The 71,815-nt window shown below is 37.1% G+C and overlaps 2 protein-coding genes across 2 annotated transcripts; one reads left to right on the top strand and one right to left on the bottom strand.

Moving 5' to 3' along the window:
• Positions 1-103: 103 nt before the first annotated feature.
• On the top strand, positions 104-427 carry LOC121245839 (putative lipid-transfer protein DIR1). The gene has a single exon (XM_041143723.1). It carries the CDS (start codon positions 104-106, stop codon positions 425-427), a length of 324 nt encoding a protein of 107 aa, XP_040999657.1.
• A 13,229-nt stretch (positions 428-13,656) lies between these two features.
• Positions 13,657-53,986, bottom strand: LOC121254354 (signal peptide peptidase-like 3). The gene is made up of 14 exons (XM_041154357.1): positions 53,598-53,986; positions 51,037-51,195; positions 50,559-50,670; positions 44,696-44,815; positions 43,557-43,714; positions 42,010-42,189; positions 40,787-40,821; positions 40,531-40,687; positions 34,088-34,141; positions 33,920-34,012; positions 31,459-31,601; positions 30,869-30,939; positions 14,277-14,360; positions 13,657-14,125 (listed from the first exon to the last, which is right to left on the bottom strand). The coding sequence occupies exons 1-14, from the start codon at positions 53,748-53,750 to the stop codon at positions 14,019-14,021; spliced, it is 1,626 nt and encodes a 541-aa protein (XP_041010291.1). The 5' UTR covers positions 53,751-53,986; the 3' UTR covers positions 13,657-14,018.
• Between the last annotated feature and the right edge of the window lie 17,829 nt (positions 53,987-71,815).

Here is a 71,815-nt window from a genome sequence, read left to right on the forward strand (position 1 = left end):
ATATAAATGAACCCCAAGCCCAAAGCTCTCGATAACTAGAGCATTCGAAAACAGATACAAAAGAAGAGATCGAGAAGATCGTTGGTACTGGGGAATATCATTGATGGAGTTTTCTGTAGTGAAGAAGCTGATCTTTATTGTGACTGTGCTGTTTGTTGCCTTCTCGAGCATCGGGAGGCTTCAGGTTTGCAACGCGCAAAGCTTGTGCAACGTGCCCTATTCTGGACTAATGGAATGCAAGCCATCTGTGACACCTCCAAATCCTACCGCGCCTTCCGCCAGCTGCTGCTCTGCACTCTCGCATGCCGACCTTCGATGTCTTTGCTCCTACAGAAACTCCAACCTGTTGCCTTCCCTTGGAATTGATCCAAACCTTGCCATGCAGCTCCCCGGAAAGTGCAAACTTCCTAATGCTGCTCATTGCTAAGATCATGTGATCCATTAGCGAAAGCTAGCAGAAGTGAAGTAAAGTATTCAATAATGCTGAACTTTGAATGCTCTTCCTGAGCATTTGATCTTTGCTCTTTGTCTCTTTTCGATATTGTTGAGGTTTCTGAGTTCCTGCTTTGTTATAGCTATAGCGTGGGAGAATCAAATATTGTAATACAGCGTTTGTATTGTGTTTCCTTATTTCCAAGTTTGTCGTTTAGTCCTGTCCTTCTCTGTGTACACTCACAACATACCGACAGACCGAAGAACCATCGCTAAGCGTGTATCCATCTAAATTAATGCTAAGAATAAATAAAAATAATGTTTGTATCCATGCATCCAAGATTGAAAACTACCAAAATGTTACCTGCATGTGGAATAAGGACGCTTTGGCTGAGGTACCTATATATATATATATATATATAATATGCACGGTGCTTCATGCATGGTTATGGAAATTAAAGATTGTATATAGAAACCTGAAAAGAATTAAAAAATTACATACACGCGCGAACTTTATTTTGAGTGGGCCGGGTAGAAATAACTATGACGTAGAATGGACTTTATAGTTTGTATGTTCCCACTTTGGGTAGGTAGGCCTGGGAGTAGGATGTGGTGTAAATAAGGATTTGACACCACCCAATAGTTGCCTGGCAGGTAAGAGTTTTATGGAATGTAAACTAGAATTCGTTGTAGGCAAAAAAATCGAATTATAGGGGTTCCTCCCCTCACCCGCGTTTCTCCCCTCCCCCTCACCTGTATCCCTCTCTCAATATCTCTCTCTCTCTCTCCTCCTCCTTCTCCTCACTCTCGCTCTGTGCATTTATCTCTAGATGAATTTCAGAAACTATTTGATTGGGTGTATTTTTTGTGATTTATTTTTGAAGTGCTGAGTGTGGTTTCAAATGGTTATGTCGATGAGGGGTTCAGACCGAAATGTGTCTATTATTTTTCATCAATTTCTCAGCACAGCCAAATTGAAAGTTGGGGGTTTCATCGTTTTTTTTTCTTTTTTTTCCAAACTTCCTCTATTTATGTCATCTTTTGCGATGTATGCAGGTGCTATTTGATATTCTCTGAAAAGTTGATAATGTTTATGTTCTTCATTTCTTGTATGGAGTATTTTTTTTTTTTCCTGAAATCATTATGGAGTCCCTTTGATGTTTGAGCTTGTCCATTTGGTAGGAGGGGATGAGGGAGGAAGAAAACGAAAAGGAGTGGGAGGGGACTTACGGATTTGAGAGGAGGGTAATATTCTACATGTGTACCCACTGTAAATTATCTGAATTTCATGTGTTCTATTTTCATTGAAGGGATTTGAAGTTTTTCCCACTTTATATATAGTACCATATATGCATGAGCTCTTAGCATTACATACGTTATATAGGTATATTTGAATTAATTACTTTATATATTCATAATATGACAGATCGATGTTGTACGTGTGACGTCTTTGGAATTAACGTCCGAGTGATCAATAATATTCCTCGAATTGGAAGGCTTGACAAGATCAGACACGATGGACTCGACCCTGCATGTCTCGATGGCTTGTGTCTTCTGGGAGATCAGGATCCCCACCACTTCCAACTTCGTGGTGTGAAACTGGTCTGACTCAGACGGGGACCATTTACCCAACCATTTTTTGTGGACCCCTCATTTCTCTTTATCTTTCTTTCTCTTTTTGTTTTGTTGTATTAATTTTATCTTTTGAATTATTGAATCAAAGATAATAATGATGACTACATATACAAATCCCCGGCCATTTAATTATGATTTATTAATGGTCTACTGAGTATCAGATCTAGCCCTCAATTATTGTTTCAAAGATCAGTAATATGCTTGTGACTTGATTGGGATATATATTAAGTAATTTTATATATAACTATAAAATGTATAAAAATCGTATAATTATTTTAAATATTAATTAAATTTATTATTAAAAAATTAATTTTTTTTATATATATTCTATATTTTATTTATTTCTTTTAAAATGATCACGAGGTAATTACATAATTAATAGTTATAAATATATTTTATATATATATATATATAGTTATCTGGGACGTCACCACAGTAACACGAGTATACGTATAAAAATCACGCACTGACATCACTCATTAATGTTTCCTTAATTTACTTTTTATTACGTAGTTCTTACAGTTAAAGATGCTGCGTGCATGCATGCATGATTAGTTTTATCGGCCTACTCCTAGTACGTAATTGGCATCTCATACGTACGCAAGTTAAAATTCCTTGACTTTTTCATGTGGTTGTACAGATGGATTAGCCCTTAGGTCATTTATAATTAATACAAGTAAAAAGGAATTCAGTTCATAGCTAGCCAATATTGACTGATCTGCTAAAGCAGGTTAATTTATACCAATCCATTGTCTTCTTTTATTTCCAATATTATATCTACCCAAACCCATCCTTTAGCCGACTTTTGAAATCCCCAAGCTGTAAAGAACAGAAATAGAAATGGAAAATAGAAATGAAAATAAGAAACATAGGTGAAAAATATAATTTGTATTTCTATAGTCTTAAAGTATTACAAAACGTGGTCTTATATACACTTTAATAAAGGCAGAAAAAACAGTTATAAGGTTAAAAATATATTTTAACTCTAATACATCCTCCTCAAGCTGGAGCATAAATGTTAATGAAGCTCAGCTTGGACATCATGGCAGAAAACAGTGGATTGCCTAGAGCTTTGGTGAAGCGGTTAGCTAATTGATTCTTTGAAGAAATATGCATTGTACGCAGAAAACCATCTTGAAGCTTAACACGAATAAAATGGCAATTGATTTCGATGTGCTTGGTACGTTCATGAAATACGGGGTTTGAAGCAATATGCAACGCAGCTTTACTATCACAATATAGAGAAACAATTCTTGGAGGTACTTACAGATTGGAAAGCAGTGAGGATAACCAAACTAATTCACAAACTATGGAAGCCATTGCCCGGTATTCGGCTTCTGTAGAGGATCTTGATACTATAGCTTGCTTCTTGGATTTCCATGACACAAGAGAATTGCCAAGGAAAATACAAAAACCAGTGAGGGATCGTCTGCTGTCTTGACATCCAGCCCAATCTGAGTCAGTAAAAGCACTCAGTTTGAGTGAAGAATTAGTAGAGAAGAAGAGTCATTGGCCAGGAGCAGATTTCAAGTATTGTAAGTCATGATATGCAGCATTTAGATGAGGCTGTCGAGGTGAATCCATAAACTGACTAAGGACATGCACAACAAAGGTAATATCGGGTCTAGTGATGGTAAGATAAAGCAAACGACCAACCAAACGTCTATAAACTTTGGCATCCTCAAGAAGAACACCTTCACTTCGAGACAACTTCAAGTTTTGTTCCATGGGAGTCTTAACTGGTTTACTTCCCAAATATCCAGTGTCGGATAGTATCTCCAATGTGTATTTCCTTTGAGAAAGGGATATGCCTTTGGAGCTGCGAGCAACTTCAAGGCCCAAAAAAAATTTCAATGGATCAAAATCTTTCAATTTAAATTTATCATGAAGGAACTTCTTGAGAGTGTCCACTGTAGCAACATCATTGCTAGCAATTAATATGTCATCGACATATACTAGTAAGGCAACAAAAGAGGAACCTTGTGACCGAGTGAAGAGTGAGTAATCAGCTCTTTATTGGACAAAACCATGTTGAATAATAGTGGAGGAAAACTTTGCAAACCACTGTCAGGATGCTTGCTTTAATCTATACAAGGATTTATTGAGCTTGCAAACTCTAGTGTCGCCTTTTTCACCAAAACCAGGAGGTATAGACATATACACCTCTTCTTTCAAGTCACCATGTAAAAAGGCATTGTTGACATCTAATTGAATAAGATGCCAACCTTTAGTAGCAGCAATGGCTAATAAAGACTTGACTGTAACCATTTTTGCAACTGGTGAAAAAGTATCGAAAAAATCAATCCCTTCTTGTTGAGTAAAACCTTTAACTACCAGCCTAGCCTTATACCTTTCAAGGCTTCCATCAGACTTAAGTTTGACCTTATATACCCATTTGCATCCAATTGGATGTTTTCCAGGTGGTAGAGTTGTCAATGTCCAAGTCTGATTTTGCTGAAGTGCAGTAATCTCTTCTGCCATAGCAGTTCTCCAATGGAGATGTTTTACGGCTTGATGATAGAATTTTGGCTCAAAAAGTGATGAAATGGCTAGAGAATATGCTCGGTGTGGTGAAGATAATCGAGTATAAGAAATAACAGAGGAAAGGGAGTATTGCTTACCTGATTCAGGACCAATAAATGGATGTGAAGATGGGATGGAACAAGCATTAGAAGTTGCCAAATGACAATGGTAATCTTGCAAGTAGCCAGGTGGTTTGTGTGTTCTCAATGATCTTCTACATAGAGGTGATGAATCTGGTATAGTGGGACAGGTATAGAGTCGAGAGAGGAAGAAAAAGAAGCATCAAGAGAATGATTATGATTAGAAATATCAGGAATTGGACTAGGAAGGACAACAGACGATGATGGATTCATAAAACAGAAGTGATCAATATTATGTGGAACAGATTTGAAAGGAAAAATCTATTCATGGAATGTAATATCTCTAGAAACAAAAATGGAATGATCATCAAGGTCATACAATTTGTAACCCTTAGAAGCAAGTGGATATCTAAGAAAAATACATCTATGAGCTTGAGGGGCAAATTTAGATCTGTTATGCGCAAGAGTGGAAGCATAACACAGTGAACCAAATACTCTTAAATGAGTATATGATGGGGATTTATGAAAGAGCAACTCATAAGGAGTTTTATTGGAAATAATTGGAGAAGGAGTTCTATTGATTAGATACATGGCAGTGAGAATACAAACACTCCAAAAAATCAATGGAACATTTGATTGAAAAAAGAGAGCTCGAGCAACATTTAAAATGTGTTGATGCTTTTTTTCAACCACTGAATTTTGTTGGGGAGTAGCTACACAGGACAATTGATGGATAATGCCTTTGCTAGAAAAGATATTATCCATAGCAAATTCATTTCCATTATCAGATCGAATGATTTTAATAGTAGAGGCAAACTGATTTTCAACCATAGCAATAAAATTTTGTAAATGACTTCGGGCATCAGATTATGATTTGAGCATATAAAGCCATGTACTACGAGAATAGTCATCCACTATGGTTAAAAAATAACGAAAACCTTCTATCGATGGAGGAGAAAAAGGTCCCCAAATATCAACATGAACAAGATCAAATAGATGTAAAGAAGAGTGTTCCTGTCAGGAAATGGTAACCTCTTGTGTTTGGCAAGAGGACAAACACTACAATGTTTGGGATTATTATGAGAGGTGATAGAAGAGAATTGAGGCAGCAGTTTCATTTGAGAGAAAGATGGATGTCCCATCCTTTGATGCCAAATATAAACAGATGCATTATTACAAGAATTAGAAACAGAACTGACAATTTGTGGATTAACACTAAAAGAATCAGCATGAAAAGATACATTTTGAGACACAAAACCATGAACTGGTGGAGGTTGTAGCAGGTATAACCCTTCTTTAGCTTGTCCCCTCCCAATCCTCTTCCAATATATGAGGTCCTGAATAAAGCATTCATGATGAAAGAAAACAAGACAACAATATGAACTGGTTAGCTTGCTGACAGAAATGAGGTTAAAGGTAAAAGAAGGCACATATAGAACATCATGTAAGATGAGGTTCGTTGATAAGAAAATAGAACCTATATGACTTACATGAGCAGAAGTTCCATTAGGAAGCTTCACAACAGTGTTGTGTACAGGTTGATATGAAGTGAATAAAGAGATTGAGTGGACCATATGACCAGTCGCACCAGTATCAATTATCCAGTCATGATCAGAAAATTGTTTGGAAGTTTTATTGATGGAGGAAAAAACCGAATGATTAAAGGAAAATTTACCTGAGAGACGGTCAAGAAGAGATGAGGTAATTGTATTTGCTGCCTGATGAGTAGGAGCAGGATTGAGAAGTGCCAAGAGTTGTTGGCACTGTGTATGAGAAAGAGGTAGAGATAAATTGGAATCATTGGAGACTGCTTGGTTAGCATAAGGAGCTGGAGATCTAGCTTTAACACGATATCCTGGTGGATATCCATGAAGTTTAAAGCATTTGTCAACAGTGTGACCTTGTAATCCACAATGAGAACATAGAGGTCTTCGAATAGAAACCTTATTGCCAGCAGAGGATTTGCCAATACTGCTTGAAGACAAAGCAGCAGAAGGAATGGAAGGGATCTTGAAAGATCCGATGTCTCTTTGTCTTTCTTCTTGAAGAATAAGAGAAAAGACTTTGTTAATTGGAGGAAGAGGATCAATTAACAGAATCTGACCTCGAATGTGAGAGTATCGATCATTTAATCCCATAAGAAAACTCATAACGTAATCTTGCTGTTGGAGATCAGTTAGAGATCGTAGAGCACCACATGAACAGGATGGCAATGGTCTGTAGTTGAGTAACTCATCCCATAATCCTTACATTTGTGTAAAATATGCACTAACCGTGAGGTTATCTTGAGTAAGAGAAGCAATAGCCTTCTATAATTGGAAGATACAAGGTCCGTTGGCTTGAGAAAATCGATCTTTGAGATCGCACCACATTGCCATTGCAGAATCTTCATAGATCACACTAGCGGCAATTTCTTTAGATACAGAATTAAGTAGCCAGGACAAGACCATATTATTACACCGAATCCAAGAGAAAAACTGAGAAGAAGAAGCAGAAGGTTTCAAGATAGAGCCATCAACAAATCCGATTTTTTTCTTCGCAGTTAGCGCCATTGACATTGATCGACGCCAGGTATGATAGTTCTCACCATTGAAAACTTGTGTTACGAGCAATGTACCTGGACTGTCACCGTGATGAAGGAAGAAAGGACTTGAAGAATCTTCACGAGGAGGAGTAGGAGTTGAAGAAACAGATGAATCAGATATTATTCTATTTTGCGGAAAAATTCTTCTAATACCATGTAAAGAACAGAAATGGAAATGAAAAACAGAAATGGAAATAAGAAACAGAGGTGAAAAATACAATCTGTATTTTCGTAGTCTTAAAGTATTACAAAACGTGGCCTTATATACACTTTAATAAAGGCGGGAAAAACAGTTATAAGGTTAAAAATGTATTTTAACTCTAATACAAGCTTATCCTAAATTTTTACACTACCTTCCCAAACTGGAGAACCAACCCGTAATGACTCACCCAACAAAAAAAATGCTCTCTATGTCCGTAATACACTCCAAATAACCTTCAAGACATCAATTTGCAACTAATCAACCAACTCCATTCACCAAAAAAGTAGCGCAATCAAAGTTCAGACCCCACAAAGTTGATAGAATTGTCTATTTACCCAGCAACACAAGTTAACCAATATGGTTTGAACATGTGCAGGGGTAGTGAAAGAGCACCTTACCAAACTCAGAGTGGTAGCCGGCTATGTTTGGTAGCTGAGACTTGGAGCGGCGACGATGCCAATGGCTAGGTCACGGTGGTGACATTGCTAGAGGAAGAACGGGGCAGAGAAAAAATGAAGAGAGAGAAAGAGAGTCACGTGAGAATAGTAGGGTACAAAGAGGCAGAATCAAAGAAAAATAAAACTGAATAAGAGAGAAATAAAACAAAGGGAGAAGCATGAGAGAGACAAAGAGGGTAAATGGAGTGAGAGAGAGAGAAAGGGAAAACGGGTTGAGATAGTGAGAGAATCGATAGGGAGGGAAAACCAAGAGACTTACCGACTGCGTGGCTAGGTGGCACGGTTGTCAGCAGCGGCATTGTGTGCCACTACAACGTGCTCCAAAGTAAAACTGAAGAGATGTACAGGGAGAGTTGCGGACGTGAGTTGAGAATAATGAGAAGAGTGAGATAAAAAGGCTTAGGAGCATTCGAGCAGCGATGTGGGCAGCATCGTAGTCTACGGAATGTGGTGGGGTGAACATATATTAGTGTGTAAAAATGAGCTACTTACATAATGTATAAATAGATAATTCACAAAATAGCAGTCATAATTTCATAAACACATTCCTTTATCCATAATATAATACTTACAAAAAGACCTTTGGTTCGAGCATAACTGAACAACATCAAAACCAAATTCAGAGGCCATGTTTACTCCCATGGCAGCGTTGTGCTTGTCTACGAATAACCAAGCTGAACGTAAATCACTGTTTTGTCACCAAAGTGATGTACTCAAAATAGAAGCCATGTTTACCCTATGGTAGAGTTATGCAATATGCAGATAGACAAGCAGAACATATATCACTTTATTACCAAAATTGTTTGCACTCAAATTTATGCCACTACTATAACCCGTGGTAGGGCCGAAGGCTACTACTATCACTCATGGTAGGGCCGGGGGCCAATACTCTAACCCGTGGCTAGGCCGTAACCAAAGCACAATAAAATCTTATACCTTAGGGATTTTTAGATGCAATATCATATCATAACAAAGTTATGAGCGGAAAAAAAAAAATCATATAATCAGATCAAATATTTTGGACTCATAATCACATTTTATGCAATAGAGAAACACAGTCCGTAAAATTCTCATGTATACACCAATCATGAAAAAATGCCAGATTTCAAAGTTGAAAACAAAGACTAGTGCAGAAAAGTAGCCGAGGTCATTTATATAACAAAATATGCAAGTTTTTCACAAAATCAACCTCAGTCAATTTTAGGCAAAGCTTAGTGTAGGAACACTACTTACCTGACTTTTGCAGAGTACCATCTAAGGCCGAAACAAGAACAGTAGCAAAATCACAACCTAATCCAAAAAGGTATCGCTAACATATTAATAACTTGTACACGTATCTAACAAAATTGTATAACCCGAAACTAAAGATCAAATTGAGTCCGTAAACAACCTATAAACAAATAGTCCATCCCGGTTCCTTGGGTTTATAATGGCTAAAGTACAACATCCACGCATTACTCCACCAATCTATTAAACCACCCTCCTTGAATTTCCTTAACCATTCATTGCACACACGTCAAACAGCATCCCACACTTTCAAGTCAAACAAGCTTACTTCTGACATGTTGAACAAACAAACTGCTCACACTTCCTCCCAACATGTCAAACAACCGGTCCACCAATCAAAATAGTCGAACATGGTGCCTTGGGTTTATAATTACCTAGGCCAAATGCCCAAAAGTCGCTACTCCAAACACATTGGAACACCATCCCACATTTGATTGTTTACTTTTGATGCTTTAATCTTCAATAGTTGTGACATTTGATTGTGCACCCAACTCTATATAAAAATATATGTAAGAAAAAAAATCAGATATTAGTGAATTTTGAGGTTAAAAAATATTAAAAAAATTATAAAAGCAATTGAATATCAAAATATCAATAGGTGTCGATAGATGTTTCAACCAATTTTGACTCAGGGTGAAAAAATTTGAAAACCTGATTGAACCGACTGAACGAGGGGGTTTGATCTGGTTTGGTCCCGATTTTCATGTTTTGAAAACCAATTTGGACTAAACCGAACCAATATATATATATATATATATATATATATTTATATATATATATATATATTATATGTTATGTAATATAACATGAAATTTTAACCTTATTATTCAAGCCTATTAGTCTTATAACTTAACATTAATATAACATTTGATATAACATAAAACTAATCTTATAAGTTTTAATATAACATTTGATTCTTATATACTCATATAAAACGTCTAGAACTTAAATAAACTATAGTTAAATTCAATACTATAATAGTATTTGTTAATTATTATAAAATAATGCACTTAATACTTTATATAAATAGATTAATAGTTTAGTATATGTAAGCATTATAGTATTACTACCATACATAACCAAGTATAGAAATAAATTAGATACTAATATAATAACATATAATTAGACACTATAGTATAAGTCTAGTATAGAAATAAATTAGACACTAGTAAGGGGTGAAAAAACCGAAAAGCTGGTTAAACCAAACCAAACCAAACCGAACCGAACCAAAACCTGAAAAATTGAAAGTTCTGGTTTTGGTGATGAATTGGTTCATATCGATTCTTAGAATTTCAAAATCAGTTTATATTGGTTCGGTTCTAAAATATGTTCATAGTCTAACCAAATCGAGCCGGTTACACCCTTAATTTTTATAACAAATAAGTATTACAACGGTTCTCAAAGCCAATGAACTTTAAAAATAATGAAAGACATAACCTATTGTACGTAATGCCGACTCGGATGCAACAACTAAAATAGGCATTGCCAACAAGCCTTCTCTCCATCAACAAAGTATGTTGAGTTCTATTGAGTTGGTACATCAAGAGATAACATTTTCTTACAATCAATTTTCTTTTTTGTGCACATATTTTAAACTTATTTATTTTTGCAGGGGAGGAGCACACATATCTAATCATATTACGAACCGTTGTGATGACATTATTACACTCCCTCAAACTCTCATTCATAATAGGGTTCAAAATAAAAACACAACATCTTGTATGCATATATTTTTCCCAACACATTTCCTATAAAAAAATGTTTTAAATATTCAATTGCAAGATCATTTGAGATAGCATTATCAACTGAATATTCTCTCAATACCCCAATCAAGGAAGCACGATTCCACGTACCTCCCAATAGCCTGCCTTCGATGATTAGAAATTAAACAAAAATTAAGGATTTGTTTGTTCAATTTCTAATCCTTACCAATAAATGTGCAGTTAGACACGTATAATTAAGATTTTATACCAATGTTCACGTATCGATAGTCAATAAAATTCTCATTCCACCATCTTTAAACAACTTTTTAAGTTTTCCCTTTTCCACTCAAATAACTTCATACAATTTCTTACAATTGTGAAGAGTAACACTTTAAACCTAGGTTTTAGAGATCAACACATCGTTCTAGACCATTGCCCTTCCACAACTCTAAATGGCAACCCATTTATAATTATCATTTCTGCAATCGCTAACCTCACAGCCTCTTCAATATACTTGTGGGTTACAAGCATCCTCATCATAGTCTCAATACTATCTTCAACCCCCTCCTCATGTGATGCCTCACTCACCAATGATTTTTTTTTTTTTTTTTTTTTTTTTTTTTTTTTTTTTTTCTACCAATCCAATGCCCACGTTTATGAGGATTTTTGGGACTTGCAAGCAAATGGTTTTGCATGGTTGAAGTCCCGTGCTAGGCTCATCCATGGGAGAACATTTACCATCTTAAAATGGTCCCAAACAAATGACTGATCATTTAGGAAGTGGGCAAGTACTATGGGTATAGTCACTCGAGATCTTGATGTTTGGGTGTCTCTCAAATTGTCTTCAAAGTTTGTGGTCAGTTTAACATCAATTGTAGTTGACGAGGATTCCATCCAACATGTGAAAGAAAAAACAATTGCAAATTGTAAAAACAAAAACAAAAACAAAACAAAACACACATCCTAAATACGAGAATAACAGCCAAAATCACACAGTAGCTAGTTTGCAACATGACAACATCATAAGTCTAAGACTCTAAAATCTAGACTTCAATTCACTCATTTTTCTACAATTCACATCACAACAACATATCAAGTGAATAATATTGTAATTATTAAATTCTTTCATGCAACAAATTACACCGAACATGTAGATCACTCATAGTAGAAAATATGCTCTCAGAACTGTTCACCCCTAATCCAAATGATTCAGAATTTTGCTCCAAAAATTCAAAATTTCTATACACAGATAGATAAGAAAGGTAGATGTCAAATAATCGAGAAAATACTGATTAAATGGAAATCAAAACTTTGAAGTTATTGCTTCTAAGGATGGCAATAGCTAATGGGGACAACAGGACTTGTGAGGAGCAAATGCAAGTTGTGTGACCGCCAACCTACAATTTTTGGACCGTCGGATCAAGTGGAGAGAGAGAGAGGACAGGTCAAATAGGCAAGACGAAAGGGGGGTAGGGTTTATTAAACCAAACAACATCATTTCAGTTAATTCTTTTTTTTTCTTACAAATAAATGAAACGACACTATTTAGGTTAAACCGCATTGTTTTTATATTAAGTATAAAATATAAAATATAAAAATATAAAAATATATAATCCTTCGGCTCATCGATTTGCAGAGGGTTCAAACTGGGAATTGAACTAACCAATGCCGATGTAATGGCTCTCTCTTTGGAAGGAATTGTCGCGGGTGAGAGTATGAAGAAGCAGCAGGTAGCAGTAGTAAGTATTGGGTTTAACGGCTATTTGAAGAATAACGGTTATTTGAAGATTGAAACGGTGCATTGTGTTTAATGAAATGGGGCATTTTGGCAATTGTAAATAGCCGTTGTTCTTTAGTCAATTAGTTGAATTAAACGGCTGCATTTTACTGTGTAGTTTTTGTATAAATAATAGACTCTTGTAAATGGGAGGGCACTGGAAAAAATATACGAAGTGAATTTTATTGTCATAAGGAGTTTGGAAATTACTCAAAAATCTCTCTCATGAAATCAAAAGTAGATTTCTTGGTTTCTTCCTTGTGTTCGACCTATTTTCGATTTTATTTGCCTTATTATTCTTGCTCCTACATATTACTGGTTTCTTAACTCAGAAAGACCATTACAGTCGATTTCTATCTCGTTGGATTGCTAACCAACCAGTTCACCAGTTTTGACCCATTTTGGCATCCAACAATCGGTTCTGATCAGTTTCGGCCGATTTTATTGGTTTTTGTCCACCCTTAGAGAGGAGAGTTTGAGAAGGGCATGCAAGGTCGGGAAAAGAAAATAGGGGTATTAGGGCATATGTTCACAACCACGCCATTTTGATATCTTTTTTCTTGTAATATGCAGGCTGGGCTCCCATTTTCATGGGTTTGGGCTAGATGGGCCCGGTATGACACATGCCCATGAAGGGGCACATGTGCCTAACGGACCACTAACATAAATGGAATTGAAGACGTGCTGCTGCACATTTGAGGATTTACGCCTGCAATGGGAGCAAATTTCTAGAGTGGTACCCAAGAGTTACAGTAATCCCAGAGAAGGCAAATATGGCTGATTTTGTATTCTATAGCATTCTAAAGTAGTAATTCTAAATAAGTGTTTAATTCAACACCAGTCTTAAATCACTTGAAGTTCTGAGATACGTGGCCATGCTGTAGGAACAAAAGGCTTCCTTCTTGTTCTTAAAACAATTCTATTCCATTACTTCGTGTTCAGCATGCTCTGATACCCGTAACCATTCAGACAGCATTGATCCAAACAATTCATTGATCATATTCAAAATAAAATTGAACTTCTTCCCGAGCATATCATCAGTAATCAACGTGAACGAAGGAAGACACAGTTCAGAATATTACAAAGAGATGGGAAAGAACTATCGTTGGGATAATAAATACAAAGAAGCAGATATACATGCCATCAAATCTCTTAGATGAATTGTAGTTAAAATGTACAGCCCTACACTGTTCTTACTGTCTTCTTCACATCATAAGGAGCCATTGTACTTATTGAATGAAATAACATGGAATTCCACCTCTTTACACTGTATGCTTAGAAAGATCCGTGCAATTTCGGCTCATTTCCTTGAGGAAGATAGAGGTCTATCTAATGTTTCAAGCTTCTCCAGAAAGACCCCTAGGAGATGATGGTGGCTCCTCTGTGGCATAATTCCAAAGGTGCTTCAGCTCACCTCTCACAAGACCCAGTATGCCAATAAGACCTGACAACATAGACAGAGATGAAGGATGGACAAGATCGAGCATATAAAATGGTAGTGACCAAAAAAAGAACTGATACTGTAGGAGAAGAATTTCTTTCTGTAGCAAACAGAAATATAACTCTACCTAAGGTTAAATAAAGAAATTTATTACCTAGAGTACATGGAACAAGATAGAGAAGTGCAGGCTGACCATGCCCGTCCATTAGACATAAGCCCAGATATGTAAGGAAAAGGCCTGAAGCAGGAATATCATTCTGTCAGTACTACTAAAAGAAAACAGAGAAATGTAGAAATGTATGCATGGACCGTATCGCAGCTGCTCAGAGGACCGAATCAAGATTTCATAATGGTATACAATAAAAATTTTGAAGCCAGAAATCATACATATATTTGTTGAACACTGAACTTCAGCTATCAGCTTAGAAGAGAGTTAACCATAGATAAAAATAATTTCATCAGTTCTCAGAAAAGATGCAACACCACCAACCAAATGAAGGTCAACACTAGACAAATTACCAGCACCAGCTGTGCATTAAGGAAAGAGCACAAAGAATGACATGGGTCAATTTCACTAGCCAATTACAACTACAAAGTTGTTGTAGTCGAAATCCATTTGTTTTCAAAGCATATACACGATCTAGCACATACAGGCATTTGTTTTCAAAACAACGATCAAGCATACACAGGGTTTCTCTTCCCCCCACTACTCAACGCCGAAGACCAGATCAGTGGAACCCAGCCTAGCAGAAGCTCAAGCACCCACATTACCAGCACCAGCTGTGCATTAAGGAAAGAGCACAAAGAATGACATGGGTCAATTTCACTAGCCAATTACAACTACAGAAGTTGTTGGACCCAATCCAAAAGGTCTTTCATTAGCAAGGAAAGTTAACAGGATGTCACCCATTTATTGATTTCATAATCCCTTGCACTACTACAGTCCCTCTGAGAGACATAGAAAGTTCTTGCCCAAGATCCCTAGGCCTGTTAGATATTTGCTGCCATTTAGCACTAACAAAACACCTACTTTTTTAAATAAATGAAAGTCGAAATCCATTTGTTTTCAAAGCATATACACGATCTAGCACATACAGGCATTTGTTTTCAAAACATGTACACGATCAAGCATATACAGGGTTTCTCTTCCCCCCACTACTCAACGCCGAAGACCAGATCAGTGGAACCCAGCCCAGCAGAAGCTCAAGCACCCACGAAACCCACGACCAGGTCATCCCCATCATATCGGATGCCACCTTGAGCTACCCAGCCCTTCTCTGTCACACTTGGATGGTACTTTTGCAGCTAAAACTGCATGTCTTCCTTCCACTGCACAAGCTGATGCTGCCCAGAAAATAATTTTGATCCAGAGGTGTTTTGCGGCATTGTCTTCAGCTTTGATCTTCCTCTTTCTCACTGAAGTTAATTTGGTGTCAAGTCTTTTTTTTTTTAATGGATAAGTAATTTGATGCCAAGTTTTTAGAAGTTAGATTGTTTTGATATGCTTGGTTATAATAGTAAATCACGGGGAAAAAACCACGGGATGATAATTTGTGGTGTATGCGTCGAACTCAATTTTTAATATTTGGAAAGGAAGTTGGTTAAGTTACGGTACTCGACTTAGTGTCAAATGCCATGAGAAATCTGCGTTAATTATAGTTAGCCTGATAAGTGAAATTTGAGTTTTTAGTTGATAGTATGGGATCGATAAGAAATTGATGTGTTAAAACGTGTGCATTGAAATAGGTTATTATTGATGTGTTAATAACTTCATTGTTGTTTGGAGCTAAGAGGTAAGTTGTAATGCCCCAATGGAAGGCCCAAACCACATGGCCTATACTCCAAAAGGACTAGTCAATGATACAATTGGAGCCCCATTGGAACCTTATAAAGAGCAAGAACTTCTCATTCCCAAGCAATGTGGGATCTCATATACCACCTAATCTTATCCATAACATATGGGGTATCACAATCTACCCCTCTTAAATTCCCGACATCCTCGTCGGGCCTATCTATTGTAGGTGGCATGGCTCAAGTCCCACATTTCTGATTGAGATAGGCTCTGATACTATTTGTAACGCCCCAATGGAAGGCCGAAACCACATGGCCTATACTCCAAAAGGACTAGTTAATGATACAATTGAAGCTCCATTGGAACCTTATACAGAGCAAAAACTTCTCCTAACCAAGCAATGTGGGATCCCCATACACCACCTACTCTCATCCATAACATATGAGATATCACATGGTATCAAAGCCAGGTTTGAGATTCTGCACACTATAATAAGGAGTTTGATGAAATTTAAAGTTTAAGGTTCTGCAAACCATAACATGTGAGGTCTTGGATATCTATGGCTTTAGGAAATAATTTTCAGATTTGAAGTGTAGACATTTGCTGGCTGCAAGAAATCTATTGATATTTAAGATTTTAGAAATTTTGTTGGTCCAAGATATGATTTTGAGGATATTTAAGGCTTCCACATTTGATTACTCATGGAAGGTGGCTTACGAAATCTGGGGTTTAGTGGTTCTGCATACTTTAAAAATGATCTGGATGAGATTTGAGGTTTTAGACTTTTCAGTATTTAAGAAATGATTTTCATGAGACTTAGAATTTTACATCCAGTAGGCTTATTTTGTGGACTTTTAGGAAATGATTTTGATAGATTTTGAAGGTGTATATAAGTTTGACATTTGTAGACTCTAATATTTGAGATTTTGGACTTCGCTTTTATTTTATTTTCCGATATACTTCCTTTATTCATTTTTGGGCAAGTTGTTTAGTCCAACCTAATGAAATTTTTGTTGGCAACTCAAGTTAGCGTTTTGATCATAGTACTTTTGGAAACTATTTTTTTTTAATAAAGATTTTTTTTTTCCCTTGTATCTTTGGGAAACTGTTGAGAGTTTTTCAAAGATATGAACCATTTTTTTGAACCCAACTATATCGTGTGATCCTCCTATTCTAGGTGCGAATCAATTTCTGCCATAGTCACTTAGTGGAGCACACCTTTTGTGCCTAAATTTTGATTTCAATCATTAGACTAGTTTCTCTTTCACCAACTGCGAGAAGGTCCCAACTTCACTGCTTCATCTTTGAATTTCAATCATTCCGTTACGAATACCCAACCCTATCCACCCCATGGGTTTAATTTGGCATATGGATTTCTGCGTTCTCGGATCACTCCAAAACAAAAGGATGGTAAGGATATCATGAGTACTAGTGTGTGGTCATCATACATAAATGTGTATGTAATGGCTTTTGATTGCAGTTGAGAATGGAAAAGGGTATCTAAAAGTATAAGTGAGTGGGCATGGATTTGGGTAGACAAGAAATCTTTTGTTATCAAAGTGTGTAAAAAAAAAAATCTTGGTAGAGGCCGAAATGGTTTAGACTTTGCGTTGATGTGTTTATAGATCCTAGTTTTAGAAATTTTTGCGAAATTATTAAAGCGCGCGACGGAAGCGTGGTTTTAGTAATACGATGGTTTGAGAGTAAGCTTAGTGCTGATTGGGTAATTAGTTGCGACTTGAGATCGCGTAGGTTTTAAAATCTCGTGGCTATAGATTTCAAGTTTGAGGATTTTTAGGAATCCTGAACTAAGTTGGATTACTTCGTGAATCGAGTGTGGGATTACGGACCTCGAACTTTGGAGTGTTCTTATAGCTACCCATTTCAGGTTAATAGTTCTATGTGCTATTTCAGATGAAGTTAGGCTAAGAAGTTGGGTGAAATTTTATTTTTATTTTTTTTATAGGCTTTTAATCGAATCGTTGTGGAAGTTTATACTTGGAGTTGGATCGCACACTATCATGTTTGGTAACCGATACAATGTGTGTGAGCGTGTATGTCTAAGGGGAAACATGATTAAGCTTGTAATTTCATTGTTGAGGTTTATATTTTAGGCTTGAAATGGATCCCGAGGTGTATGAAGAATTGACACTAGGTGCATGATTGAGTACGCCAAGAGGATTAGGAGATATTTAAGGCACCGGGCAAAACTTTTTGAAAAAGGGTTTAAATTATTTAGGTTCGACAAAAATGATCAAGGATTAAAATAGGTGTACATTGGATGTGATGGTCAAGTGTTTAAGTTTCGTTCGGGATACTAGCAAATTTCGAGGACGAAATTTTTATAAGGAGGGGAGAATGTAATACCCAAGCTCTGAAATCCAAGCCCACGATCGTATCCAGTTTCAACCACTAGGCTTACATTTTTAGAGTTTCATTCGCATTAAAATTCTGTAAGCTGCTGCCTTCTTTCTTTCTTTTTTTTTTTTTTTTTTTTTTTTATGTTTTTTATATTTTTTGTTTTAAGAAAAAATAACCATGCAAGTATTTTTCCGTCCCTCATCAAACCTAGGGTTTCAGTTTCACAACCACCCACGTGCACTGTGCGTCCACCCCTTAGCCTCCGTAAATCCACACCAGCAACAACCACCAACGAGCCCTCCAAGGGACCCCACCATGCACGGCAGTTTCACCCCAAGCCTTCCAGTTTCTTTTCCCTGGACCAGGCACTGCCACCTACAACCTTCAGTCCGCCTCTAGTGCTCGAATCTGCAGCAGGCCACTGCACCTCCTAACACCACCACCGATGACACCCAGCCCCACCATAGGGTCGTGCTCCACTCCACCTCTTGTAACCCTCTTCCCCACCGTAAACCAGCTCAACATCCTCCTCACCGCTGCCATCTCGCACCACCGCTGCGCAAACAGCCGAAAACCACCGAAAGAAAACTCCACCGCTGCATGTCTTCCACACCACGGCATTACAACACCCATAACTCGGAAGCCTTTGTTTTTAAGCTAGAAAACAAAGCAAGTTTTGTGCTCTGCACTTCCGCCGCCAGTGATGTAAATTGCTAGCCACTAGCCACCCGTTCACCGTGGCTCAGTTGTGAGACACTTTCCCACGGCCTTGCACCAACCACCGTCAGTAACCAACTCAAAGCCGCAAGATTATCTTTATTGGAGTAAACCTAACTGTGGAAAAGCTTCACCGTACGCCACCACCTTGCACCACCCCGAACCACCATACCCAACCCCGTGTCGTCTCAAGCCACCATCACATGGCATCTCCATCCCTTTCGGTTGCCCATTCTCGGTTTGGCCCTCATTCTCTCTTTCCCTTACTGTTCGTCTCTCTCACGATGCTGATCTCTCCCTCTCTCTCCCACCACTCACTCACTCTTGCTCATCACTCTCTATCTCTCAGTGCTCTGCCGCCGTGTGGACCACCTACAACATCCGCCCAGCCCTGCCGTTACGTCCCACCTTCCTCCTCGGTAAGCATGGCCACTGTTACGTGTTTGTCAATCCCAGTTTTTGTTTTCAAAGAGCCATGCAGGTTGTTTACTTTTTCCTTCCCAAAATGCCCTTCAATGGGTGCTTATTGAACATGTTTTTTATAAACTTGTTATCCGTGGGATTTGTTTGTAGTATAAGTTTTTAAATGAAATCTTTGCCCTCCTACTTTAATCAGTTTTGTTATAATGAATCTTTAAACCAGAATTGTATTTTATGGCATAGTTGAGTTTATTACTAATATTATTTTACAGTTTTAGAAAATGTCTTAGAATTTAATAGCTTAGTCAGGGCATTTTAAGTGGTTATTGTTGGATTTGGAAAAGTGATGGTATGTCAGGGTTATAAGTTTTGAGGAATTAAAATAGGTTATTTTAGCATCTTAGGATTAAATATTGAAATACATGTTCGATTGAAAATTTATGAAAATTACGTGATTATTTTATAGATGACGAGTAATTCTTGTTCAGCATTATTGAGGAAAATTGCTGAAAAACTAAGAAGTCCAGGTAAGCGGGGTTTATATACTAGTTTTGTATAAAAGAAATGAAATGAGGTTGACTTTGAAAATAAGCATGTTTGTTTTTTAAAAGAAATCTAAAAACGATCTCACATGTTTATTCTGCATATGCATAAATTCAATATAAGAGAAAGTATTTTCTGTCATGACTGGTGTAAACATGAGTTAATTTTATGCATTCTGTTTCTGAATTATGCAAAAAGAGCGAATATGAAAATCTAAAAGTTTTTGCTATGAATAAATGAAGATGTTTTGATTTTGTTTATTTCGAACATGTGAAATGATCTGAAGCTATTCAGTATTTTGTTTTGATTATAATGTGTCATCTGAAAACCTTGGCATGAAGTTTTGATTCTGTATTTGAATGTGATCTGGTTCCGATGATATTCCGTTCTGTTTCTGTTACGGCCCAGCCACGAGTATGATGGTGGTTTATAACCCTACCCGGGGGTGAAACATGGTATACGGCCTAGCCACGGGTATAATGGTGGTTTATAACCCTACCACAAGGGGTTAAACATGGTATTTGTCCCGATGTGATGCTATAAGATGATATAAATATAATGTTTTAGTTTGGATATGCCAAAGGATTTTTCTTTTTTGGGAACAAGTTTGTTTTTCTGAAAATTTCGCTCTGATGTTTTGTACCAAGTTTGTTTATGCATTCCGAAAGTAAATATATTGTTTCTGCATTCTAAAAGCAAATGTTTTGTTTTGCATACCGAACTTTATAAATGCTCATATTTACATGCTAGTATATGCTCTCTACTTGCTGAGTTGTTGATAACTTTCCCTTTATCTCCACAATATTTTTCAGATGATTTTGGAATTTCAGCTGGGGATCAAGATTTTGAAGCTTTGGGTGAGATGATTTAACAGTAGTGGATTAAGTATAGAAAGTTTTTTATGAGTATTGGCATTTTTTTTATTAAGAAATTTTATTGTGTTATGATGACTTGTCATTTTAGAAAATTGGTTATATTGAAGAAATTAGTTTGAATCAAAATTTCTTTATGATATTGAGAATTTGGAGTCTATAATTATATTGTTGAAATGTGAGTGTTAGTGACAGGAAGTAACTTTCTGACCCCTACGGGACCGGGGCGTTACATAAGTAACGTGATCACACCCTTACATGTGTTGTTGAAATGTGTTTGTTTATTATTATACTATGCATGGTCATTCATTGAAAGCCCCTTTTTATGTACCTATGCTACGATGAGAGTAATCTATGGATGTCTTGACATAATGAGTTGTAAATGCTATGATGTTATGTCTACTATGCAGCGATGCCACTTACGTATGCCAGCCGAGCATAAGATACTTATTATGACATGCCATGTTGTTATATGCTTCACACGCACCATGTTAAGATAAGATAAAGATAACTCATGAGAATCAAGAATGAAGCTTTAATGAATGGCCAAAAAAGAAGGCATGCTACAAATGCAAAGTTATGGGTTGATGTGTACGCCACAAATAATCATGACTAAGGTGCGGTCTACCAGAGATATGTTATGAGATCTTATGTGATCACCCTTGTGATTATAGGCAGTGGGATTGAAGATGAAAGTTATGAACAAGTTAAGAGGTTTCCCTTTATAATCACAGGCAGTGGGACTGGAGGTGAACAAGTTAAGCAGTTCTCCTTGTAGTCATATGCAGTGTGAATGGTGCAAAAAGAAAAGTATGATTGGCCATTAAGCAAGTGAAAGATAACTCTACTAAATCATGCATACAACATGTTGATTCATCTATGAACATGATGCTTGTTTAGTTAATGTTAGAATTTCCATGCTTATGCAATTTTTCCAAGAAAAACCTATGTTTAATTATGTTTATTGTATGATGCGTTATTTACCGAGTGACTCACTTTTGTATGATTCTATGTTCTTATATGTTCAAGTGAAAAGGTTGACGTTGATGAGCAGGCCGGCAAGACAAAGACCATGTGTTAAGGGATTTCCAACTAGTTAATAAGTGTTTTAACAATTATGATTGGTTTTAAATTTCCATGCTATGAGACCCTTTTTATTTCAGTTTCAAGACATTTGATGATATGTTTTAAATTTTTATGATTCAATCAAATGAGGTAAAGTTTTTCTTGTTATGTGGATCTCTTAGCCTAGCGTAAGTTTAACGTTTTGGTAGCATTCCAATACCCACGGAAAGGGAGTGTTACATGTCAGCATCCAAAGTTTGGCAAGGGGGTGGAAGACTAGGAACTATGTCCACGTGACTTTTTATAGTTAGGTTAGGGTAAACTTTTAACAGTAATCTCAAGATGTGTTAGAAAAATATAGCGGGCAAGTGTTACTTTTGCGAAATTAGTGGTGAAAGAACAGATCATCTTTTTCTTTATTGCATGCCTGCCAAAGTTCCTTTCCTCAACTTATTTTTGTTTGGGATGGCAAGCAAAGTTGTGGAGATTTTGGCCTGTTGATGGAGGTTCATTTCGGAGGCAGTAGAGTAAAATGATTTGCAATGCCCAACCATCATGCGATATGCAGGTCGTTCGGGCAATGCTGAGGTGTTGATGGTACACTTTCCCAGTCACTGTCAAAACACTTGCTTTTGAGGCAATTTTAGGAGTGGAATGTGGATGGTGCAAGATTGCAGCATCCAAAAGTTGTGTTCTCTACACTTGAGGGAGTTTTCCACTGTCCTGTACTTTAGGAATAAGATCAGCTGATCATCTTACATTCATTTGTTAGATCTACTAATCATCATTTATATGTGTGTGTGTGTGTGTGTGTGTGTGTGTGTGTGTGTATTGAGTTAACAATTCTTTACCACCTTTGCACTAGGGTTGTGCCCACTTTCTTAAAAAATATTTTTACCCATCAGAAAATGTTGATTCGATGGCAGATTAGTTCCATAGTTGACAGACGGACTTTTGTCATCCAATTTAATGTATATTAGATTTTTTATACTTAACTGCCATTTATTTGGCCTAGTATTGCTTTGAATTTCCCTAGAAGAACAAAAGGATCTTAGGTCTCACGACTCAGCCATTCACAATTCACTTAACTGTGTCAACTCCAACTCTACCAAAGTCCACTCCTCCTGCCACTCATTACTTGGAAAATGTAACATACAGGTCCTAAATTAGGGCTTAGAATTATTATTTTTATAATTATTATTATTATTATTATTATTTCTATTATTTTCAAGATCTGTTTTGAGATAGTGATTTTATTTGATTAGGTTTCTTCCACTCTCTACACCCCGTATATCCCTCTGTTTGATTTCCCAAGTTTGAATAGTTTCCTAATTGGAAACCAATTCACATGTCAAAAACCCTCCCATAAATCCTCTCCTTTTCCTCACAATATTCCTTTCAGCAAACCCACAGTACCCTTGCAGCCAAAACCGTCCTGCAGTAAAATCAAAAACCTTCTCTTCCACATAGCAAACCACCATAGCCTTCCCTCCAACAAACCAAGCACCCACTCGCTGGAAACAGCCACAGAAACAGCCGACCAAGCCACCTGAGGCAGACACACAACCTTTCCTCTCACACCCACCGTTAACCAGAGAGGACGTCAGAGCACCTCCCAGGCTGCCCAGAACCCGCCTACCAGGCACACCCTGCCACCTCGCGCCATTCCACTTCTGCTGCCGGTCACCTTCTGCCACCAGATCCACCGTCGAGCGATCAATCTCCTCTCTCGGTCACGAGCTACGATGTGAGATTGTGGAAGCAGCACGAAGAGGTAAGTAGTATGATCATACCTTTATGTGTGCTGTAAATATTCAGTTTTTGCATTAAAAATTTGATGTTTACCTACACTACGCTATGAGCCAATTCAAGGTTAGCCCCTCATGAACCTCTATGAATTATGATGATATGCTTACGAATGACACTGTATGCTATGCTAATATGGATTGTTGTTAAAATGGATGATATGTTATGAAAATCACCCGTATGCCATGTTTAATGTTATGCCATGCACAAGAGTATGCCATGCCATGTAAATTCATGAAGTCAAGCATGTTCTCGTGCGTTATGAAAGTTAGTAAGAAAACTATGAATGACAAGCAAACTTTAAGATTGGCCTTATGTTATGGGTGTATGTGCAAGCCACGGACTCAAGCGTGGTCCACCACATCAAAGATATGAGGTTTTGTGATAACACAGACCCAAGCATGTTTCACTACATTACGTTAGACGGTGCCGCGAACTCGAGCGCGGTTTACCATATGCTACGTGATAACATGGACCCAAGCGTGTTTTAATACATGTTATGATACATTAGACGGTGCCACAGACCCAAGCATGGTTTACCCTATGTTATGATATGTTATATACGGTCAACGACAATTGGACCAATGCACACATGTTATGATGGCGACTAAGTGAAAGAAAAAATGAATAAGTTATGTACGAATGATAGGAAATGCATGGAGTCAGTCATTCATGCATCCACGTTACATGTATTGCCATGATTATGTTTGATTTCGCTTGTGTTACTAATGAATGATCTATATGTTATGTGTATGTGTGACGACGTATGTAAGTTTTCAAAATTAAGCCTAATGTTAAACTAAGTTACGTTCACAGTATGATGTGCTATTACTGAGTCTTCGACTCATTTGGTTGTTTCTCTGTTTTTATGTTTTAATGTCCCAGATGATGATTTCGTGATTACAGAGCAGGAGTGCTAGGAGTAGAATAGATTTCCATAGGCTTAGCGCATGATTTAGACATTTAAGCAATGTTGGTATCACATAGAACTAGTTTATGTCATTTCTTTTATTTTTCAGCTTTTATGTTATGAAAGAGTGTCATGCTAGATAAGTTTTATGATCCAATAGATGAGGTATTTTATGAGACTGAATCTCTTTGCCAGGCATTATGTTACGAATGTACGTAATATTCCTAATCTACGGGAAGGGCTGTTACAAATTGGTATCAAAGCCAGGTCGAGAGATTCTGTAGACTTTTAAAGGAAAGAATTCTAGGATAGGAAATACCTAGGATGACTCCTAGCCAGTTCAAAGTTCAAGAGGTTATTTACTATTATGTTTGACGCTTATTACCATGTTCTTGATTGACTGTATGATTGATGAAGTATTTGTATTATTATTTCTTATTTGCATGAACTATTTTATTTTTGTGTGAGGTTAGTTTAGAATGGCACCAACCACAAGAAGAAACACGCACCTTGAAGAGTCTGTAGAATCACAACCGAGCGAGCCCGAGATTTTGGTTGCTGCTGCTTCAAGATTTTTCCAGCATTGCATCAACGGTCAAGGCTTGGGAGCCAGGATTCCTAGAGTCAGTTGCACTTTAAATCAGTTTACTCAGTAGCATCTGCCAACCTTTGATGGCAAGTCGGAAGTACTCAACGCTAAAAGCTGGATTAAAAGGATGGAGAAGATCTTCAGGGCTCTTTTATGTACCGACGAGCAGAAGGTGGAGTATGCCACCTACGCACTAGTGGATGAAGCAAATAAGTGGTGGTCTGCTGCATGGGAATTGATGCAGCTCAAACTCGGCGAAGGAGTGCCTGTCACCTGGGATCACTTCAAGCTAGCATTCTTAGACCGTTTCTTCTCCCTGGCACTCCAGGAAGCAAGAGCCGGACGATTTGCAGAGCTAGTTCAGGGAACTATGACTGTAGAGCGCTATGCTGCAACATTTGTGGCATTGTCACGTTTCACAAGTTACCTGATTCCAAATGAAGAGAGGAAAGCAGAGAAGTTCGAGTGGGGACTACATTTGAGGATTCGAAGTCGACTTATACCACTCAAGATCCGTAATTTCACCGACTTGGTTACTCGAGCCACTCTGGTGGAAGAAAACATAAGGATGAACACAGAGCTATTCAATCAAAATAAACGCCACCAGACACTGCAAGAGCCTTACCTCAACAAAAAGCCTACTCCGAACGATCGTTGAAGGCCATCTCACAGTAGTCAGTCGTACCCAGTTTGCAAGACATGCGAAGGGATGCAATTGGGAAACTATTTGCAAGGCCAGAATGCTTGCTTCAAATGTGGAGAGCCCAATCACATGGCTAGAGATTGCCCGAAAAAGAACACAATAGTTTCAGTGAAAGGAAGTGGGCAGAGGGCTGCAGCACCAGCTAGAGTGTTTGTGGTAGGACCCCATGCTTTGTGGCCCATGGCCAAGCAACTAGCCAGGCCAGCCAGGCTAGCGCCCAGGCCATTCCTGGGCCATGTCAGCCACATGCCAACAACCTTACCAGCAATGTCAGCCATGCCCATGGCCCATGCCATGGGCCAGCCTAGCCCACCCATGGGCTCATGCATGCCATGGGTCAACTTGGCCCATGCCAACTATGTTATTGCTTATTATTTATTTTATTTTAATTATTTATTTTTCAAGGGACCTATTGGTAGTTTCCAAGTTGTAATCCTTATAAATAGGACCCTTAGTCTTTGCATTTACTTCTTTTGGCAAATTTCCTATAGGAGGATTATTTTGTTTAGGAGATCAATAATCGGTGCTAGGTACTTGGGCTTTTTGTATGCAATTCGTGAATCCCAAAGAGAGGATCACACCTTGCAATTCGTGAATAGGTGTGATTCATTTATCTTATTCTTGCAACTTGGTGCAATTCGTGAATCCAAGTTGTTATCCTTGTTTTTATCAAGTTATCAATTCATGAGGTTTACTTCAACTATTGTGCAATCCGTGAATCATTAGTTGATTTGTTACCTTTTGTTCATTCAAGTTCTTAAGTATTTTACTTTTTCTTGAGTGTTCATCATTTTGTTCTTGGTGTTTCATTCTTTCATTGCTCATTTGATCCTTCCATACCCTCATTCTCAACCACTAAAGTGTTTGCCACTTTCCATAAATTCCTCCCATCATCCAACTTGCCCTAGCCGAAACACTTGCTTCCATATCCATAAAACCCTAGCCATAATTCCCACTTATCATTCTCGACCACTAGTGTTGCCCTACTTTCCATAAGAGAACCATTTCCATAATTGCCCTTCATCCTTCACAAACCTTGACTTAACCTAAACCCTAATTGCCTCCCAACTTTCCATTCTTCACTTACTATATTCGGCCACCATAAGTCTATCATCCCTCAAAACCTAGCCGCCCACCTGAAGCCCTATAAGGTAACTCATTCCTTTTAGGAGTCTTGATTTCCTCACATTCAAATTCAAATCCCATTTCAAATCCCTTAATTTAAGGAACTGACATCACATTCAATCCCTTAAATCACTTTTCCTAAAACTCTCTAGTCAACTATTGACTTGCCATCCTAGTTCAAATTCGAATTCTCCTATTCCCTCAAGATTCCCTCCATCTTGCAAACCTTCCATATCCATTTCCAAATCATCATCCAAATCTAGCCAACCTTCCAAAGACCAAGTCAACCTTAATCCTACCATATCCATTTCGGCAACCCTAGTTGCCTAACACCCAAAACCCTAATTTCCCAGTTTTCCATCTCATTCCCAAACCCTAGCATCATCCTAAACTCTAACCCTAAGCCAACTATTCCCAATCTCGAAATCAACCCTAGCCACCCCACAAAACCATAGCTACACTTCACTATACCAACCCTAATTACCATCCAAGTGGCCCAAACACCAAGGGCACCCTTCTAGCTATCCACATTGCCTCAAACACTCATAATCATCACTTAGATCATCCAAAACCCTAACCTCACCTCACTCATCCAACCCTAGCCCATCATCTTGGCACCACACTCAAGGACAAATCCCAAGCCGCCCACATTGATTTGCCTTCCCTAAACACTTAGCCTACCTAAGTTCATCATCATCTTCTTCATCATTCCATCACCCAAACACCAACCCTTTGTGGAAGGCCAAGCAAGTTGGCAAAGTCACTCGGTCATTATCCTCACCAAGGCAAGCTCGTGGTCCTTAGTGTTAGGGACAAGACCGAGGTCCCTAACAGTTTACCCTTATTACTGGTGATGTGGTAGCAGGTGATCATCTTTGTGAAGATAGAGCTGCAGGACAGGATTTGAACCAAGGAGACAAGGCAAAGGCCTAGGCAATTTATGACATGCTCGTTTTATGAGTTATTTTATTTTTATAAGCTATTGATTAAGCAAGTGAGACTCGGTTGAATTTAATAAGTGCTTTCGTAGGCTCTCGTTTGAATTTTAAGTATTTTAATAAAGATTGGTTTTATTTATGGAATCTTTTGTATCTAGCATTTCCCTTGAGAAGAAATTTTGTCAAGGTTAGTAGCACGCGGGTCCCCTAGAATTGCTAAAGTATTCCTGAAGGTGGCATCGGTGAAGAGAATTAGGTGGTCGGAAAGAAGGGTGAGTAGAGTCCGAGATATTGAGAACCTTTTGACGTGTTGGTAGGTATTTAAGTACATTACATCTCGAGGACGAGATTTCTTCTAAGGGGGGAGATTGTAACATACGGGTCCTAAATTAGGGCTTAGAATTATTATTTTTATAATTATTATTATTATTATTATTATTTCCATTATTTTTAAGATCTGTTTTGAGATAGTGATTTTATTTGATTAGGGTTCTTCCACTCTACACCCCGTATATCCCTCTGTTTGATTTCCCAAGTTTGAATAGCTTCCTAATTGGAAACCAATTCACACGTCAAAAACCCTCCCATAAATCCTCTCTTTTTCCTCACAATATTCCCTTCAGCAAACAAATATTACCCTTGTGGCCAGAACCTTCCCACAGTAAAATCAAACCTTCTCTTCCATACAGCAAACCACCATAGCCTTCCTTCCAACAAACCAAGCACCCACTTGCTGGAAACAGCCACAGAAACTGCCGACCCAGCCCACCTGAGGCAGACACACAACCTTTCCTCTCTCGCCCACCATCGACCATAGAGGACGTCGGAGCACCACCCAGGCTGCCCAGAACCCATCGACTAGGCACACACCGCCACCTTGCGCCATTCCGCTTGTGCTGCCGATCACCTTCTGCCACCAAATCCACCGTCACGCGATCAATCTGCTCTCTCGGTCACAAGCTACGACGTGAGATTGTCGAAGCAGTGCTAAGAGGTAAGTAGTATGATCATACCTTTATGTGTGTTGTAAATATTCGGTTTTTGCATGAAAAATGTGATTTCTACCTACGCTACACTAGTAGCCAATTCAAGGTTAGCCCCTTTTCATGACCCTCTATGAATTATGATGATATGCTTGCGAATGAAACTATGTTGCTATGCTGAAATGGATTGTTGTTAGAATGGTCGACGTTACATGTATTGCCATGTTTATGTTTGATTTCGCTTATGTTACTAATGAATGATCTATATGTTATGTGTATGTGTAACGACGTATGTAAGTTCTCAAAATTAAGCCTAATGTTAAACTAAGTTATGTTTACAGTATGATGTGCTATTACTGAGTATTCGACTCATTTGTTTGTTTCTCTGTTTTAGATGATAATTTCGTGGATACAGAGCAGGAGCGCTAGAAGGAGAATAAATTTCCAAAGGTTTAGTGCATGATTTAGACATTTAAGCAGTGTTGGTATCATATAGAACTAGCCTATGTCATTTCTTTTATTTTTCAGGTTTTATGTTATGAAAGACTGTCATGCTAGATAAGTTTTATGATCCAATAGATGAGGTATTTTATGAGACTGAATCTCTTTACTAGGCATTATGTTACGAATGTACATAATATTCTTAACCTACAGGAAGGGGTGTTACAGCAAACCTGTGGATGACTCTTTACTAGAGGCTTTTACATCTTAAGCCAAAGAGCCAGCTTGGTGATCTGTCCAATGATTACAGGTAATAGAATATTCTCTGCACTAGAGCACGAGAGAATGGCATAATTGCAGTACGTATGGAGTTCATGAGTTATACCCCAAACTTTGTAAAGAGTTTATTTTGCTATTTAAGGTTATTATTTTATGTGGAGTTTTAAGGTAAAAATTGAGATGAAGTTATTATGAGGCTTTTAATATGGACCCATTGTTGAGGTTTACATTTTTTGAGTCTAGAATTGAGCCCCGGGCCCACGAATTAAGCCCAATTGAGGTTATTGGACAATATTGGATAAGCCACAGGCCCAGAAAATTATTTCAAGATGACTGTGGATTTTATTGGGCCCAATAAGTTGATTGAAGTGCATTTAATTTATTGCGCAAGCGGATCCATTTTATCAGGTAACGGGCTCGAGAAATTATTTATAAACTCATAAATGTTTAGTTGACAAGTTGTGCTTATTTTGGACTCAAGCAAGACCTGGCTCATTGGAATTCATTAAATACTTGGCCCATAAAAATATAGGCAAAGCCCAAGAAATTGGTTAGGTCTATTTAATGCCCAACCTACTTTTTAAGCCCAAGGGAATTACTAGAAGCCCACAAAGGACACAAGAAAAAGCCTAGGACCCATTGGGAAATAGAGGATGATTTTAAGTGTTTTGGGTTTTTAACTAGGCAGCGCATAAGTTGTGTGCCTATTTTTCTAGGTAATCAATTATGCGCCAGAAATATTGGATTAGCGCTACGAGTTAAGTAACATGATCATATCTTTACGCAATTTGTACAGTAAACGAATATTGTTCTCTAAAAGTATTATGTATGTACGACCCTTTGATGGATGCCCCTTTTTACATACCCACGTCATGAAGGAAGTGATTTTTACTGCCATGATAAATCATAAATCATAAGTGTTCAAAGGTAAATAGCACTCTAGGTCCCCTAGATTTCCAAAAATGGCTTTATTCATAACCCTAGGGGGAAGGGGTGTTACAAATATTGGGGTGAATACAAATGGTCATATAAACAGTAAGATCATGCTCAAATTTTATTGAGTTTATCATGCGATTTTAGATCTGATCCAAGTTCTACTTTGTCAGATGGATGCCACGGTGCTCTGTTTAGATGTGGAAGATAAATCACTGTGATGCAAATGCAAACAAATTAAAATGCAGATGTGTTGCAAGAGCACTCACCAAATCCATACCCAATCATCAGCCAAAGAAAATATCCATTTGACATTCCCTTCTTATTTGCTTTGTCATATCTAAGACAAAAAAAAAAAGCTAACAATTTTCAGAGTAAAGCGTAAAAAAGCTAACAAGAATTCTTTAACAACATAAATGCATTATCCCTGTATCCAACAAAAGCTCCCAAAGCATAAAAAACCTAATTAAGTTTCAGACGCTCAATCGTAAAAGCACAAGTATCCGTCAGTGCAGCCTTAGCGGTCAATGTGTGGGTTTGGAATGAGCTGTAAACTCAAACATCCTGAATTCAATTCTGTACTAGGAGTTCTTTTGATTAGATACATGGTCCCAGCGGATAGGGTTATGCATTCTGGATTTACTTTCCAAGCCCTAAAGGGTCTTGCCTTGGTGAGGTTCAACATCATTAAAAGAAATCTAAAAGTATTGGCCATTCAGCAATGCATTCAGAATGAGCTTTCAATTGAAACTGACCACCCTAGAGTCCAGTAAGCTCTAGTGAAAAGGAATCCCTGAAGTTTATAACATTATTCAACGCAGTAGTTTCACATCACAGTCAAAGTACACCAAACTATTACCTGAAAGCAAAAGATATAAGCAATCCAGGAAATATAATGTCCCCAAAGCCAATCATATCATAACCACCCCAGGGGTCAAAAATACGAGGGACTCGCAAAAGCATGGGAATGGATTCTCCACCACTGTTGTCACCTCGAGCAACCTACAGACAACAATGAAAACTCATATTCAAACAACACATATATAAAGAAGTCATGCATTCATAATACAACCATCTAATATATTATGTAATCACCAAAAGTTTTGAGCATCACAGAGATATGGCAACGCGGAAAGATTCATCATACAAAAATTTATAGCAAAGTGAGAAGAGTGAAAAACATGCACGCACACAAAGGTATGTGTGTATGAATATACACACATGCTTGCTCAAAATGCCATCATTCATCACATGGTTACAATGAAGTTTAATAACAAAGTCCATTGCCTAGTCTAAACATTCTTATCTAAGTTTTTTGTAAGTATAAAATCAAATAACACCTGCTGAGAGACATTCTTATCTAAGTTTCGTTCAGGAAAAGAAGAAAACGCCAACATTCAACCCATTGTTACAAAAAATTTGCCACGTGATGATGGGAGGTGTGGAGTCAGAATTTGAATGGAAATTAAGGTACTGGTGATGGTGCTCATGAAGTAGGAAAGGAGAGAAGTGGAGGACTGTAGATGAGAGGGTCAAGTAGTAGCATATCTCCATGGTCCTACCCATGTAAGAGGCCTAGAATTATCTATGTTGCAAGACCCGCCTTGGTCAGTTCCCAGTCTGGATTGCCAAAAACAGTAATAAACTATTGTAGAGAATATCCATACGTGATCAATATAGAGCAGTATCTAGGCTAAAACTTGCAATTTCTGACAGAACAAAGAAAAATAAATAAAATTCTAGGCATTAGTAATTTTTAAATATTGATTTCGCCTCTCCCTATTGAAAAAAAAAAGCATATAGCCATGGCATTTTATTTCCAAATGCTAGTTATCTAATCCCTGTACTTTACAGTATATCATGTTAATGTACACATTTAAAATAAATTTCTTATTGTACATACTTAAAGTGACCCAAATGAATGTTTCATAAGTAACCAAACTAGTGACTAAACTAAACGTTCCCCATACCATGTACATAAAGTATCAGACCTAGTTCCCACCAGAAAATAAAATTTGATATGTTACAATTAACAATGATATAGCCGTTACCCCTCCCATTAACAATTAGAATAAATGAACATAAGATTTTTATTTCAATTCATAAATATACATACATGCTTATAGTAGATAGGAATTTTATAATATTCATAAACACAACTAATTTGATAGACCTTTGTCAAAAACGTCGGCAGCAAGTACTACAAGAAAAGAATTAGGAGGCTATGCACAGCTAGTCCATGGTATAAGATAGGTATCCCTATTTTTCCCAGCTTGTCTAAATTTGCACATATATATATATATGTAGTCTGGTTTAATCACAATCAAATTACTCAACAGTACAAGAGTATCATGTTATGTTCATTAGCAATTTTATATCCAGACAATTCAAAGAGTTCCAGTACTTCTTTCTAAATATTGTAAGATTATTCTCATTAATACCAACTGACATGAAAAACCAGTACATAAAAATAAATATACAGATTGAATCCGGATCTCACCCCCTTCATCCTTTGTGGTAAGTTCATCCCAATCATCCTGGAGAAACAAAGGAACGCATACCTCTAAAAGAACTTCAAAAATGAAACTTCAAATTTATCCACAAATATGCCAAAAAAACACGAGCTGCAACTAAAACCCATCCAAACAACTAAATCCCAAATAGACTTGCTGCAATCTTTCTCTCTCTCACTCTCCCCTTAAGAGCAAGAGCTGCTTAGAGGGAAAACTAGCAAGCAGTTCCTTCCTCAGTCTGCCTGTATATCATAATGACCAAGGGACACGTTGGCCACATCTACAGTATACTCTAAAAGGACAGATTAATGTTACAAATGGAACTCATTGTAATAGCTTATGAGGCCAAGTTTGCCTTGTAAAGATTCCATTGAAGACTAGGCAGCATGCTCCTTGACAACTCACCGATCCAACGTGGACTTAGTAATTAGGTATGTCACATGATTTACAAAAAAATCCACATATCCTTCTAGATATTTTAGGACTTGTAAAAAAAATCAAACTCAAAGTGTATTATGGCATAACAAATAAGACCTGACATAACTAAATGTAATATCAAGTATTTTTAGGTCCAATTACAGAAAACAAGCATGGGAAACTCGAGCTACAATCACCAACATAATAAAAAAAACTTAAGTGCCACTAGACATCCAGTCATCACAAGCCGCTCTAAAAATTTTTCTTCTTTCCAATGTTCCCGTAAATCAATATGCATATAATAGAATGAGTTTCATAGCTTGAAATAAGAGAAACGAACTAGCAATTTAACAATAAAAGAAAAAGCAATTACAAAGAGATTAAACTTACCACAATCATAACACTCTCGTTGAAGATTGCTTCTGATATGAACACCCAAAAGATGTCATAGATAAACGCACAACAAAGAAGTACAGTAGCAACCTGCAGTATCAAAATGCTATCATGATATCATAATGAATTTGGGATGGAAAACACGAACACAAACTACTTCCATACCTTGACATTGGGTAATCGGGCGATCTGTAAGACTGTTATAATCAAGCAGATACCCTGAGAAGAATGAATCAGCGTCATAGTGGAAAGAGAGAAGCAAGAAGGATTTGAACAACTTTGTGTCTCAATTTCAGATTGCTTCATGTGCAGCCAGTATACAACATATTTCAGCAAAAGCCAATAGATTTAGAAAAGTACAAAGCATTATTGTTTGTAACAACAGGACCAACATAAGAGGCAGACCCATTTTCCTACAAAGGTGCATACTACATATTGTATAAAATTGACAAAGCTCAGTGACACAGGACTTTGAATGCTCGAGGTTTCTGTGCTACACACAACAGCTTATACATGACCAAACTAGTTCGGATTACAAAGATGAGTAAGATCTCTATTCCATCCTACAAGGCTATGATCATTCTAGGTTAGAATTTAAAACAGGTTTAGATTTTTTTTTTAAAAAAAGAATGAGAAATATAAAATTCCAACTGTGTAAATTTAGGCGTGCTTACATTTAGAACCAACTGATATATCTACATTACTCTCTGACTCATCTACTGCTACAAATAATGAAGAACTTTAGAACCAGAAAAAAAATCCATGACGACCTTATGAGAAAGGAGAACAAACCAAGATTTCTAATTAAATATTACATGGGTTCTAAATCCCAGCAGAAATTTGTACACCAAATTATCTTTTTTTTTTTTTTACAAGTAAAATAAGTATTATTAATCCAAGAATGGGCAACAACTGCCAATTACAAAGTAAGTATGTCCTATCTACGTAGGCACATTAAAAACTAAGAAATCATGAAGGTCCATGCCATTAAAGTCCATAGCAATGGCCCAAGTACAAAGAATTCTGGAAAAGAAAACTTTTAGCTCCTCCATAGATCTCTCTGTCTTCAAACGCCTCTCATTTCTCTCATGCCACAAGCACCACATAATACAAATAGGGATCATTTTCTAAATCACTTTGATCTGATACACACCTCGAATAGAGGACCAACACGCCAACATATCTACTATGGATTCCAGCATATCCCATACTAGTTCCATCCTTTTAAACACCTCATTCCAAAGAGTCCTGGCTACATCACAATGTACAAGTAAATGGTTCACCGACTCACCCTCTCTTTTACACATATAACACCAGTCTGCAATGATTATCCTCTTCTTTCTCAGATTAAATGTAGTAAGAATCTTGTCTAATGACATTGTCCACACAAAGAAAGAAGCTTTAGGAGGAGCCTTGTGTCGCCAGATCCTTCTCCATGGAAACTGTATCTCCGGCACTTGTGTGAGGACCTTATAAAAGGATCTAACAGTGAATACCCCTCTCCCTGCAAGAATCCACCACAGGCCATCTTCATGCTGGATACTTGGACAACACGAGTACAAGAGACTATAAAAATCTGCAAAACTCTCCATCTCCCAATACTGTGCCACCCGGTTGAAGTTGATATTCCAATGAATACCCCCTTCTAAGATTCCCATAACTTCCGCCATTGTGACATCTCTGGCACTTGCTATCAGGAAAAGTATAGAAAACAAATCTTGGAGAGCACTGTTGCCACACCAAACATCCTTCCAAAATCTAATCCTGGAGCCTATACCCAACTGGAACCTAGTGTGTTGATGAAAGACCTCCCCACCCTTTTCTAATATGCTTCCATAGCCCCATTCCATGTGCCCCTCTTAACTTCTCTAGTACACCAACCCTCCCCTAAACCACCATATTTATTCTCAATCACAATTTTCCATAAGACTTCTGGTTCCTTGATATATCGCCACAACCATTTGCCAAGTAACGCTTGATTAAACAACCTTAAATTTCTAATACCCAAACCGCTACTAGAGATAGGACGGCACACCATCTCCCACCTGACAAGATGAAATTTAAACTCTTCTCCTAAGCCACCCCACAAAAAATCTCTTTATAACTTCCCCAGACGACCCGCCACGCTTGCCGGTATAGGGAATAAGGATAAGAAATAAGTGGGTAGATTAGAAAGTGTACTTTTAATCAATGTAATCCGGCCCCCTTTTGACAAGTACATTCTCTTCCACCCTGCCAGTCTCCTCTCTACTTTTTCAATCACTGTATCCCAAATCGAGCATGCCCTCGAAGCTATACCCAACAGTAGTCCCAGGTAAGTCATTGGAAGAGATGCTATCTTGCAACCCAATGTGTCTGCCAATTCCCTAATATTCTGAACCTCTCCAATCAGCACTAACTCGGATTTATCATAGTTCACTTTTAAACCAGACACTGCTTCAAAACAAAGCAAACATGCCTTCACATCTCGCAACTGGTCTCGATCAGCTTCACACATAATAAGCGTGTCATCTGCAAACAACAAGTGAGAAATAGAGGTAAAACCCCTGCTTGGAGATCCAATCTGGAAACCACTGACAAACCCATTAGCCAACAAAGCCACGATCATCCTGCTTAGTGCCTCCATAACAATAACAAAAAGTAACAGAGACAACGGATCCCCTTGTCTCAAACCATGAGAACTCTAGAAGAATCCCTCGGGGTTGCCATTGATCAACACCGAGAACCTTACCATAGATATACACCATCTAATCCAAGACCTCCCTTTCACCAAAACCACACCTACCCAATAAATATAGAAGGAAATCCCAATTTACATGGTCATATGCCTTTTCTATATCCAACTTACACATAATTCCTGGGTTGCCAGCTTTCAATCTATTGTCCAAGCATTCATTGGCAATTAGAACCGCATCAAGGATCTGTCTACCCTTCACAAAAGCATTTTGAGGCTTAGTCACAATATTTCCTAACACCTCACTTGAGCGATTAGCAAGCACTTTCGAAATAATCTTGTATACTCCATTCACTAAGCTAATAGGTAAGGCTTTTCTCAAATTTCTCAAACGAGAACAACTCCTGAAACTCGTTCAAAAGGTCTTCTTTAATCACCTCTCAGCATTCTTGGAAGACGCCCATAAAGAAACCATCAGGACCAGGAGCCTTGTCTTTTACCATTTTCCTGACTACATCAAAGACCTATTCCTCCTCGAAAGCCCTCTCCATCCTGGCAACATCCCCCGGTTCAGTAATGTTAAAAACCAACCCATCTAGAGTAGGCCTCCACCTCACCTGCTCCGTAAGGAGCCTCTCAAAGACATCAACCACGTGAACTTTAATAGCCTCTTCTTCTCTGCCCTCTACCCCCTCAATTTTCAGCACCTCAATGTTATTGTTTATTCTATGAGAGTTTGCAATACTATGGAAGAACCTCGTGCTCCGATCCCCTTCCTTTAACCATAGTGCCCTTGACTTTTGACGCCAAGACAATTCCTCTTGCAAGATTATCCCCTCAAGATCTGCGACCAGTAAAGTTTTATGTGCTTGCTCTTCCTCAGTAAGAGGCCTCCCCTCTTGTAGTCTTTCTAACACTTGTATTTCCATCCACTTGATATTTTTGTTCTCCTCTATGTTACCGAAAGACTGTTTATTCCATTCCTTTAGGTCTCCTTTTAAGGCTTTCAACTTATTTACAAAAATGAAACTGGGTGTACCCTCGAACTGATACGAAATCCACCATTGCTTGACCCCCTCCATAAAACCTTCGGATTTCAACCACATATTCTCGAACTTAAAATAACGGCTACCACTCTAAATGCCTCCAAAATCAAGTAAGATAAACCAATGATCCGAAGCTAAACATACCAACCACTTTTGCCATACATCTGGAAACTGACTTTACCACTCTGGTGAAATTAAGAAACGATCCAGACGGGTCCAGGTCTGATTATTTGACCTTGTGGCGGGGCCCCCTACAAGTGATAGGTCTATCAAGTCCAAGTCAAAGATACATTCTGAGAACTCCAAGCTAGCTGGGCTCAATCTTCTATTTCCAAAACTTTCACTTTGGAATCTAGCAACATTGAAATCACCCCCAATACACCAAGGAAGCTCCCACCAACAGTGAACCCCGCTATCTCATCCCACAATAATCTTCTATCCACGTCTAAATTGGGTCCATATACACCTACAGATGCCCACATGAAACCATCTAACACGCATTTAAAAGAGCAGTTACCATATATCTCCCTATATAGTCCTCTACTTTCTCTACCACCCGCCTATCCCACATTATTACAATTCCTCCCGATGCCCCTGAAGAGGCCAGGTACACCCAATCTACATAGTTACTGCTCCAAAGACTCCTCATAATCTTCCTATTGATTACCTTCAACTTTGTCTCTTGTAAACAAACAATGTCCGCTTTCCACTCACGAAGCAGGTGCCGGATCCGAAGACCCTTCTCTACCTTGTTAAGACCACGGATATTCCAAGACACAATCTTTGGCTTCATTTATGAACTACCGGCCCCTTCCCTTTTACCCTACTCCTACTGGAGCTACTATCTGAGTTCATCGACCACATCAACCTTTTAAGCTCCCAATTCTTCTTCAAATCCCCCTTCCTTTTTTGTTGATCCCCGGCTTCCATAGTAGTTAACAAAGCAATGAACTGCTCTTCATACCCCCTCACAATTAATTCCAACAAAATGTTGAATCTCTTTCACCTTATGTATTACCCAATCTGAAGCTTGGTCTGGAAAACAAAAGTTCAATGGTATAGGATTTCCCATTCTGTTACTATGAAAAGTCTGAAACTCTTCCCCCACAGAAAACTCCTCCAAGTCCATCTGTTCACAAGCCTCCGGGAGGAATAATTCATCCTCCACGGAGTGCATGAGGTCATCCGATTCCTCATCCCCTTCCTCCAACTCAAAACCCTCAAAGGGTTTGACAGAAAGTTTTGCCGAATCCAAGCCCAAGCCTTCCTCGTTTGTTGGCGAGATCTGAGTCTCCCTCGACAGAGAAAAACATGATTCGAACTCCACCAGCGCTTTTTGTGCACAGTACACCGGCGTTGACTCATCGGCAACCTCCTCTCCCTTCGTCGGCGACGTCTGTGCCACTGCCATCGTCGGTGGGCTTTCTAGCATGAAACCGAGGCTATGCAACTCCTCTATGACCCCTGGGCTAGGGTTCCCGCCACTGGGCTGAGGAACATTTCGCTGAGCTAGGTCTCCGCTAGACTTTGATTCGGACCCATGTCCACTATAATGGGCCGTGGGTTGAGACAGATGGCCCAGCCCCTTCTGAAAAAAAGGATCTCCTCTGTGTCTTGGGCCGCGAAGGCCCACCAACCTTACGCCAAAATGCCCTCCCCTTACCCCTTTTAATCTGTTGGGCCTCTTTCTGGGCCTTACAAGGCCCTTCACTAGAGTTCCTTTTTAGTCCACCCATATTACCAACCCACTCCTTATTTCCTTTTAAAATACCCGTCTCCTCACTTTCCTTTTAAAACACCTGTCTCCTCACTTTCCTTAAACAGGCCAACAAACTCCACTACCTCAGCCATACCTCTCTGCAGATGACGAAGCTGACCCTACATTTCCATCAACAGTCTTCGTAACTCCCACGTCTCCTACCACACCACAGATTTCTTGGCATGGTGATGGTTCAACGCAACATACTGTTTTGATGGTGCTTCACGACGCCAACTCCCTTGTCCCCTGTCAGAAACTTTTGCACCTCCATCCCGTTTCTTCCCTACGTTTGGCAACGTCGACGACAGAGCCTCCTTATATGACCGAGACTGGTGTCTCACTGCCCCCCTCCCAAAACTCCCCTACCCTCCACCAGTCAAAACACCCGCGTTAGTGGTCTCCTTACCTCTTTCTAACAGCACCTCCCTCAATTTCCTCCAACTCCAACCATTTTCTCCTTCTGGAATGCACAGAACATTCCTCCTCCCCCCTGATTATACTCAAAGACTTCAAGGTATCTCCCTCTACGATTTACGCAGCGTTGAGCAGTAAGAAAACTATAACCTTCTCTAGTTGCCGAATATACCTCCTTTTTCCCTTCTCGTAGGCTATCCTCTAATATTTTCCCAAGCCACTGCGTTGAAGATGAACCCAGCAACACTGCATGATTAGACTTCCAGCCTCTCTCAGTGACTCGCAATAATCCACCACCCACTTTTGACAACGTGAAACACTTGGATTCAATCACCACTTCTATCGGATAACCCATCTTTGTCACGTAAAACTTAAAAACCAGTTACCGCATTGCTAGTGGAATGCGGTAACTGGTTTTTAAGTAAGACAACTATAACCCATCTTCGTACACCAAATACATTAGCCTGATCCATTGCACACCTGTCTTATGTAAGATAACCAAATAAAAAAACTACTACTTCATCTTGCTTGCCAATTCCAACATGTAAGACTAATACAAAAGGAAGAAAAGCAGAGCAAATTCCATATCCAATTCAGAACTCAACATAAACATGTATCCAGCAGTTTGAAATTCCGGATTTTAGTAAATCAACACATTTCTTTCAAACAAGATAGAAGAAAATAGCCTAGCACAAAGGTACTGAATCAAACTTACAAGAACATCTTGACCAAACCATGAATACGATGCCTTTCGAGTAGCAGCCCAGAAAATTGCAAATGCCATACAGAACAATAGGACCACAAGTGACATAATTGAAACCTCCCCAACAAGAGGCAAATTCACTATCGTTTGCCCATAGTTTCTGCATTTTCTGCTTAACAAACAATAAAATAATAATGAATGATAGTGTAAATGTAATTCCCAGTTAGTTGATAGGTTTAGCAGAAAGAAAAATTAGAAATCTGTGTACCTTAACATCAGGCTAACTATACAAGCGTGCATTCCCTGCAAAAAAAATGATCAATGCAGCAACATTGATGTGATTGCAAAAGCAATATAAACAAATAGAAACCCAAAAAGAGAGAATGATCTATACCTTCCCTGAAACAACTTAACTCAACTCAACTAAGCTTTAATTCCAAATATATTGGCCAGCTCTATATCCTCCTTGACTGATCTAAGAGGTACCTCTTCTCATATATGTTTACAATAAGCATTTCCAAGTATGAAAGGTGGCATTTACGGTAAGCTTTAATTCCAACTAAGCTTCATCTAACTTCTTTTCTCATATATGTTAACAATAAGCGTTTTCAAGTATGAATTTATTGTCAATAAAAAATGAAAGTTATATAATTAAGGATCCATTTTTTCAATATAAAATATTTATATTTATTTTACATAGTTTAATCAAGATATTTGCATAACAGATATTTGCATAACTGATATTGGAAAAATTACCAATCTTTTGCCGTTTGATTGATGCCCTAAGAATAATCCTTTCCAATGTTTGGCTCATAAGGCAAATCATTAACCAACATGATCACCAACCAAGAAATGATTATAGTTAAGTTTGTTACAGTTGCAACGTAATGAGAGAAAGAACTACTCCTAAAGCATTCTAATGGTCTTCAAATTTTCCCTTTCATGGTTTATATTTAAGAAATATAAAAGTAAACGAAATTCCACAATGGATGAGTATGTGCTTGGTCATTGAGTTATGTGCTTGGGTAAATCCACCTACAAGGTTAAGCTTTCAGGTTCAATGCCTTAACAGTATGTTGTTCTTGGACTCCACATGCTTGGCTTATTTGGTTTTGGTTGTTGGGCTAAATTGAGCCATTCCGATCTGTTAGACTTGTTATGTTTTTGTTGTGGTGAAACAAAGCTCCAAATTGGTCGAGTATATGGATAATGTAGCTGTTGAGAGTATCCACCTGCTGACTTGAGCCTTTATTTGGATGCTTTAACATGAACCACTAGAAGTTGATGCTTCACTAAAATATTTCTCCATTTTTTTTTTATAAGTAATCTTAAATCTTAAAATAAGAAGAACCCAAAAACCATTAAAGTGAATATAATGTTTAGAGAAAAAGCGGATATTTCAGTCATGCAAGAATTATCTCAATTCAGCCTGAGAAACAAGATAAACAAATAAATACCTAAATAAACAGACACTGAAAAGAGCTACCTTACCTCAACACCACCAATGCAGAAAAGTACGATCAGCACCCACACAAACCAGGAAGACATAAAAAAATATAAAAGCAGCAGAAATGCTGATGCCATGATGACAAAAAATATAGCACCCTTGGCACTAATATCGAGGACTTCCTTCTCAAGATCATCTAACATCGTCTCAGCTTTGGAAGATTCCTACTCAATGAAAGAAAATTCAATTCAGTTCCAAGAACTCTTCCCCATAACCACTAAACAATATTCGATAGTTGTAGAATTAAAGAATGGAAAAAAGAGAAGAGAAAGCATTTTGAAGGAAAACCATAATCTCAAAAATATAGAATAAATGTGAATATGGGTTTTTTTTTTTCCCTTCAAATTTGTACATTCATTCATGTCTCACACTCAATTCACTAATGACATAATTATTCTTTCTAAAGCATGCACTCATAGAGTAGATGTTTCCACTTCTAAAGTGTAGGAGATGGAAGGTTTTGTTCTAGTTCTAGCAAGGTATCTAAAATTCCGCTCTATAATTTCAACAATTATTTACTTATCAAAAAAAATTTCAACAATTAGAAACTTGAGATTTTAGCAGACTATCAATGAAAAGATAATATATAACTATGATGTATGAAGGAAATTGAGGGACAATGAAGAAACAAAGTTAGGAATAAGTAGCCAATATGATATAAATAGAGGGAAGTGTGGCAATACAAGTAAAGAAGAAAATAAGCTGGCACCGAATGGATCAATCACATTCAAAGAACAATGATGCTATGAGGTAAGAGATTGACTTAAATCAAGTTGGTGGAGCAAAAGTGTTAAGGGATCGGAAAGCACTCGGGAGGCATAAAACATAAAAAGGTAGATGTCGCAACGAAGGACATGATCACAAGAGTAACATTGAAAATGGCCTTAGATAGGGCCAAACAGCTGGACCATTAGCTGGGCCTACTACTTAGATAATACACAAATAAAAATATATATATATATACAAATAAAGTAGAAATCTCATTTGCAGGTGCAAATATATAGTAACAATCTTATTTCAACAAGGTGTAAACATGATCCCAATGCTGACCCATTATTACATCTTCGACCCAAAAATTCAGATATATGGTAAACATCCACCTACCTGTATGATGTAGCACCCCCAACGATTTATGGAAACAAAAAGAAAATAGAATATAAATAGCCTGGCAGGTAGGGTTGGAGTGCCCATCATGGGCCACATATTAATATGAAAAAATACAACTTCAAAACTGAGCTTCCTAGAATATCCATTTGCAATAGAATACTTCAAAAGAACATTGCATTTTGCAAGAGTATAGAGATCGAGGGCAGCAAAAATTCTAGATTTTTTTCTCTACGTCATCTGATGGCAATTTCAGACTCTCAACAGACAAAGGCATCCATTAGAACTAAACTTTATATCAAGTACCAAACAGTCGTTTTGCATAACCAAGCTCCCTATGATGACATCAATCAAGACAAATCAGTGAGAATAATCGAACTTTAAGTTCAAAAGTTTTGGATAATGAGTAGAGGGTTGAACAAGAAACCTTTGGAGATAGTTCATTGTAACGCTCATCACTCTGCTGAGAACCAGTGAACTCTGACCAACATGAAGCACATAAAATTGTTCCAACAGCCATCATCCATAAGAACACCACTGACAAGTCTACAACTGGACGCTTGGGAGCATATAATAAAAGCTCCACTGCAAGAGATGATCTCCAATTTAACAATATGTACACCATGAAATAAAAACAAACTTTGTGCTTGAAAAATAAGGCCCATCAGATCTATCGAAAAATAGGCCCAAATGTAGAAGAACCCAGATTGAGTATAGACATGGGGTAAATGAGATCCCACATTGAGGGGGAGAAGTTCTCAACCTTAATGATTGTAAGGGACTCCATTAGTAACATTGACTATTCCTTTTGAAGAATAGGTCCAAATGTAGCTTGGTTCCTAAGATGGCTACAGTTGGTGTGGTTATTGGTGGTGGGGGCGCAGATTCAATGATTTTGATGTTGCTATTATAAAAAAACGTGAGACGAATTTGATGTTTTCCACTTCTGAGATAACAAACATAGAGAGTAGTAAATTTACACGGAAGGATGCAGCAGTTGTATTGTACATTGGCAGGGGAAGATGGTTAATTTTGATGGCCATAATCCAGAAAAAAAAATGAGATTGAGACTTTTCCTGTATTCCAACCCAACCCACTAGGTCAAGCATGCCTTACACCATGTAAACCAGAAACAGACGTCAGTTATTTCAATAAAGTGCCTTTAAGCAAGACCATTCCAATAATGACAACAGAAAAACTCGTTCCATGTGATGTCAGATATCAATTCTAGAAGAAAGTTCACATCATAAAGATCATTGCAGCTTTACTAAATATACTTTCATGACACTCTTTTGTAATGATGCACATCCTTCCCCATTGTATAGAACAATCAAGAATATGTCATTTCCCATGATGAAAACAGAAATAGCACTTCTCCAACATCTTCGTCCTGGTGATAATCCCAGACCAGCCAAATTACCCACCACTTCCCTAATTAACTCATGTTCCTGTGAGTCAAGATGTCTTTGCTTCTTTTAAAGGTATTAGCAGTCCATGTAAATAATTGATGCACATGCATAGATAAGTATAGCAAAGTCTGATAAAATGAAAACTTTAGAGACTCACCTTTCTGTCCGTTTGCCAAAGATTTGTTAAGGGCTTCTCCTCCTGACTTTGGGATCATCACAACAGGAATAGATATATTTGAAGCAGTGTCATTATTAGCACAGACCATCTTGTAAAGATCTGAAATGATCATAACACAGCAAAAAAAAATTATTATAGAAGAAAACATAAAAACCGATAAATTCATTGACCAAAAGTCCAATTCCCTGCTTCAACATATTATGATATACAGGAAAATCTTTTGCATTGCAACAATGACAAAAAAAAAAAAAAAAAATGAGAGAGAGAGAGAGAGAGAGAGAGGAAAGTCAAGAAAAAGTCTGTAAGTTGTTTGAAAAATGTCATCAAATGGCATTTAAAGTCAAATTCAAAGCAACTAAAACCCAGCCCAGCTAATTTTCTTATTTGGCCAACGTGAAAGCCATTTTACACATAAAATCGCTCTTAATAACGTTAAGCAACATGATAGCATTAGAACAAGGAAAAATGGTAGCACAGTTTGGCTGATTTCACTTTTGAACCAAAGTTGAAGCTTGTTATAGAAAAGGTTAACTTCCCAAGTGTCCCTAATGCTTCCAGCTAAAAAACACGATTTACATTAAATTTATAACTAACAGTTCATTTGTTCAGAGGATTTAATTAACACAAACTTCAACTGAGAATGACCTAAGGACTTAGTAAACATACTCTTTTTTTATAAGTAAGAAGAATTTATTAATCCACATAATTAGGCATAGCCCCAAGTAAACAGGAATTATACAAGAGTTAAACCTAATTACAAGCAAGTGCTGTGAAAAACAGCATAAAAGTCATTAAAGCTAGTCCCATTCAATACAATAGCCGAAGCCCTAATTAACAACATATGGAACAAAAAATCTCTAAACCCTACCGTCAAGAGTTCCCTATTACCAAAACAGTGACCATTCCTCTCATTCCAAGTACACCACATTAGGCATAATGGCACCATCTTCCAAACAGCCGCGATTTGACGATTGCCCCGAATTCCTCTCCAACAAGACAATAGACTTACCACCCTCCAAGGCATTACCCATGCAATACCAAGCCTAGCAAAAATTTCATCCCATAAAGCCTTAACCACATCACAATGAAGAAGAAGGTGGTCCACCAATTGTCCATTTCTTTTACACATAAAATACCACTCCATTATAATAATGCTGCACTTTCTCAGCTTATCGATAGTCAGAATTTTCCCATGGGAAGCCAGCCAGCCAAAGAAAGCAACCTTGAGAGGCACTTTACTTCTCCAAATGCACTTCCAAGGGAAATCAATAGAAGAATGGAATGGGTCGACATAACCTTATAAAAGGATCTGACCAAAAAATTCTTATTCCCCAAATGAATCCAAAGCGAATCCTCCCCTCCAGCCTTTAAATTCAGTGTATATAACACATTATAAAATTCAGTAATATCCCCCACCTCCCAATGCTGAACAGCTCTAATAAACCTCACGGACCACTGAAGAAAACCATTTGAAATGTCCATGTAGTCAGCCACAGAAGCACCCTTATCCAATGCAATCCTATAAAGAGAAGGGAAAGCATTCTTCAAAGCAACATCATAACACCATAGATCATGCCAAAATCTAATCCGCATTCCCCTTCCCACCTCAAATCTGAAATTTCTGCAGAAATCTCCCCATCCATTGCGGATAAATTTCCAACTCCCACACTATACGCCCCTCTTACTTCATTTGAGCACCAACCTTCCCAAATACTCCCATATTTAACATCAATAGCATTCCTCCAAAGAGCATCCCCTTCCCGATGATACAGCCACAACCATTTCCCTAAAAGTGCCTTATTGAGAATTCTCAGCTTTCTAACCCCCAGCCCTCCACCAGATAAAGGGGTACAGATCTTATCCCACTTAATCAAATGGAATTTTTTCTCATCCTCTAAACCTCCCCCGCAAGAAAGCATGAAAAGTATTTTCCATTCTATTAGCCACCCCTGCAAACAAATAAAGATAGAAAGTTTGTTGGAAGGTTAGATGAGGTGCTCTTAATTAAGGTGATTCGACCACCTTTGGACAAATAAATCATTTTCCAACCAGCCAATCTACATTCAATCTTTTCGATAATCCCATCCCACATTGCCTCGGATTTATGAGGAGCCCATAAGGGAAGACCAAAATACTTCATAGGCAAAGATGACACCTTGCAACCCAAAATATCAGCCAATTCCCCCAAATTATTAACCAAGCTGTTAGGGACCATTTCAGATTTTGATAAATTCACCTTAAGGCCGGAGACAGCTTCAAAACAAAGAAAAATAGCCCTCAATGAACAAACCTGATCGGGATCCAGCTAACAAAAAATCAACGTATCATCAGCAAAGAAGAGATGTGAGACATTTATGCTACCATTGGATGAACATCCCACCGAAAAACCCGAAATAAAGGCTCTATCCGCCGCCTCCTTCAACATTCTACTCAACACATCCATTACTAAAACGAACAAGGAGACAAAGGGACCTCTTGTCTCAAACCCCGAGAACTATTAAAAAATCCCGTACGGGTACTATTAACCAAAATTGAGAATCTGACAATTATGATGCAATGTTTCATCCACTTACACCATCTCTCCCCAAAAGCAAATCTACTAAGAATATACACCAAAAACTCCCAATTTACATGATCAAAGGCCTTCCCCATATCCAGTTTACATAGAATACCTAGAGCGCCGCCTCTAAATCTTCTTTCCAAGCATTCATTAGCGATGAGGACCAAATCAAGAATTTGTCTTCCCTTTACAAAAGCATTTTGTGACTTCGAGATGATCTTTCCCCATAACTTCACTCAAACGATTAGCTAGAACCTTTGAAATGATCTTGTACGCTCACCAGACTTGTAGGACGTAAATCTTTCACTTCCACTGACCCTGCCCTTTTTGGAACAAGGGCAATGAATGTAGCGTTAAGACTTTTCTCAAATTTCATTAACAAGTGAAATCCAAGAAAAACCTGCATGACATCCTTCCTAACAATGTCCCAACAAGCCTAAAAGAAAGCCATTGTGAGGCCTGGGCCCGGAGCTTTGTCTTTGTTCATCCCTCTTAACACGATAAACACCCCATCCTCTTCAAACGTTCTTTGTAACCAAGTCGCACTTGACTGATCAATCGAATCAAAAACCAGCCCATCAACCTAACGTCTCCAAAGGTATTGTTTCGTGAGAAACTTATCATAAAAGTGAACAATGTGATCCTTAATTTCAGCGCTGTCCAAAAGTACCCTACCTTCCGAATGAAGGACCTCAATGGCATTATTTCTTCGATGGGAATTAGCTACTCTATGGAAAAACTTTGTACACTTGTCCCCTTCCTTCAATCAAAGGGCTCGTGATTTTTGTGTCCATGAAATCTCCTCCATAAGAGTATTTTTTCCAACTCAAACTCAAAAACAATTTTCCTTGCCTTGTCTTCAACTGAGAGGACCCCATCAACCTCTTTTTCATCAAAACAATGTAGCTCCTCAAAGGAAGTATTCCTCTGATCAATAATGTTCCCAAAGACTTCCATATTCCATTTTTTTCAAATCATTTTTCAGGGCTTTAAGTTTCCTAACTGAAACGAAACTAGGAGTACTCGAAAAATTAATATGAGTACCACCATGATCTAACCTTATATGTAAATCCATCTACTTTCAGCCACATGTTCTCAAATTTAAAGTATCTCCACCCCTCATGAAGACCCCCACAATCCAATAAAATGGGACAATGATCAGAGCATGGCCTAGGAAGGCGTTTTTGGCATAGATCAAGGAAGTGAATCTCCCAAGAAGGAGAGACAATAAATCTGTCTAGCCTAGACCAAGCCCTCCCATTTGACCAAGTGAAATCTCCCCCTGCCAAAGGTAAATCAACCAAATCCAACTCAAAGATTACTGCTGAGAAGTCAACCATGGCCGAACCAATATGAGATTCCCTCGACCTTTCACAAGGAAACAGAATGATGTTGAAATCTCCACCAATACACCACGGGCCATCCCACTAACTATACAAACCAGCAATCTCAAATCTTCTATCACTGTCGATATTAGGCCCATATACACCTGTCAAACCCCACCCAAAACCATCATCCACATTCATGAAAGAACAAGCCACCAAGTATTCTCCAACATACTCCTCCACCAAATTAACTACTCTCTTATCCCACATCATTAAAATACCTCCTGAGGCTCCATGGATGCAAGAGAAGCCCATCCCATATAAGAGCAGCCCCACAAACTTCTTATAATATTTCTGTCAATAAACTTCAGCTTGGTCTCCTGCAAACAAATTATGTCAACATTCCATTTCCGAATCAAATTTTTCACCCGTAGGCGCTTGCTCGGGTCAGTCAGCCCCTGAACATTCCATGAAAGGATCTTAGGCTTCATAAAACACCAAAATGGCACCCCCTCTTGGCACTTCCTTCCCTTGAGTCGTAATTGATAGAACATGAAAGTCTCTTAAGCTCCCTTTCTTTTTTAAAAGCTGATCTAGCCAAAAGGGGTTGTCCCGCCTCAATAGCAATGAGAAGAGCTTTGAATTGATCTTCAAAACCTTCACAAAAAATCCCTACACTAGAGGCAAAGAGATGGTTTAAGTGGATGATGGTTTTGGGTGGGGTTTCATCTACCTTCTTTAGAACCCAATCCGAATGTAAACCAGCCCATATAGGCGCTAGAGGCAAAGAACATATAGGGCTAGGCCTATCCCCAGGATCCTCCAATCCGTTTATAGAAGCAACTACCCCAGACTCTGTGCAAATAGACCCCTCCATAGACCCATAATCCGAAAGCATCTCATCATCCGAGAACACCTCATCATTTCCTCCAAAGTACAAAAAAGGAATCCACGACTGTGTCGACATCTGAAGATATCCCCATAATTGTGTCAATGTCTGAAGGTATCCCCATAACTATGTAGACATCTGAAGGTATCCCCATAATTGTGTCAACACCATAAGAAGATGACTGAGGGCAAACAGAAGGCTGTGAGGGTCCATGGTAAACATAATCTATAAGTTGCTCTTTTGACTTCACAACTGGTGTAGAAATATCTCCATTTAATATCTTGTCCTTATGAAATGACAACTAGTCTCAATATGCTTAGTCCTTTCATGAAACCAATGATTTGAGACGATATGTAGCCAATTGTGATAATGACAAAATGACTAGAAATGTGTTGGAGTAGAAAAGCAAGTTTCCTAAAGAAAGTGTTGCAACCACGTCATCTCGCTATTAGTGCTAGTTGTTACCTTGTACTTAGTTCCTACACTAGATCAAGCTCCTATTATTTATTTTTTACTTTTCCATGTGGCAAATTACCTCCTAAAATGGTACAATATCTAGTTGCAAAGCTTCTATCTGAGAGAGCCTTCCCAATCAATATTTGAAAAAACTTCCATTTTAAGGTACCCATTTGGCCAATACAACAATCCTAGTCCAAGAGCTCTTTTAATATGGTTAAGACATGAGTTATGGCATCCCGATACAAGACCCTTGGAGCTCCCAAGAGTTGACTCACAATCATTGCATCAAAGATTTATGTTCTAATGATAGTGACATAATTCTGTTTTCCAAGAAGTGTAATAATACCTGCCTATATGAGCAAATATCAGATTCATCCTTCAAGAGTTCACAATTCGGGTGCCATAGATAATTACTGATTACAAATAACTAGGACTGATAGGTATAAAGCTTAACAAATAGAAATATCTTTTGGCCCTCCATGGTAAAGCTTCAGTCACTACATGAAAATTGCTGAGAACTACTTACATCTGGTGCTAAAAGTTTTAACAAACACCAGAAGTGGGAAATTTTTGTTAAAATATAAGATCGGGAGTATTGAAAATTTCAACCTTCTTCGTCATTTATCACCACCAAGGCCGCAGCACCTCCTGACTCTGCAATTTCTGCCTTTTTCGTGAAGTCGCAATCACCACGTACAGACAAGACAATAAATCCAGAAAACTGAAAAGGCAGAAAAAGACCACCCTTAGCCTGATGCTTCAAAAATTAACCATGTCATCAATTTTGACATTAATATTTGGGAAACGATAATGCTTTACCAACCATTCACTCTAACATCAACTCGAGGACTAAAATTTCTTTTAAGTTTTTTAGAACTTTCAAGGTTTTCCCACAATTATAAAAATTTTCATACATGTATAAATTGTCATTCTACATTACAGTTACTGGTAACGATAGTTCCAACTCACATTTTAGAAGAATAGTAAGATACCTAAGGAAAAGGTTAAAGTAGTCAGTTGAGAGTTTGGTTTTTGATTAACAGCTAAAAAGTTTATCCAAGTTAACAATGTAACACTGATGCAAGACCTTTGAAGATGAATTGGAACAGCAGTTTGCAGGATTTGCAAAAACAACAGGCAATCTGAGAGCTTTTTCGGCATTAGAAGGCAACACGGCCCCAAATTTTGCATTCAACCCATCTAAATTTTCACCTTCAGCACCCGCGACCCAGTTTTTTACCTTCACCTGGAAGATTTAATTGCAGTAAAGAGACCAAATCAGTTTATCTGCCATGTATATTCAGGCTGAAAAGAAAATGTGTGTACCAATCAAAAAAAAGAAAGAAAAGAAAAATTGTCAACATGAGTTGGAAGAGCCAAACTTCAAATGGAAAAAATCTAATGATATTTGTTGACTTTCAAAACAAATGACTTAAAATTTTCTGAGGTGAGAACTACAAGACGATTCCCCTTGTTTCTTTTGCAGGGTAACTAGAGAGAGGAATGCTCAGACTTTTGGTTGTAAGGAAGTACCAACTTTCAAGTTCAGGCTTCCACTTTTCGGATCACTTTATGCTTGATTGCACTTGACTCAACTCATTGCTTCTCATTTTCAATGTTCTTGACATCTTAAAACCATTGTGAGAATTAAGCTTTACCAAAAAAGCCTGATTAGATACCATATACTATGGTTGCATCTCTATCCACTGCAATGCAAAAATTCAGGGAATAGAATTTTACCAACATCTTCCTATACCATAGACCAAGCCAAAAACAAAAGTGGTGATCATCCTGATATTTGACCCAGCATGTTTACAGAGGACATCCCAGCTATCCTAATATGCCTACATAACCGATCTCAATGAGCACACTTAAGTGCAATAGCATACTTTTTACCCAACTCTAATACATATTTGGCATCACAACTCTTCCAAAGCTTATCCAGCTTCATTGATAAACCGCTGTGCTAAACTAATGGAGAGTAAAATCGTACCATTAGTAAAATTGTAATCATTTATAAACTAATACTCCCCGCAGATATAGGCCCAGACTCCCTTTTATGGGTGGGAGAAAACATGTTCTTTCCCTTTATGGTAAATAGATATAAATGAATCAAAAAGATATTATAAGCACTAATTTGCCATCCTGATTTTCCAACAGTATGGCATAACCCAGATAAATAAAAGTGGGCTCTAAGAAAAAACTCAGCGAACAACCACAAACGAGGTAATTCCTAAAACCCTAGCAACTCAGAAGATATCTCCAGAAAAGAGTTGTTAATAACCTACAGCCACGCCAGAGTTGGTTGCCAAGTAGAACACAGCAATTACTTCTCTCCAATAACAACGGACATACCGAAAACCAACATGCTTTGGCAAACCAAAATAAGATTCAGAAAGAAACAAAGCTTCAGAATCCTTAGAAGTAGACTATTCATCATGCCATAAATATGATGAGGTGTTAAAACCATTCTTATATAAAAGGTTAGTATATACACATTTAGCCCCTCCATGCCTACTATAGACAATGAAAACCAAGTTCAAACTCAGAACTACCTACTTTATAAGTTAAGCTCTATTGATAATCAAAGGGTGCTATTCTAGTACACAGGAAGTATAAAAGATACACACCAAAGCAGAGAAGGGAGGGAGGGAGGGAGGGAGGGGGAGGGGGAGGGGGGAGGGGGGGGGGGTGTGGTGGTGGTTAGGAGAGGGAAAGGTACATGAAAATCATGAAAACTAGAAAAATAGAAATACGATGTTGCGCAACCATCCAATGGTATAGGGTTCTAAAGAAAAAATATTTTATTTTTGCAATCGTGTAGGGTTCTATAGATGTAAGATTTACAGATCCTTGGGTATTGCTTTTAGGCGCACATCCAAACTCCAAAAGCATTATACAAGCAAATGGCACAGGGAAATTTACCCACAACATTTAAAACAGAATGTCATTCTCCTTCCTCTGTCTGTCTTACGTAAATATCAGCAAAGAGAACTTATCAAAAAAAAATATATCAGCAAAGAGATTGTTTCCAATATTTCTAGTTCTATATTCAGTTTCACATGAAGACATGCTCTTCTATGTTTTCCATCTTTCATCCATCATATCTATATCTTTTTTCAGAAGTAAAGAAATATCTATACCTTTGTTTTCATCATATCTATACCTTATCGGCCCCAAGTTGACTGATGGCCAATGAGGCATGTTATGACATGAAAAATAGTTGAGGAAAATAGACTACATTCGTGCATGAATACGTCTATAGTTTTCCAGAAACTTAGCAAAAATTTACTTCTTCACAAACAGCGCTGAGTTTCATTCTGGCGGCCGTACTACCCAAACGGGATACTTAACACGTTAGCTACAGCACTGCACCAAATCTTATTTTGTTCAGTATTCCAATAAATACTGCATGAGTAGATCGCACAACCTACTTATGATGCCACCCACGACCATATTACAATTGTCATCGTGAAAATCCGAAGATGAAACAGACGTCATATTATATATGTCGCATTCAATCTATCTGACCATATAGAAAATTGGAGAAACAGGAAATTAAACTAAATCAAAATATTGTAATGAGAACAATAAACACTGTGTTCCCAGGAAAGGAGTGAGTGAGGGGAGGGAGAACAACAATAATACCAATTGGAAGGGATTGTTGCATGACGGAGACTGAGGTGCGTCGTCGTCGTCGTGATTGACATCGTCAGCGCCCACAAACGAGAAACCGACGAGAAAGAAAAAAATCAGGGCCACAAAAACGCGGGGATGGAGGCAAGAAGAAGACGACGCCATGGCCGCCGAAAAGGAGGGAGCTTCGATAGGGAATCAGGAGGGAGAGGGAGAGAAGAAAGGGGGAATGAAATCGGCGTTCTGTTGGATCTTACAATTAGTTCCAACGAGTGAATCTGGGAAAACAGATGGATGCCACTCAGCCTCTCTCACTGCAAGTCGTGACTCGCAAGAAAGTTACCGGTTACACCGGTACGCAGTCAGAGAGGATGACGTCGTCGACTCCCTGAGTTACCCCCGAGTTCAACGACTTTGAAGTCTGCACCAATCACCTCCTGACGCATCTGTTACCAACTTTATACCGGATAACGAAAAATTGTACTCCAAGTAGGTGAGAGGAACATAGAGTTCACATTATTCGTACAACAGTATTTAATTTATAAAATAATTTAATTTTAAATTTCTCTTTTAAAGTATACTTTGATTAATGTTATACACTTCACTTATATCTTATTTTTATCTCTTGTTTTTAAAAAGATTAAGAAAACATAAATAGATAATATCATTTTATCTTAGTAAATAAAAATTGGATGATGTTATGGTTTGTAGATTTTTCATTAAATTTATTATTTGTGTGCTTTTCATGCCAAATTGCAAACAGAAGAACTTAGGGTTCGTTTGCCAACACAATTATTTTCAAGAATTTACATATGTAGTAATACTATGCCAGTGAAGTTTGCTCACTTGGTATGTCCTTAGTGCAAATTATATTTTTTTTCTTTATTTTTCTTTTCAATATTTTTTTAACATTTAAAAAAAATCAATACACTAATAGTCACATCTTTAACTATTAAATAAAAAAATTTAAAAATAAAATAAAATATATAAACAGTAAAATTGAGGGAGCAAACTTAGGCGGCATAGTGTCATTTTCCTTCTAAATATTCTCATGTTTTGTCAAATATTCCCATATATTTTTTTCTTAAATATCACTCAAACAGAAAATATTTTTCAATTTAAAATTCTCAAGTTTTTTATCTAATTATTACTTAATCATTACATTTTTCTCAAACTTCCAAACAAAATATAAAAAACAATACTATTTTTTCAAATTTCAAAACAAAAGTTATATTATTAAAAACTATATTCAAATAATTTTTGAACTTTATAATATTTTTATTCAACTTTTTCTTTCTCATTTCTCAAAACTCAATAAAATATCTTAATTCAAACAATTTCACAGCTATTCACAGATATATTAGATATTCTAAATATCCAAACAGACCCTTAGTCAATAAAAAAATGCGATACTCTTGTTCTATTACATACAATTATGTTATTGAATTTATATATACAAATATTAATTTCTAATGACATAATATCTTATTGAAAGATAAGACATAAAAATCCTATGTTCATATTCTAAAATTACATAATAATCATTTACAATTGGAAGGGTAACGTTAAAAAAATTTCATGATTAAGTAGTAAATCGGTCTCTCAATTCTTTAAGCTTATATTAAGCTTAAAATTTGAATGTTTTTGTGACACACCTCACAAATTAAAGTAGTTGAACACTGATATGCTCTCTTGGAGTATATAGCTCCAAGAAAATAAGAGAAAAATAGAAAAATTTTTTTAACATTCCAAAATACCACTACATGACACACTACCTCCAGTACATATACTGTTAGGCATGATAACGAAACCTAACAAAACGCCATAAGGCCATGCCCAACAAACAAAAAGCCACTTCTGAAATACCAACTAAACAAGCATAGTAAATAACACTAACGGCCCAAGGAACAAACTCCCAGCCCATTTACGAACACAGACTAAAACATTAAAAGAACATGAGTTAATTGGGCTTGGCCCATCACGAAAGTAATTCTCCAGTTGGCATAGGTCAGACCCAAGTTAACTGGGCTTGTTACATTGTTATCCCCTTCAAAAAACCTTATCTTCAAAGTTTAGAGCTTTTCTGACAGTATTTCTTTGAACAATTCTTCCAGAGGCAGTCGGCACTTGCAAACGCCGCATAGTCGGCACTTAAAATAATATTTTTTAATTACCACGTCAATTTTTTTTAAAAAAAAAAAAAAAACCCAAAAGCTAAGCGTCTTCGTCTGTGTTTGAAGAACTGCAGATCTCATTTTTGCCTCGTCTTCGTCTTCGTGTGGAAGTGGTGCCATCTGTTCTATTTTGTTTCTTTGTTGGTCTTCGTGTGGGAGTAAGTCAAAGGGGAAAGTCTTCGTCTAGTCCTTCGTCTGGCTTCGTGTGGGAACTACAACAGCATTGTAGTAATCTTGCCTCTTGCATCTGAAACTTCCGCATACCTTTTACCCATGCTCTGCCGATCTCTTTGTAAAGCAAACCCAATCTGCTATAGGATTTTCTTCACTTCACTCCTTAAGAAAATGGAAGATCTATATTCCCACATATATGGTTTCTTTCATTGAAAAAAAAAAAAAAAAAAAAGCCCAAAACATCAAAAGCCCTAAATCCTATGTATCATCATGTCAAAATTAGATAAGCCCAAAATCAAAAAAATAGAATAAATCACGGTGATGCCATAGCAAGCAGTAAGACAAAGAAGAGTAGCAACAAGCAAATAGAGATCACCAAAAAAGTTTTAAGTCCGAAGAAATCGGAGAAGGGGGAAGAAGGGTGACAAAAACACTCCCTGTCAACAGATCTATACGTGAGGAAGGGTGAACACCGAGATCTTGGGTAGACGATCGTGGGAAGACGAAGGGAAGGAGAGGCAAAGCTGTCATGCGAAGAAGAAAACTGGTTCGAGGCACAGGAAGGGAGGGAAGGTTGGAGGGTGGCTTCGGTGGGAGATCAAACTGAGGGAGGGAGAGCAAAGTTGGGTTAAACGAATCGTTATGACTTCATTTTCCACGTAGGAAGCGGTTCCCCCGCGCTTACACGAGACGACTGTATTAAGCATTTTTCTTCTTTAAAAGAGGCACCTGGTAGAGCCAAGGAGACGAGAGTAGAGGATGAACTTCAGACTGATGTGGTTGAGGATTTGGAGATGAACTGGACACCTGGTATGCAATCTTTGATTCCAAATCCGTAGCACAGGTGTCACCTAGAAGCTCAATCCAATTGGAAGTCAAAGCATCGTCATCAGTGATTAGCTAGTCCGACCATTTACTAAATTCCTCAGATGCTATGGTAGCATTACAACTACTACTGTCTGCCTGACCATTCTCAATAGAGGTACTTATAGAAAAATCAAGAAAACTCAGAAGTGAATCGGTATGTTAGAAATCAGTGTTTTCCTTGGCGTAATGACTTGTTGCAGATCGAAGAGATTCTGAATGAGAATTATGTGTTAATGGCAAAGATGCTCCATTAGTTGATGACTAAGATATGAAATGAGAGTTTCTTGAATGCCTTTCACGGGGTCAAAGAGATGAGTAATGAAGATCTGATGAAAGTCTCGAGGATGATGAAAACATGTGACCAACTACTCCACTGTTACAGGGTAAACGACGCGCATGGATGAGAGGCCTTGTCACTAGTTCTCTTTCAATGGAAACCTGCTGAGACTTAGAGGAGCCAGATGCATTCTGGTGCAATAGTCAACAAGACTATTTCACCCCTCTTCACTGTCATCACAGCTCTATCAAGCCCCTCAATCACTTGCTCATCCTCGGTCTTGAACTCAAACAACTCTTCTCCATCATCGTGAAGAACCTTATTAAAATCAAAACCAAAGCGGTGAAATACACTTGCCTTTCTTCTATCAAAGGGCCAATGAGCTGTTATTATAAAGACCTTGAGGGAAAACATAGACACTATAAGAAAATTCCAGGAATTTCGTCCAGTTTCAAAATTTATCCCATACCACTCAAAAACAACCCTACTAACTTTATACGAAGCTTTACTTGGAACTTGGGCATCACATCCTTATTTGACTACGTCCCAGTCATTCTCATAACGATTCATTGTGACATACATGTGACTGCCATCAGATGCAACATGTGCACCGACACTACATATAACAACTGAGCAGCCAATAACCTTTGTGGAATTGAGGCTGCAACACCCATCTTCCCTAGGGTTAGGAATGTCACGTGTTTACATGAATATAGCTAAGCAAAAGATATCATTTTTAAATAAAACAACTAAATAATAAATAAAGCCTGGAACTAAATCCAACTGCTCCATCTAGTCCTGGCCCACCTACTTGTACTAATTGTCCTCACCTGAGTGGTTAAAAACATGAAATAAAATTAAAATGAGTCAAAAACTCAGTAAGAAACTCATTATAACGTAAACATAATAAACGTAAGGTTTTCATAAATTTTTTTTATGCTGAGTGTTTAAAATCATGATTGATCATACTTATATTTATGCTATGCATAAGTGATTTATCTAAATTAACTTACTGATCTGATTTATCTATCTCGTCAACACACTTAACCCTATGTGAGAGGTTGTGCACCAGCCCCATGTCTCGCGGCCGTAAGGGAAGCCGCTGAGTAGTATTCTAGCATATGACGGTGAACCATGCTTGAGTTTATGACTTGTACATCTACCTTGAAACTGCATTGGTACCATGCATCTGAATGGTCATCTACTTTTACTAATCTTATCTTATATTACACTTGAATCTAAGATAACTTACGTGTTTTATGTGAAATGAGATGCATAACATACATACTACGTAATTATAATTTCTGAATTTGAATATGATGGGGAATTATATGATCGTGTGCTATACTGGATGACATGTTTGCATATATCATAACATACGTAGTACATGAACACTACCTTCCAATAATTGGTTTTAATAATAATTTATCTAAACTGACATGTGATAATCCTAATTTGTGATAAAATTACTTACTTCACTACGTTACTTTCTGAATCTCACTTCGTAATTCATCACATATAAGAAGTATTAAACGTCACTAAATTTGTCTAGAAAAACATGTCCTAATATCCAACTTAATTAAATTCACATTGTAGAAAATAATAAAATTAATATTATGTTTAACACAAAAATCAATGAATATTGATATTTTAAATACTAATAACATATTATAATTTAGTAAAATATTTAGGCTATATTAAATTCTAATAAAATATTTAGTTATATTCTAAAATTAATAACTACTAATATCATATAATTATTTAAATAATAATATCATGTCTAGTCTTTCAAATATAATCCAGTAATGAACATACTTAGTTCATAAAATAAGCTTAATAATACTTAATATTAAAATTAACTATTATTATAGTCTAATAATAATTTAATACTTAGTATTATATTTTAACTCCCTTAAATATTTTCTGTAAGAATAAGATTTTTGAATAACATAAATATTCAATTAAGATCAAGCCCACGTAAAGCACAATATAATGGTTTTCTAGAAATATAATCAACCCAATGTAAAATACATCTAACTTAATAATTATTCATAACATGAATAGTCGACATCTCCACAACAACTAGGAGATATTTTTGAAGCTGCTCAAAAAAGCTCTATAAAAAAGGGGGCGGTGGGCATCCTTCTCTTTCTCTCCCGAGGAAGTGTAAGGTTTTAGTCCCCTGCTTCTGCAAGGGTGTTTGTCTCTCTTTAGCTAGGAGTCTGTCATGAAGCAACTTGAGAAATGGAGTAACAGGAATTGTCAAAGAGGTGGAAAAAACTTCATCTATCCTTGGAGGAAAATTTTGTTTTCCAAGTAACTAATAAGGGAGGGCAAGCCAGGGTGGATAAAGGAAAATTCTGTCTTATAAGGGGAATACTAACATATAAGGGACTAAATAATGAAAGTTTTCGTGTTACTATGTCCCAAATTTGGAGGTTGGAGGGTTGGGTTCAATTCAAGGATCTTGGTAACTATTGGTTTTTTATTGAATTCCAAAACATATCTGATAAAGACAAAGTACTGGGTGGTCGTCCTTGGTTTTTTGACAGGAATTTACTATCTCTTAATGAAGTGGATGAAACAGTTCCACTGAGTGCAATTCAATTTAACTTTGAACCTTTTTGGGTTCAGCTACATGGTGTTCCTCTTGCTACCATGACAGAAGAACTCGGGACTCAATTTAGTGCTTATATAGGAAAGGTTTTTTTATTGATAAGTAGGTGCTTATATAGGAAAGGTTATTTCAGTGGATGCAGATTCAAATGGAAGGGCATAGGGTAAGTTTTTAAGAGTGAGAGTTGTCGTGGACTTAAATAAACCTTTATTAAGAGGGAAATGGTTGATATTGGATAAAAAGAAATATTGGATTTCCTGTAAGTTTGAAAGACACCAAAATATTTGTTTACAATGTGGTATTCTATCTCACAAAGGTAGAAACTGCATATAACAATACAATACTAATGATGAAGACTTGTTACAATTTGGACCTTGGCTTAGAGCTCAACCTATGAATTTCTCTATATTTGATTTTCGAAAGTATGGTGGCTCTCATGTACCTAAAAATTAGAAGGGGAAGCAGTCTATAGAGGTTAGCGAAGAGGAAAAAAAGGATTTTCATCTATCAAAAGGGTTGATAATCAAACTTCTTTAAAGGGGAAGGACACTGTGAGTTCTCCTAAGAGAAAAAAGATTGCTTAGTAGCCTTAAAAAGAGATGGCAGTCAAGGAAGTCTACAGTTTGGGCAGTCTATTAAAGAGCAAGTCGAGGCGATGGTAATAAAGTCTCTAATTCTAACAGATTTTGTGATTACTAATGGCCAGATTGGTTTTAAAGGGGAGTCTTCTATCATGGAAATGAAAACTACTTCAAGCCTTTCTAACAAATCTACTGAAATTGATGATTACAATTTTGACTCTGGACAATTGAAGGGGACCACATGAAAAAGGAGGGCTAGGCAAGTAAAACTTCAGGAACCTAAGGGAGGGGACATTATAACAAGGGAGAGGGGAAAAGGGAATTGCATATTCATATGGAATTACCTCTGATGGCCAACAAAAAAAAAAAAAAAAAGAATAATGGATGGTATAGAAACAAATAGTTTTGATAATGAGTTGGTGAAAGCTGATAGGCCTTAATTGGAACTGAGGGGGCTTGGAAACCCCCGTACAGTTAGAGAACTTCACATGTTAGTGAAAACTAAGTGGCCCAAATTTGTTTTTTCAATGGAAACACAATGTAGAAGGAAAAAAATGGAGGAAGTAAGAAAAAAGGTGGGTTTTTATTCTAGTTTTGTGATTGATAGTAGGGGTTTAAGTGGAGGGCTAGCTTTCCTATGGAACAGTGAGGATAAATTCAGTCTTGAATCTTATTCTCAATATCATATATCCATGATTTTCAAAAATGAGGAGAGTGATGAAAAGCTGTTAATTTCTAGCTTCTATGGCTCACCTATTACAGCTTAAAGAAGTGATAGTTAGCAATTTTTGAGGATGCTCAAACCAAAGAATGACAAGACTTAGATCTGTTTTGGAGATTTTAATGAGATAATGCACCAACATGAAAAGAAAGGAGCTGCAAGGAGACCATACCAGCAAATGGAAGAATTTAGAAACAATGTGGACTACTGTAGAATGAGTGACCTGGGCTTCAACAGTAACAAATTTACTTGATGCAACAATAGAGAGGGTCCCCAATTCACAAAAGAGAGATTGGATCGAGCATTGGGTAATTCTAAATGGATTAGGACCTTTACCAATTACTACATACAGGTTCTAGCAGCACAAACTTCTGGTCATAGTCCCATAATGATGAGCTTCAGGATGGGAAGAGAGAGTATACCAATAATGATCACAGAAGGAGAAGGATTTTCAGATATGAGGCAGCATGGAAGCAATATGAGGAATGCTTTAAAATCACTAATGACAATTGGACTCAACAATCTTTGAACTAGGATTCACAGCTCTGATTGACCAAGAAATGCCTGGGGAGGTGTAAAAACTCCTTAATACATTGGAGTCCAACTTCTCTTAATCATACCAGAAAGGAGCTACAAACCAAGTTGCATCAACTTTCTTAAATCTAGTCATTAAACACAGGTGCAAACATTGAATCTATTAAAGTATTACAGCAGCAAATTGATCAATTACTGGAAGCAAACAACATCAAATGGAAACAAAGAGCAAAGCAAGCTTGGCTCAAGAATGGAGACACAAATTCAAAATATTTTTTTAGATGTGCTAACTAAGGAGAAAAACAAATGAGATCAATTGTTTAAAAAGGGATGATGGCAGAATGGTTAGAGATAGGGAGGATATTGTTGAGTGCATTGACCAGTATTTTCAGCACTTATTTTCTTCTATAGACCCTGTGGGACTGGATGTATGCTTAAGTCAGATGGAAAGTAAAGTAAATGTGAGTATGAATAACTTGCTCTCAGAAGAATACATTGCCATGGAGGTGAAACAAGCCAATTTCCAAATGAATCTATTGGGTTTACCTGACCCAGATGGGTTTCTTGTAGAATTTTATCAAGTGCATTGGTCCATTGTGGGAGATGATGTTACTACAGTAGCTCTGGAAGTACTCAATTCAGGAGGGGACATCAGTACTATAAATGATACCTATATTGTACTCATTCCCAAGCTCAAAAATCCAAAGTCAATGATGGATTATAGGCCTATTTCTCTATGTAATGTGTTGTATAAGGTGGTATCCAAGGTTATTGCTAATATATTAAAGAAGAATCTGTCTCAAATCATCTCTCCATCCCAAAGTGCCTTTGTTTCTAGAAGACTTATTCTGGATAATATTATTGTAGCTTTTGAGACCATGCATTCAATGTCTATTGATGAGTGTACGAAAGTGGACTCGAAATATCTTATTATTGGACTAAAATGTTAAAATGTGACTAGAAATTATTTGAATTAATTTATATTCTTGGATTTAGTTTCTATTTATTTTGAGATGTTTCTAAATACATTTTTATATTTAATTTCAGAGTCTAGAAAAGAGGAGAGGCCTAAGCCCACTCAAATGAGAGCCCATAGTCTACTAAAGCCCAATTCAGAAAGGAAGTTAAATAGGCAATGCGCTAAAATTTGAAAGGCTGGCTATTGGGAAGTTGTGCACTATTTCAAGTTTTATGATTTGAATGATTTGATCCCCAGAAATCTTAAATAAAAAAGAAGATAATAACACTTTTCAAAAAGAGGATATTAGGCTGGTGAGGTACGGGTGAATTCAAATATACTGAATTTTATGAAAGTTGGTAGGTGGGAAACATGTGGATAGCATTTAAGGTGGATAAAATCAAGTAGGATCACTTTCAACATCAGGTGGACTTTTGAAAAATTAGATATGGATTGGTTAGGATACAGGTGATTGTCAAATTCAAATTAAATTCAATGTGTGGTTGGCACTACAACACGTGAACAACAGAAGTAAATTCAAAATTCAAATGGTGACCAAGACTTCCAACGTACAAGGGACTCTTCAACCATTTGACGACACGTATGCAAGAAGTTTTAAGATTATTCTGGGCTTTTCTTTGACTGTTCTTTCGGAGAGTTTTTGTTGTTCTTACTCAAATGGACAACTAAATTCTTAAATAGGGTTAGGGATGAATTTGCACATAGATGGTATTTTTAATTTATGTATTTGATTTTCAATTACTAAAACTCTTTTGTTTTATCATTCTCAATTCATTATTGATGTTTTCTTCTCCAAATAATCATAAAATTTATTCTGTTTATAGATTCAGTCATGTTTTTTCTATTGAATGAATTAGCTCTTTGATTATATTTGAATAAATTATTTATCTATATTGATTTAATTTTTTGCTGCAATATTGCTCCTTGAGTATATTGTTGTCGTTAGATTTTTTCAATAGTGATAATAATTTACGTATTTTAAAAGTAGTGAATGATCTTTCAAAGGGTTACATTTGGTTTAATTTTGGATTATAAATCTATACCTTTCGATTGGAAATTCTGGGAATTGAGTTTCCAATTAAGTTATTCAATAAATTATGAATAATTAAAATATAGGATTTATGCAAAGGATTCCCAACAATTTACCGTTTGTCAAATTTGAGTATTTTTTTCGTTAGCCACTTTGCTTCACTTTAATTTGCATTTAAAATTAATTTTTGTTCTTCATTAATCATTTAATATTTTTCTTTAGTTTCTTTGTTCCTTCTGCTATTCTTTTAATTTGTCTCTCTGTGTAATCGACATCTCAAAATTGTGCTACAACTACCGCGTTATTCTTTGGGCGTAATCAAATTTTGGCGTCGTTACCGGGGAGACGGTAGAAGAATTGCTAGATAGTTTTTCTTTACAGTAGTTTGTCAAAGCGGTAACTTCGTTCTTTCTTTTAATTTGCTGCATTATTTTTTTTCCTCTTTCTTTTTATAGTATTTTTATTGTTTTAGTATTTTGTTACCTTGCATGCACAAATATAGAAACGCCTTAGGTAGATTTGCTTGTAGGCGTGTGCTAGAGTCAGAATCAAACTTTTTAAATCATTTATTTGACAATCCATCTAGTTCCGAATAAATGAGTGAACACGAAGATCAACCCACTAAAACTCTTCAGGATTACCTCCACCCTACACTCACAACCACACCATCATGCATCATGTTTCCAGCTAATACTCGCCAACTGGATTTTAAAGCAGGGATGATACAGTTACTCTCTACTTTTCATGGATTGGAAAATGAAAATCCATATGTGCACATTAGGGAGTTTAAAGAAGTAGTTGCGACTTTTCATAGTCAAAATGCAACTGATGACGTTGTGAGACTTAAGTTCTTTCATTTCTCTTTGAAAGATAGAGTTAAGAGTTGGCTATACTCGCTGAGACCATGATCTATTGGGTCATGGAATGAGATGGCTCAGGTCTTTTTTAATAAATATTTTCCCCAACATAAGATCAACGCTTTAAAAAGGTAAATCTCCACTTTTACACAAAAGGACAGTGAGACTTTTATCGGTCTTGGGAGAGATTTAAAGAGTTGTTGAGTATGTGTCATTACCATGGGTATGAAAATTGATGGTTAGTGAGATATTTTTATGAAAGACTTACACTTAGAGAGCACCAATTTGTGGAGATGATATATAATGGTGAGTTCTTACAGAAAGATCCTAATGAGGCGATAGAATACTTTAATGAGCTTGCTGAAAAAGCTCACACTTGGATTGGACCTAGTGCTACTGAGAGCACAAATAGGTCACGACCTGCAGGAAACCTAAATGTTTGTGGAATTTACCATCTCAGGAAAGATGATAACCTAAAGGCTAAGGTTGAGATGCTCACTAAGGAGTCAGATGTGTTAAAGACTAAGGACTTAAAATCAACATACCTGGCTAATCATGAAGAGTCTTTTGGACCATGTTTTGTGTGTGGCAGGTAAATCACCTCTCCCAAGAGTGTCTCACATTTGCTGAGATGAGAGGGATGTATGAAGAACAATGTAATGCCTTAGGTATGTACAAGAAGCCTTGTACACCTTAGTATGATGCCTATAATCTGAGGTGGCACAATCACCCCAATTTTAGCTGGAAGTCTGAAAACCAGCCACCTGTACAACCCCTTAGATCATATCCTATACCATATCATACACCTTCATTTTCTAGGAGTCATTTAGAAGACACTTTGTATGCTTTTATTGTGGCATAGAGTAAGACTAACCAAAAGTTTAAATTTTTGGTTACGCAAGTTATTGAAGAAAATAAGGAGATAAAGAGTTAAGTGTCTAAATTGATGAGCTTCTTGAGTGTGAATGAGCGAGGTAAGTTTCATTCTCAAGCTCAGTTTGCACCCCATGGTCAATATATGACGCAAGAGAATTTGAAGGATGTGAATGTCATTGTGACACGAAGTAGTAAGTCATTACACATCCCAACAACGAACAATTCAGAGGATGTGAAAAAGGATCAAGTTCGTAGTGATGACGAGCTGCCCAAGGAACCTGAGATGACAAAGAGTCCTGTTAAGGTACCATTCCTTCAATCTTTAAAATCAAACAAGCGAACTTTGGATCCTAATAATAAAATCCTAGAGAATCTAAGGCAGGTAAAAATAAATCTTCCTCATTTGCATTTGATTAAGCAAGTTCCTACTTATGCAAAAGTTATCAAGGATTTGTGTACAGTTAAGAGGAAGCACCATGTGAAAATGACAGCATTCCTGATAGAGCAAGTTAGTGCTCTAATTGAGCAATAGATTCCTCTCAAGTACAAAGATCCTGGTTGTCCAACCATTGCATACAGTATTAGAAATCATGAGTTTGGGCAAGCTTTGTTAGATTTAGGAGCTAGCATGAATCTAATGCCATATTATTTATTTGTAGTTGGGGTTGGGAGAAATCAAACCAACCACTGTGATATTGTAATTGGCTAACCTTTCAATCAAAGTACCCCGGGGTGTGGTAGAGGATGTTCTAATTCAAATTGACAAATTTTATTATCTTGTTGATTTCTTAATCCTTAACACTAGCTTTGTTGTTGATACTACTTATAAGATGCCTTTGATTTTAGGTAGGTCTTTCCTTGCTACTGCTAATGCTCTTATTAATTGCAGGAATGGGCTCATGAAGTTGTCTTTTGGAAACATGACTCTCAAGATGAATATCTTCCATATTGCAAAACAGCCAGAAGATGATGACGAGAGCCACCAGACATACATGATTGACTTATTCATGCATAGAAGAGTTTCTACAACTCATGATTTTGATCCCCTTGAGTATTTTCTTGTTAATTCTAAGTTTAATTTTATTAATGATCCATTTGATGTAGTTGATATTTATGTTATTTTTTATAGAACTCAGGATTATGGTACTCGAGCATGGCAACCAACGTTTGAGGAGTTGCCTAAGAGAAGTGAAAAAAAAATTCCTTTAAATGTGGAAGCACCCAAATTGAATTGAAACCCCTGCCTAAGGATTTAAAGTATGCTTTCCTTGGTCTAAGTGATATTTTTCCTATTATTATCTCATCTGAATTGTTTGAGTCTCAAGGTGAGAAATTAATTCAGATCCTAGTGAGCATAAGTCAGTCTTAGGTTGGAGCATTGTTGATATAAAAAGGTGTTAGTCTCCTAGTCTATTTTCATAAAATTAATTTGGAGGAATGAACTAGCCCTCGTAGAGACCCCCAGCATAGGCTTAATCCCATTATGAAAGAAGTGGTGAAGAATGAAATGTTGAAACTATTAGATGCAAGAATCATATATCCTATTGATAATAGTAAATGGGTAAGTCCTACACAAGTTGTTCCTAAAAAGTCAAGTGTTACTGTGATGAATAATGACCTGGGAGAGTTAAGTCCCTACAAAACTTGTGACTGGGTGCGGATGTGCATTGATTATAGAAAATTGAATGCTGCCACCAGGAAAGACCATTTTCGTTTTCGTTTTCCTTTTATTGATCAAATTCTTAAGCGTGTGGTTGGTCATCCTTTCTATTGTTTCTTGGATGGTTATTCTGATTATTATCAAATTGAAATTGCATTAGAAGACCAAGATAAAACCACTTTCACTTGTTCTTTTGGCACTTGTGCTTTTCGTAGAATACCATTTGGATTGTGTAATGCACTTGCTACTTTTTAATGTTGTATGATGAGCATTTTTAGTGACGTGATTAAAAATTGCATGGAAGCTTTTATGGATGACTTGACTGTTTTTTGATTTTCTTTTGATGCATGCTTATTGAATTTGGAGAGAGTGTTCACTCGTTGTGAGGAGAAGGAATTGGTTTTGAATTGGGAAAAATGTCACTTTATGGTACCTTCAAGTATTGTCTTAGGGCATATTATTTCTTCTAGGGGATAGAGGTTGATCAATCTAAAATTGAATTAATCTCTAAGTTGCCTACACCTACGACAGTAAAGGATGTGAGATCCTTTCTTGGTCATGCGGGTTTTTATAGGAGGTTCATACAGAATTTTTTCGCTATATCTAGACCATTATGTGACCTCCTAACTAAAGATGCCCAATTTGAGTGGACACAAGCTTGTCAAAAGGCCTTTAAAACGCTAATTATCAAGCTTACCTCAGCACCGATAATGCAGCCACCTGATTGGAGTTTACCTTTTGAGATCATGTGTGATGCTAGTGACTTTGCTGTAGGTGTTGTTCTTAAACAAAGAAGGGAGGGGAAGCCTTTTGTCATTTACTATGCTAGAAGAACTCTAAATAGTGCTCAGATGAATTACTCCACCGTTGAAAAAGAGTTGCTAGCTGTAATGTTTGCTTCAGATAAGTTTTGTGCTTACTTGATTGGTTCTCTTATTATTATTTTCACAGATCATGCAACCCTTAAGTACATTCTTATAAACAATGATGCTAAGGTGTGATTAATATGGTGGATTTTACTTTTGCAGGAATTTGACATCGCATCAAAGACAAGAAAGGAGTGGAGAACGTAGTGGCTGACAATCTCTTGACGCTCACATTTGAGGACTCCTCTAACCACCTGCCAATCATGGATGATTTTCCCAATGAACATTTATTTTCTATTACTTCTCTACCATGGTTTATTCATATTGTAAATTATTTGGCTACAGGTGAGATACTGGTGGATTGGAACACTTAGGATAGAAGTATATGACTGAGGTATGTAATTTCTATTTGGATGACCATTTTCTTTTTAAATATTACCCTAACCAAATTTTAAGGCGTTGCATTCCTAATGAGGAAATTGCTAGCGTCTTGGAATTTTGTCACTTTCAAGCTTGTAGGGGCCACTTTTCAATGAAGAAAATCGCTGCCAAAATTCTACAGTGTGGATTTATTGGCCCACCTTGTTTAAAGATGCAAACATCTATTGTCGCTTATGTGAAAAGTGTCAAAAGTTAGGAGTTATGTCCCGTCATAATATGATACTCTTAAACCCAATTTTAGTGATTGAAATTTTTGATTGTTGGGGTATTGATTTTATGAGACTATTTCTTCATTCTTTTTTATATCAATATATTATTGTGGTAGTAGATTATGTGTCAAAATGGGTAAAGGCAACAACTTACAAGAGCAATGATAATAGGACGATAATTAAATTTCTCAAACAAAATGCGTTATCTCGATTTGGTACACCACGTGCTATCATTAGTGACTGGAGCACATATTTTTGCAACCATTCTTTTGAGGCTTTGATGAAAAAATATGGGGTGGTACATAAGATCTCTACTGCCTATCACTCTCAGACAAGTGGATAGGTTGAACTTGCAAACAGGAATATTAAGTAAATTTTAGAAAAAATGGTCAACTCGGATCACAAAGATTGGTCTTTGAGACTAGTTAATGCGCTTTGGGCCTACCGTACAACTTTCAAAACTCCTTTAGGCATGTCACCTTATAGACTTGTATTTGAAAAGTCTTGCCACTTACCTATGGAGCTCGAGCATCGAGCTTATTGGGCCATCAAACATTTCAATTTTGATACGAGAGAAGCATGTGAGTTTAGAAAATTTCATGACTGAGTTAAAGGAGTTGAGAAATGATACTTATGAGAACTCTAGAATCTATAAGGTTAGAATGAAAGCATTTCATGATAAAAATATTTTGAGAAAAACATTTAAGCCTAATAAAAAAGTGTTCTTATATGATTCTAGACTCCATAAACATCCAGAAAAACTTCGATCTAGGTGGACCGACTCTTTTGTAGTGAAGAATTTTTTGCAAATGGGATGATAGAAATAGAGGATCCTAAGAATGATCGGATCTTTAAAGTAAATGGTCAACGCCTTAAAGTATTAACTGATAGACAAGTTCTGAAAGTGGAAGACATTCTACTTGTGGATCTGGTCTATCAACCATACCATGCAAGTATGTTTTTTTTTTAATTGTTTTCTTTTGTTTTGTTTTCATTCATTTTCTTTCTTTTTTTTGTTTGTTGTTGTTTTCTATGTTTTATGTTTGCAGGATAGTGTCAATTTGCCACTTCAGTTTACCATCCCTTATGCTTACTGGGCTGCCCACATCACACATCTGGTGTATTCTACCCTATTCAGTCATTCTCTATTCAATTTTGATTCTTAAACATTGAGGACAATATTTCGTTTAAGTTGGGGGTGGTGCACATTATGCATTTATAGATATTTGTTGGAACTCTGTGGCATATTTTCATGTGTCAATTTTTTTTAATTTGCATCACACGTGCATTATTTTCACATGTGTACTCATTCTCATTTATAGTCATTTTCGTGAATTCACCAAACCCACCATAATCATTTTTTGCAAAAGCATTCACAAAACCCCTAATGCACTCATCCAAATTTTGTGGTAAGCTATTGGTTTGACACATATAGCTAGAGAACTCTTTTGCTTAAATATTCATGTGAGTTTTGGAGAGGATTGAGAGCTTACAAATACAGTATATTGTGATAAGCATTCATTGATATGTTGAATTGGGCACTTTTGTTAAGAATATCATTACATGGTTTGTGGTAAGATGGTGGATATATTTAGGATATGACGAAGGTCAACTTTGAATCAACGTTTAAGCCTTTCAAGCTAACCATTTTGATCGGTACAAAACTGCAAGTGCACAGTATCGTAATTTTATAATAAAGTGATGAGAAGAGTATCGTCCTTAGAGATTGGTAACTTACTTTTGATAAATACCGAAATTATATTAATCTCAACTTTATTTAGAAAAGTCACTAAGATTTTTGTAATTACAAATTAAAATAAAATTAATTCAAAGAAAATACTCAAAGAAAAAAAAAACTATTTGTTCGAAGATCAGATTAATGGGAAAAAAAACTTCTAGGAAATCGATTTCACCTGATCCCTCACTATGCTTTACTCATCTAACTAATTGAATTTAATTCTCTCTATTTGTTAGCAAATCTCCACAAACATCCAAAAGCATCTTTCAATAGTCAATTGGAAATTATTCTTATTTATCATTTTACACAAGAGTATGCAAATTAATAAAAAAAGAAAGTAATAAGCTCAATGATTTTAATACTACATAGGTTCATACAAGTCTTTCGATCTCTATATTTACCTATGCCGAAATATCCAAGATCTATCTTATAATTCCCTCTTTCGACAGAAAATTACAAGATTAAAATTATCTAATTAATAGCCAGTTAATTAGAAGCAATAATGTCAGAATTAATCATACAAATATAGAAGAAAATTATTTTAAATTAACATAGAAAAGTAAGCATAGTTCGGAATTAGATTATATCGTTTTTCTAGAATGAAGAAAATTTAGTTTATGCTAAAAATTAAATTTAATATAAACGAATTCATCATAATTTTTCTGAAAAAATAATGAAAGGAAATGAATACTAAAAAATATTGTTGTCGTCCAAGCCTTCGCAAGCCGCAACGTTCTTCTCTCCTTTTTTTATTTTTTTTTATTTCTTTCTTCTGCCCTATTCGTAGCTTTCTTCTTTTCCGCCCTCTTTCGTGCTTTTTCTTTTTTTTTTTTTCCTTTTTCTTCCATGCGTTCTATGTCACGTCCCTCTCTCTTCAGAAACGAGAAATTCAAACTTCTTTTTTTTTTTATCCATGCGTGCAGAAGCCAAGAACCAAGGACTCGAGAATTGCTCCCCTTCGTCCGCGTGTATATCCAGCTTGCGTCTGCATTGCAAATGTCATTCGCGTCCTCCTAGATTCAACATCCCTTCTCTTTTCTATTTCTTTTTCTTTTTTCTCTTCTCTATATCCATCATACGGTGGTAGTTGGTAGAATAAGTCAAGTCCATCCCTACCATTAGCATCACGTCTCTTCCTTTTGAATTTGATGAATATCTTTTATTTATTTCTTTTTTTACTTTTTCACCTCCTGGTAGTTAGACGCCAATAGAGTAGATTCAAATCACTTCTCTTTGCTAACGTCTCTTTCTTTTGAATTTGAAAATCTTCTTCTCGCTATAGCATCTTTAAAAATTTAATTTGATCTTTATTTCCAAATAATACTGATGATCAACTCTTATATTTGAATAGAGCTTCATTTAAATCTGAGAGTCATTAGACGATAAGCTTCTAAAATTTAGATCTTCTTTTTCTTTAAATCTGAAATAAATTTAAATGATGGCAATGAAGTCTAAAATCAACAAAAATAAATAAAATTAGACTAAAGTTTAAAGCTAAAAGGTGATAAAATATAAGAGATTATACAAGTCATCACATTTCCATTATAGACCTCTAGTAGCCAACTTTGAGCCAATAAACACATAAACCTTTTTCTTTTCATATACTCGCATCATTCATGCCTCTTCACA

The sequence above is a fragment of the Juglans microcarpa x Juglans regia genome, chromosome 1D, assembly GCF_004785595.1.
Source record: "Juglans microcarpa x Juglans regia isolate MS1-56 chromosome 1D, Jm3101_v1.0, whole genome shotgun sequence".
NCBI classification, from domain to species: Eukaryota; Viridiplantae; Streptophyta; class Magnoliopsida; order Fagales; family Juglandaceae; genus Juglans; species Juglans microcarpa x Juglans regia.

Coding starts and splice junctions, on each gene's coding strand:
- LOC121254354 (XM_041154357.1), bottom strand. CDS start 53,750: ATGGCGTCGTCTTCTTCTTGCCTCCATCCCCGCGTTTTTGTGGCCCTG. Junction 50,671..51,036: donor GTTCCAATTCATCTTCAAAG/GTCTTGCATCAG, acceptor CTGCCTTTTCAG/TTTTCTGGATTTATTGTCTT. Junction 40,688..40,786: donor ATAGTTAGCCTGATGTTAAG/GTACACAGATTT, acceptor TTTGTTAAGCAG/AAAATGCAGAAACTATGGGC.
- LOC121245839 (XM_041143723.1), top strand. CDS start 104: ATGGAGTTTTCTGTAGTGAAGAAGCTGATCTTTATTGTGACTGTGCTG.